The 69,057-nt window shown below is 47.8% G+C and overlaps 3 protein-coding genes across 4 annotated transcripts; all 3 read left to right on the plus strand.

Annotated features, from left to right (window-relative positions):
• The first annotated feature begins 446 nt into the window (after positions 1-446).
• On the plus strand, positions 447-19,047 carry GGNBP2 (gametogenetin binding protein 2). Of its 2 annotated transcripts, none has more exons than XM_084299370.1 (14): positions 447-553; positions 1,061-1,184; positions 4,766-4,846; positions 6,848-7,101; positions 8,064-8,162; positions 11,323-11,436; positions 13,546-13,755; positions 14,724-14,898; positions 15,523-15,717; positions 16,335-16,485; positions 16,653-16,778; positions 16,861-17,012; positions 17,402-17,647; positions 18,397-19,047. In XM_084299370.1, exons 2-14 carry the CDS (start codon positions 1,092-1,094, stop codon positions 18,598-18,600), a joined length of 2,100 nt encoding a protein of 699 aa, XP_084155496.1. In that variant the 5' UTR covers positions 447-553; positions 1,061-1,091; the 3' UTR covers positions 18,601-19,047. The 2 variants fall into 2 exon arrangements, with proteins under 2 accessions (XP_084155496.1, XP_084155497.1); XM_084299371.1 differs by having other exon boundaries at positions 13,546-13,749.
• Positions 19,048-21,230: 2,183 nt separating this feature from the next.
• Positions 21,231-45,155, plus strand: DHRS11 (dehydrogenase/reductase 11). Its single transcript, XM_084299742.1, has 7 exons — positions 21,231-21,391; positions 32,542-32,751; positions 38,774-38,868; positions 39,385-39,514; positions 40,202-40,294; positions 41,127-41,192; positions 42,224-45,155. Exons 1-7 carry the CDS (start codon positions 21,260-21,262, stop codon positions 42,263-42,265), a joined length of 768 nt encoding a protein of 255 aa, XP_084155868.1. The 5' UTR covers positions 21,231-21,259; the 3' UTR covers positions 42,266-45,155.
• A 1,195-nt stretch (positions 45,156-46,350) lies between these two features.
• Positions 46,351-55,118, plus strand: MRM1 (mitochondrial rRNA methyltransferase 1). The gene is made up of 5 exons (XM_084299585.1): positions 46,351-47,261; positions 47,741-47,834; positions 49,681-49,801; positions 53,854-53,973; positions 54,114-55,118. The coding sequence occupies exons 1-5, from the start codon at positions 46,492-46,494 to the stop codon at positions 54,155-54,157; spliced, it is 1,149 nt and encodes a 382-aa protein (XP_084155711.1). The 5' UTR covers positions 46,351-46,491; the 3' UTR covers positions 54,158-55,118.
• The last annotated feature ends 13,939 nt before the right edge of the window (positions 55,119-69,057 follow it).

The following is a 69,057-nucleotide window of genomic DNA, read 5'->3' on the forward strand; positions in this document are numbered from 1 at the left end:
AACCATGAAAACAGCATGTGCAGCGACGCGGCTCCACACAGCGCTCCCTTCAGTGGCAGGTGGTGCGCAAGCCAAAACCATTCACTCCTCCTCGGAAACGTTTTTATAACGAAACGAGGGAAAAAAAATAAATAATAAAAAAATATAAATATAAATATAATAAAAAGCCTTGAGCACGGCCTGTGCCTCACGGCCCCCCCCCGTTCCCTCAGAGCCGTTTGTGACGCGGCCTCGCCCCGGGGCTCCTCAGGAGGCCCCAGCCCGGGGGTGGGGGCGGGAGGTAACGGGCGGGGGACGGCCCCGGCACCGGGGGGGTGAGGAGGAGGAGGAGGAGGAGGAGGAGGAGGAAGAGGAGGGGGGGGAGGAAGAAGCAGCGGCCGCGGCGTCTCGCGAGAGGAGGGCCGGGCCGGGCCGGGGCGGGCCGGGGCCGGGGCCGCCGCCCGCGGGGAGGGCCCGGGGAAGGGGGAGCGGAAGGAGGCGGCCCCGCGGCAGGGCCCGAGGTGGGGCCCGAGGTGTCCGCCCGCCTGTCACGGCCCGCGGCTGGGGGCAGCCGGTAAAGGCCCGGGGAGGGGGCGGTGGGGCTGAGGGGAGGGAGAAAAGGAGAAGGAGAAGGAGGGAAGGGGGTGAGGGAAGGAGCGGGGGAGCCTCAGCTCCGACCCTTCACCGGGCCCCCGCTGGACGCTGGAGGCCGGCGGGCTGCGGCCCCTCCGGCCTGAGGGAGGGAGGGAGGGAGGCGGCCGTGTTGGGCCCCCGCTGCCCTCCGCAGCCACCTCAGGGGCTGCCCGGGCTCCATCGGGGCTCCTCCGTGCTCCCCGTCCCCGCCCGGCCCCGCCGCCTTCAGCCCGGCCCCGGCTCCGTCCCCGCCGCCCCCAGCCCCGGTCCCGCTGCGAGCTCCGGGCCGGGCTCCCGGTGTCCGTGGAGCGGCGGCGGCGGCTCGGGGCTGTGTGCCCGTGGTGAATCAGGCGATGGGGTAAAGCAGGCTCGGTTTCCCCTGCTGGTGAAAGTGTGCCGGGGAAGCGCGGCGGCGATTTACCTCCGCGGCGTTTCGGGCTGCTCGCAGGCTCGGCAGCGGGGAGGAGGAAGCGGCGGCGATGGCGCGGCTGGTGGCGGTGTGCAGGGACGGCGAGGAGGAGTTCCCCTTCGAGAAGAGGCAAATCCCCCTCTACATCGATGACACCCTCACGGTGAGTGCCGAGCCTCCCCCCCCCCGGGGCGTCGCGGTGCCCGGGCGAGGCCTTCACACACGGGGCTGCTCCTGCAAGGCTCGGCCCCGGGGTTTTGCAGCTCTTTGCAGGACTTTCCTGCCCCGGCCCCAGCCCTAAAAAGCTGTAAACAGCACGGGGAGAAAGTTGTTGGCGTGCTGGGCTCCGCACGGAACTCGTTCCCAAGTGACAGGCGTGCCTCGGTGCCAGAGCACGAATGTGGGGCAAAGCCATTTTTCCTCTCGTCGGGAAAGGAGCCATGTTAACGTTAAAAACCACGTCGCAGGCTAAAAACCCACGGTGTAGGCTAGGTTATTGCCTTGCCTGTAAGCAGGCAGGAGAAGGCCGAAGGTGTTTTCAGTAGCTCTGCCTTAAAGTAAGGGGTTATGGAGTGTGTAAGAAGTGCTGCCGTGCATGCAGCAACAGATCTCGGAGGCTTTCCATTCCAGCATATTCTCGTGATTTTGAAAACATGAGGATTTTGCCATTTCTAGAAGATTCAGTGGAAAAGTGAACTAAGTGCAGTGTAGAGGTGCTCTGGTCTTTTTGTTTTCTTCACGTGTTTGGAGGAAGGGTCAGAAATTGCATAGTAGGTGAACACAGGGCGCACTCCAGCCGGTTGTCATTTGCCTGAATTGTTAATGTAAGAAAACATTGGGCTGAAAATAAAATTGGATTTACGTAGTGTGGCAGGGTATCTTAATCATTCATACGTGAATTCTGTTGTCAGTGACATGTCACGTGACAGTAACTGCTTAAACGGTGTAAAATGTGTGTGTTCTAAAATTCTCATCTCACGTTTAGATATGGAAAAATGTCTGACTTGCTATTTTTTCTTAACTTTACCAACTTGATAATGTAACTTCTTCCATCTTCCAGAGCAAAACAATTGAGCATCTTCAAACGGTCTCTAAACACTTTGTCACGTTGTTGAAGACTCTCTCTCTCAATCCCATCTGGCTCTGCTACATTCAAAGAGGAGCTCCTAGCTGTGTTTTAGTTTTGGTCATTGTAAATGATGGCATATTAATAACTCTCCAAAAATCGTCACTGTTTTTTGGCCTCACGTAGTCTGTCATCTCTGGTTAACCGTGCTGTGCGTTAGGCAGTTTCCCCTTGAGTTTTTCAAAGCCCCCCTAGAATGGCTTATTAACTGTAATCCCAGTGTTGTGTAGGAATACTATCAGTTTTTTGTTTACATTTGACAGATTGTGAGAGTGTGTGTGAATATTCGGCCATAGCAAGCATGAGACAGATGATTTGACTTAGGCTGGCCTAAAATTCCGTTTGTGATTTAGTTCCAGATTTTAACTCCCTGCCTGAAACTTTGCACAACTGCAGTGTGTTGTCATTATCATTTTTTTACACCAGAGGCAAGCCATAGTTGTAACTGAAGAGGTTCCAATAGCCATATGTCAGTTCTGTATCTGGATGAGAGGCATTTGTGCAAGTGCAAGTCATCCTCACCATGAAGAAACATTCTAACATCCTTTTTTTTTTCCATTCAGTTGCTGTTGTTACACAGTATTCAGATATCGAGGTTGGTCTGCAGATAAGTCTGTAGAAACAGCTGAATGAGCTCTTAGCTTCCTTGTCTTGCAGCCTTCCATGATTTAATTATTTATTTTTCTTTCTTAAAGAGAGCTATTGCAAGAGATGCAGTTGTTTGAAATGGATGCTGTTGTCTGTTAAATGTAATTATGCGTCTTAAGCATTATCTTAAAAAAACAATGGTTATTGAAATTAACTGTTTTGTGTTGACCCTGTTTAAAACTTAAAATTGAAAATTAATGGGACTGCTTCCTTTCTGTTTGTCAGCTGGAAGTCTTAGTCTGTGCCTTAACTCTAAAAATAGTGAACTGCTGCTTGCAAAACATTGAATGAATGGCTCTTAGTGCTTTTAAACTCGTAATGTTGCTTTCCAATGGCACAGAAGCCTGTTTAGGTGTAGTATGATATCTCTCCTCTAAATGAATTGTTCACTCTTACTTTTGTGTTTCTAAGCTTCAACTATAAATTAAAAGAAGTTTAAATATTAACCCTTTTTACTTCTTAAGCAGCTTTCATCATCTCTAGAAGGCATTCCATTTGATGTGGTAGCGTGGAAATCTTTTCTTCCAGTCGGTGGCTTATGTTTAACCAGTTAATAAAATCTCATCAAACAGACACGTGAATAAATTTAGTCTTTGATAATTTCACTGTGTTGTACGGTCTATCTGTGGGTGTTGTCTGATAGTGGGTGATAAAGGTGAGGGGAAAGAAATATGCATGTTTTTCTTTTCATTTTGTCATTAGCAGATAGTGTTTTTACTTTTGCATTTAGCTCATCCACGACCGGAGCATCAAATTAGCCATCTAGGAAACCTGTAATCCTGCCACCAAACCTCGTGCTCTGCTGCTGAGTGTGTATGGTCAGGGGTGAGGAAAGGGAAGCTGGAAAAGAAATACGTGAGAATACATCAGAATGAGCAGTGGCTGTGGCACTGTTCTGCACAAACACAACTAGGCAGCTCTGCTGATGCTCCGATTCTAGCACATGTGAGATCAAAATATTGCTTTGCTTTCTGGCCGTAGAGAATAGATGTTTATTTTGGAGCAGTGTTGAGTGCCTGTAAAAGTAAGCGTATCAATTCTCTGGAGGTAGTGTCTGCAATTATACAGGCAGCAGGGAATTCTCTCTTTACCAGGCAGTTGAAGGAAGTTAGCAGAGAGCGAAAAAAGAGGGAATTGGATGATTTTATTTTGGTGTTGATTGATATTAGAGTTACTAATCAAAGTTATTATTTTGTCTTTGAGATTTTAAATTGAACTTTCAATATCTATATTGTTAAATTCTTTATTTCTCAGTTTGGATAAAGAAGATAACTTAGCTAGTCTTCACTTCTGGTTCTAGTTGGCTTCATTTTTCTCCATGGTTATGTTGGTTTGATTAGAAGTTACTTCACTGCCTTTTCAAGAAACTGCCCTCTTTGGTTAGTAGTTGGGAAAGAAATATTAATTACTTAATCTCATTGTTCTGCAGGCTTGACATTTTAACGTTGAGCCCCCTGAGAGTTGCAGCTGCAGTCGCACAAAACAAAATATACCTTGGAGTACCTTGCTGAATTAAGACCGTTTTAAATTAGCCTTTGAAGAAGTAGACTCAATGTCCTTAAAATGTTGTGACTGGATTTTTTGTTCCATAGCTTTATAAATTGTGTTAGGCTGTTGGATTTCAATTTGTGCTGAAGTACCACTCTTATTTTTAACTGAAGCAAGGTCTCAAGTCCTGCAGATAATGTAACATAAACAGTGATATTCCATTTAGCAACTTCTGCTCTCTCCTGTATCAGCTGTTCAACATTTTCTGCTTGTAAACTTTTTGTAGAACATTGTATTAGTGAAAATACTTGGTTAATCTGCTGAAACATTCGCTGTCTTTGTGCCTCTTCAAGCTTTTAATATAGTTGAGTGAGGACCTAATGTCTTATTTACCTATTCTCAAGAAAGCAAAACAAGGTAATGCTGTGTATTCAACTTTTTCTGAGAACTTTTTTTTTTTTTTTTTTTTGTCTTTCACATAGATGGTGATGGAATTTCCTGATAATGTGCTAAACCTTGATGGACATCAGAACAACAATGCACAACTAAAGCAATTCATTCAGGTAAGTACATCACTCTTTTTAAGAAAGACATGTGCTAGATCTTGCTTTCTGTAGGTTCATGCTCTCGCTTTTCCAGGAGGCTGTCATTCCTGGAATGACTTAATAAATGACTTGAAAGACATGTTGGAGCCTATATGCAATTATGTATTGGTACCAAAGTACACTGGGTGCATTCATCTTCTGTGCTTCACAGCTTTTATACACTGTTGTCTTCCCAGGAGGCAGTTGCCGCATATCCAATTAGAGTTGAAAACTGGTCACTGCCAGTTTATGCTTAATGGAAACTACGGTTTCTTACTACATTTTCACTTCTTTCTAGAAAATAAATCTTGAACTGCTTATTCAAGTAAAGTGTGCATTGCTTAAGGTCCGGTTGTTATAGCTAGTACCATACCAAGGTAGAATTAACGTGCTACTTTAGAGATTAGATGTAGTTGAACAGTGAGAGACATTTTTTGTGGCACCCCTGAAACTTATCTGAATGCTCTGGCAAATAGCAGTAGCACAGTAACACCTGTAGCAAAAAAAATAAATAAATAAAGGTTGCCACTTGATGTCGGAAGGAACAAGCCAGTTTGCTGATAGGCAGCTTACATTTCTTCACTGTGGCTTGGCAGCAGCAGTTGAGACATATGCTGCCTATGAAGCATGGTTGTGTTGTGAAAATAGCTCATTTCTGCTGTTGCTGTGATTAGTACTATTAATTACAGAAAAGAGGATTATTGCGGAGTGCTATCACTTGTCAGATTATTTAATGTGTCTTCCTTTCAAAGCACAAACATGAAATATTATCAGATAATAGCTTTACTTTTTATAACATGAATTACTTAAAGTGTAATAAATATTTTTTCACTTTAATCAAGGTATCGATGCGTTCCTTGTGACCGATTATTTTTGCTATGTTGTGTGGTCTCTCTTTCCCCACCAGTTGTGACATCTTTTCTGCGTTTAACTGGTGTGATTTGACAGCAGTATGGTAAAACATTCATTGGGTAGATACAGCTTTGTAAGCATATTTGTATTTTTTGTATAACCAGGGGAAAGTGACACAATATATTGACAGCACTCTGCTTTGACAGATAAAGTTGAGAAGTGCCTGTAGTGCTGATACTCAAGGAGTAGATATGTTGGGTGGTGCGTGAGGAAGGGACGCTCTCAGAGGAATGGACCATCTGTTCCGTTTAGCTGTGCTAGTGGAAGTTCAAAGTTGACGAACTCTGAGCTAGTAATTTAGCAGTTAGAAGAAGAAATAGAAAGGTATGTGCTTTTTGTGTCTGTGTGCGTGGATATGTTTGACAGAGGAACGAGGAGAAGCTCCTAAAATTGTTTATTGACGTAAGAAATATTAGAAGGTGTTCTCTTTAAAGTTCTATTATTAGCACACATGGATGTTCGCTCCTGAAGTAAAAATCTTTCACCCTGAATAGTAATGTGTGCTTTTTTGATTTCAGGTATTAGATTTGTAATGTGAAATGGCATGTAGCCTTCTAGGGACAGCAGTGCTGAATTGTCGTGGTGCAAACAGATTGAGTTTGTTATAAATGAGATTTCCATACGTGCCAATGAGTGTCCGGGAATTTCTTTTCTATGTGCCAAAGATGAAATGAGAGCGAGTAGAAAATGATGTGCAGAGTTGTGTGTAAGGCCCTTTACTAAAACATCTGAGCTGAGTTGGAGGAAAAAGGCCTCTTTAATGACAGGGACACGTGCCCTTTGTTTGGGAGCAGTATTTGCTGATCTGAGTGACAGGAGAGAAAAACACTTAATTTTTTTCTGAGGGCAGACTGTAAGACTTGAAGTAGAATTGCTCCACTGTTGTTAGTGGATGTGGTTTGGTTCATACAGTAAGCATTGTAAGTGATTGGTAGGAAGGTGGTGAGCTGAAACCGAGCACTGCATGCAGTTCCCACCTCGAGTGTATTTTGATGAGGAAAAGCCGAACAGTTTAAGTTGTGTTTTTATATTTTATTTCTAATTATTTCATTTCTTGCTCTCTTTTAGAGGCATAGCATGCTTAAACAGCAGGATCTAAATATTGCCATGATGGTGACATCACGAGAAGTTTTGAGTGCACTTTCTCAGCTGGTCCCGTGTGTTGGCTGTCGTCGTAGTGTGGAACGTCTCTTTTCTCAGCTTGTTGAGTCTGGAAATCCAGCACTTGAGCCTCTAACAGTAGGGCCAAAGGGTGTTCTTTCTGTAACTCGGAGCTGTATGACTGATGCAAAGAAGCTTTATACACTGTTTTATGTGCATGGGTAAGTGAGACCTGCTGTTATCTTAGAACTGCTCAGATTATTCTCATCTGAAGAACAGGAAAGCTAGCTTCTGTGCGTGACTTCTTTGCAGCTTTCTTGTTGGAGACGCTGAGTTGTTGCAAGTTTGCATCTGATAGCACATACTTGTATTTACAGCTCTGTTAAAGGAGTTGTTTACTAACCTGAAGACAAACAAACCCAAATGCCTAACCTTTCATACCATCAGTTGTGATGCCATGGTTGCAGTTGAAAGATACAGCTATTAAAATGTTTAGTCATTAATCTTGGAAGAGGCACTGTGGGTTTTTCATGCTCTCTGGAAGAAGAGCGTTTCTTCACCATGCTATTTTGCATGTAAAACTTAAACAATAAAAAATTACCTTTCTACTCTTGAGTAGAAGGGTAATGCTGAGAAAGTGAAACCCTCTGGGTTTGGCTAGCACAGTAAGTAGCCTTGGTCTCAGTGCCATTTGTTTCTCAGCTGTCAACAAACCAAACAGTGACTGCTCACCACAGCGTGCCTTTACCTTCCCCTTGGCTTCAGCTTGTTTTACTTCTTGCTGCAGGCCAGTGGGAAGTAGGAGGGGTTAGTGCAGAGCTGGGGATAGTGAGGTTTGGAGGGTGAGTTAGTGTAACATGATGAATTCGTAGTTCCCTGCACTTTTGAAATAGGTGTCACTGCTCCAAGCCCGTTATTTTTAAAGGGGACTAACGCAATAGCTTGTTACACGTGAGTTATCTTTATCCTGATTGCTAGGATTTGGCTGGAATACCTATACTGTATTTTCCATGTGTACTTCAAGACTGTGTGTCATAAGTAAAAATATGGAACAGGAAGAAAATTTTAGATTCAGTGTTCTTTAGCATTCTTGTTTCTGATACGTGAGCTGAATCAATCCCTTTGAAATTTCTCTGGATAACCGTGTTTTCAGAATACTAAGTTACCTTTTTTTTTTCCATAGGTCCAAACTGAATGATATGATCGATGCAATTCCCAAAAGTAAGAAGAACAAAAGATGTCAGTTACACTCTCTGGACACACACAAACCAAAACCTTTGGGGTAAGTTTATGCTTAACATGCACAATTCAATCTAAAATATTTAAGGAAGCAAACTACAGATACTAGTTTCTTAAGCACAGAGACCAATTTTTATGCTTTTATCTGTTTTCCGGAGTAGTAATTACCAAATTATTTGGATTATATTAAATCCAAAAAGTTGCAGGGAAGAGGAAGAGGCACCCAAGAATTTGGGGCAGCATGCCTTATAGGCCACGAGTCTTTCTCCGTAGGTTTTATAAGAAGGCAGTTAGCCCTTCAGCTGGTAAGACCGTGACTCTTACTGCAGTAGAATGTTTAAACCTTTACACGCTGCCCTTGCTCACACTTCAGTTTTGTCCAGCGAGCAGTGCTGTGTGGTTTCCTGCCCTCTCAGCGTGAGTTCCCACTCTCTGCAGTGAGAGGTGCTCCCCCCCTTTGTCAGAGCTCCCTCAGCTGCTTGGTGATGTTTTCATATGAACTTTAAGGCCGCTCTACGAAATCAGCTGTTTCCCCAAATGTGCTCATTAATTCCAGCTCTTGCATTTTTGACTCTTGGATTTTGGGTCTTTCCTTTGGTACCAGGCTGGTAGTATTGTTGGTTGGTTGGTTTTGTTTTTTTTCCCCTTCCATAAAAATACCCATGTTTAATTTCGAAACCAGTTGCCAAAAGCTAACTTGGCCATCACAACTCAGTGCTCTCTGATGTGCTTTTCATTTCTCATCTGGAATATATCTCGGAATATAGTCTGCTCAGGGGATGGATGGCTTCTGCATTGTGATACGAACAATGCTCTAGAAAGACGTGGTTTTTGTGCTCTGTACGAAAGCAATTAGTCAGCAGTTTTTCTCCCACTGAAGTAAAAGGGTACAAATATACATCATTTTGCTTGAGATTATTGACGACTGCACAAGGCATTGTTAACAGAGGGCTTTGTTGTGGTTGAGAGGCAGGTTTAAAACTAAAAATCTGTTAAATGTTTTAATTTTCTCAAAATGTGACAGCATGTTTTGAATACATCAGTGCAAACGATGCATGTGTGCTTCTGTGTGTTAGTTGTAAGGCTTGTGCCAGCTGGCTAACCAAAAAAACACACCCTGTAAATCTGTGGTGTGGGGTTTTTGTGTTTGTTTGATCATTGTTTATAGTGTTGTTGAAATGATAGCTGATAAATTTCACTATTGTGCTTAGTTGGAGTGTTAGGGAACTTCAGTCAGTTGTGTTCTGCTTCTGGTTAAGCATACAACCTGTTCAAGTTTGATCATCAGTTTCCACTTACAGGACATGTATTTTTCTATGCAGAGTTGAGTCTCTTTGGGTTTAGATGAATCCCCTGAGATGCTAGGCATGTGGAACTGGACACTTGATTTTTCAGTTGTGCTGCTTGAGGGTGCTGGTAGATAATTACCATCTCCTATTATATTTTGGTTCTAGACCTGTCACATAATTGGTTTAAAGCTTATGTGACACAAGCAAAAGATCATAGGGGGATATTCTTTTTTAAATACAGCAAATTCAAAGCGTTATGGAAGTGCTATTTTTTTCAGTTTGTTTTTAGTAAGATTAATATTCTCTGTGCAAGAGCGTGTATCACAGAACCTGTACTTGCCATTCTGGCACGACAAAACAGTACTGAAAATGAGTGTATAGAGGGAAATGCTGTTTGTATTTCTTTAATTCATGCTGGTATAAATCTCCTTAGTATTTTGAGCAGTGGCAGGGTAATGGAATAAGTGGAAGAGCAGTGTTTTAATATACTGCAAGTAAAGCTTCCAGCTTTATCTGATAGCGTGGCATGTGGACAATCAGTGTAGTTTGCTAAAGAAACATAGCTTGCGCTCTGCTTGCTCAGTCGATACCCATTTGTTGCACTACAGAAGTGATCAGGGTGTATTGGTACTGATATTTCTCCAAATAAATCCGCTGCCTAGAGCGGAAGCAAATGTGCTAACAGCCTAGACATGGAGGCGTCAAATAGAATTGTCTCACAGAACAAGTTCTGTGGATCAACTTAGAGCTTCTGCTTGACTCCATTACAAGAAACTTCTTCAGAGGAGATGCATCTGTTAGGTGTTTCATATACACACATAGACAAAAAAAAAAAAAAAAAAAAAAAAAGAAGCACTCTGGATAATTAAACACACTTACTATTCAAGTTACTTAATTAGGAATGCCAGCTAATACCTCTGGAGAGTGACTTGACGTTCTGTGTTTCAGTGTACCTGGTTTGTCACTGCTCAGTTCCATTTGGGGCTAAGGAGTGTCTTAACCTCTCTTAAATGATCTGGCAAGTCACTGAGATAACAGCATAAATAAGTACTCTTGAGAAACTAATTATTAAATTGGAGTACTTCTTCCTCTGTTTTACTGCTCTGTTGTATCCAGACACGAGCTGAAACAGAAGTGACCATTTTGGTAAAATGTCAAGTGTAGACAAGCCCGTAAGTAAACATGACTTGCTATTTAAAGTCTGTTCTTGGCTCTGTAAGAGTACTTTTAGCATATTTGGTGGTACTTAGTAAAGCTTTTAAACAAATTTTGGAAGTTTAATGAAGCTTTTTATGGTTTCTCTGTGGTAGTAGATGTGTGGAAGTTTGTGGATGGTTGTTTCGTTACGTTTTTTTTCTCTCCAGTAAGTTGTCATATGAAATGTCATCTACCAGAGGTATTAAAACTTACATATGATGATACTTAAGCTAATATACTGAAAAACTGTTACTTGCTTTCAGCTATAACTTCTCAAAAAGTTGTCATGAATCTGGGCTTATGAACATGGACAGCAAACTCTGTATCTCATATCCGACTCTTAAATTTTCTGTAATTTAAGGCTTAGCCTATAAAGGAGTCAAAGAAAATCAAGGAACACTGCAGCATTTTCATAGCATTTATTTAGGAAAAATAACTAGTTCATAATAGATCCGGTTTAAAATTTCTTTTACTATGTGACAGTGAAGGCAGCAGTAGTACACTCAGTACAGAGAAATTAAGTGCAGATAAGAGAAGTAGTGAAGACAGCAAGAAGGAGGAGAGCAAGTGTAGGATCATTTTCCACTATGGACCTTTCCAGGGAGCGGTCAGGTAAACTAATGATGTTTTATTTTGCTTCTTTGCCAAACTGCTGGCAGGATAATGTAAAGTCTGTTTCTAATGTTTTTTTGTTTGTTTGTTTGTTTGTTTTTCCAGGGGTTGTTGGATGGATGTGTGGGAGCTCATGTCCCAGGAATGCAGGGATGAAGTAGTTTTAATTGATTCTAGCTGTCTTTTAGAAACATTAGAAACGTATCTACGAAAACACAGGTATGTTAAAAGAACAAAGACACACGCCTTCATTTTGAGAAATACATGCTGCATTTTCTTGTTAATCAAAATAAGCATGGAATCTACACAACGTTTAAAAGTTTGCAGGGTTCTTCTGACACCCTTCTAAAACTTAAGATCTAAGCTTCATGGTGGTAGAAAACCATGCCAGATTGCATTGTAACAGTTGACAAGATTAAGATGTTGAAATATTTTTGTACTGTTCCTGGTCGTAGTTGGAGAGTTGCACATACCTCAGATGAAGTCATACCTACTTCTCTTATTTTTTGGTTAGAATTAAATTATGATCTACAACATGATGTATTAAAATTGCATGTATTTGTATTTTTGTTGACCTCTTAATACACGTTACGTGAGTCTCATTTGCAACTTTAAATCTGGTAGCAACAGTTAGTATTCTAGCAGTAATTTCAGCATGCACTGACAGATGAATGCTGGTGATTTTTTTTTTAAATTGTGGTGGGAAGGGATGTAAACTGTTGAAAGACAGTAAGAATTCTAACTCCAAGTAGCTTTACTACCTTTTTTGTGTTACTTAAAGGATTTTAATTGATGTGTTTAAAATATGTTTCTGAAGGAATCTTGGATTACTTTCATTGCTATGTTAATACAGAATAACAGTAATGCTGTGTAATAATATAGAACACCAGTGGTGTCAAAGCCATGCATTTTTAATAATATAGAATGTTGAAATTGATGCTTTCTATCCTGGAGACTTCCCTTTCTGCAGGAGCTAGTTGGGATGCAATGCAGTGAGTTCCAGTTACTCGTGCACAAGTAGCCTACTCTGATTGGGGTTATGCCTTTTTTTAGGCTTTCAGGGAGTATGTGCAATTTCAAAATAATGTCACCTAAACTAACAGATGAAGATTTTTAGGCTTGGTGTTGCATACAAATCAGTTTTAAAACAGGTGTTTATAACTTACTAGTGCTAGTGTCCTGACATCTCTCTTGCAGGGGAAAAAATAGGCCGCTAGCTTACTGTTGCATGTGGATGGTAGCTACAATGCTGATTAAAAAGTTTTTAATTTCCAGTAGTTTCAAGGTTCAGATATAAACCACGGGGGCACAGATGGGTGCGGGGGTGGTGGTGGTGTGGAAATAACACTTTGGAAACAAAACAACTTTAATCTCCTCTGACATTAAACATGGTGTTGGCAGTGTTCCTGATGCTAACCTACAATAATATTACTGTTTTCTTTCCTTTCACCACAGAAACTAGCCAGTTATCATAGTTCTATCAAACATCAAAATATGTTTGACTTAGTGTTGTCAAGTGACTGGACAAACTAGGGGAGGGAAAAACACTGTCCAGAGATGGCAAGAAGAGCAAGCTTTTCAAGCTGAGAGCTGAAATGTGAGCAGCTTGTCTGACTTGCATTTTTAGATTAATACAGCAAGACGTTTTGTAGCTTCTTGAAGATTACTTTTATAAATTATTTTTGTTGTATTTTAATTATAACAGAGTTCATAACTATACTGTTCTCACGTTAGTTATCTGAGCTATCACGTTTAAATTGAATACATTGTGTTGTAAATCTTGTTTTGCTATATGTGCTGTAATCTAATAATTCAAAATATGTTTTAAGGTGCTTATAGTGGAAACCACTCTTACACAGCAGGCAACAGAAGAAACCTTTTTTCTTACTGCTTATCACTCACTTGAGTATACTTTAAATAATTCCTGTAAAGTAACTTGGAGTGTGTTATTGAGAGGAATTTTTTCCTGGCTTGTACTAACAATTCAGTTTGTTCACTATTAGATTTCCCATCTCTGAATATGGTACTGCATATCGATATAGGAATTTCTTCATATTAACAATTAGCTTGATTTATGCCTTGGAGCATGAAATTGATACCTAGACTTGTAATATATGATAGGTAGTATAGTGCATATAGTAAACTTACATGGCTTACATTCAAAGTCTTACTGTTTTACCTTTTGAAGTAACATAAACCTTAGTGTGACCTATTTTAAATATAGCATGTGCTGTTAAAGAGCTCAGCGTGTTATAACTTAGGCTTAGCTGCTCTAAATTTCTGCTTGAATAAAAATTCAGTTCTGTTTTGTTCTGTGTTTCAATACAGGTTTTGCACTGACTGCAAAAATAAAGTACTTCGGGCATACAATATTCTTATTGGTGAGCTAGACTGCAGCAAAGAAAAGGGCTACTGTGCTGCACTTTATGAGGGTTTGCGTTGCTGTCCACATGAACGTCATATACATGTATGCTGTGAAACAGATTTCATCGCACACCTATTGGGTCGAGCTGAACCAGAGTTCGCAGGAGGGTATGAGTATGTAATTTGCTAGAGTGGGCTATCTAGCGCTTTGCTTCTTTATTTTATTATTGAATGTATTTTGCAGAAGTGTTTTTTGCCTCCTCGCTGCATAATAAACTTTTGAATGTGAACACTCGTATTGAAGTAGACTTTCAAGGTAGTGCTTCAAAGTAGTAAAGATGTTAAAGCGCTTTTAAGTGTGTTTAACTCTGAAGGCAAGACTGAGAACAACTGCTAAATGTCTTCTACTCATTTGTTCACTCATTAGAACTGCCTGCTTTTTCATCGAAGCGCTCAGAATATGTGAAATAGAAAGAGAACCTCTGTTGAAAGTTTTACTGAATCCAAGCGTTGAACTTAATTTTGTTGCCACTTGTATTTCATAGTAATTTCTGAACCTGTTCTTTGCATCTTAAAATCCTTCCAATGAAAAATAGGAGTTTGAGCTTTGTATTTTTAGAACTAGATCATAGCTGTTTGGTTAGGAATACAAATACTTCTATAATGATTTTTCAACTATAGATTAAAGATGCAGATTAATACTGAAATATTTTTTATTTTGTAAGGTAAGTAATGTAAAAACTTAGGTTAACCGGCACACAAGAATTTAGGAACTTAAAACACTTGCTATAAACGAAGTTACAATTCTAGGAAATAAAAGAATGGCTGCATCTCTGACGTTAAAACTCTGATGAGCCCTCCTAGTAGGAGCAAACAAATTCATGTGGGGAGTCTTAAGGTGGAAGGCACAGCGCGGCCTTATAGTACCATACACAAATTAGCACGTCAGGAATGTAGTTCTGAGCTGGTCCTTTCTATTTTGCATCTGCATGCAGCACAGCAGAACTTGATTTAAAAAAGCTGCTCATGCAAACATATCTTCAGTCGTATATACAGAAAATACCTCATTGAATTGCTTTGATCTTTTGGTAGATTTCCAGCTACTTTAACAATGCTATGCTTTGGTCCAACTCTTCCTTTAGACGGAGAGAAAGGCATGCGAAGACAATAGACATAGCCCAAGAAGAAGTTTTGACCTGCCTGGGTATTCATCTTTATGAAAGATTACACCGAATCTGGCAAAAGTTGCGAGCTGAGGAACAAACATGGCAGATGCTTTTTTACCTAGGTGTTGATGCTTTACGCAAAAGCTTTGAGGTAAAAATCTATTTATCTAACTTGTATTTGAATCACCATAGCGACTGTGTATGTCTCACTGAAGTTATTTTTCTGCTTTCTGTTAACGTGGGGCTGTTTTTCAGGAGTGCCCTGTTCAATGCAGGCAACAGTTGTGCAACATCAATGTGTATCACAGCTGAGTTGCATTCTGTTGTGAAGTGTACTGGAAGATAAAGACTGACATTTGCTTGTTTTTACTTTCCAAGCTGCACATCATAATACACTGGATATCGTGTTTTTTCTTTCAGAGTGAAATTATTTCTACCTGTTATCATTTAAAGTAGCTCTGGTTACAACAGTTTTATCTGGCTCATGAATAAAAATGCTCTATGTGCTTTTGAATTACAAACACAACTGCTAAATCTTGCATTGGGTGTGTTTGTGGGTCAATTCCAGTTATACTCTGCAATCCTGTATGATTTTGAACTTAAGACAGAACTTCATAGAGTTTCTTTAACATACACCAATTGTACACTCGCTTTCCACTTTGGTATTACGTAGATAACTCTCTTCCCAGCACCTTCATAATGACTTCTTTTTTTATAAATGTAAAAGCTTGCGTTGCGTTAACGTCTATAAATAGATCTAACCTCTTATAAACAGATGGCTGTGGAAAAAGTGCAGGGTATTAGTCGATTGGAACAGCTCTGTGAAGAGTTTTCAGAAGAAGAAAGAGTGCGAGAACTTAAACAAGAGAAGAAGCGCCAAAAACGAAAGAATAGACGGAAAAATAAGTGTGTATGTGAGATCCCTACTCCTTTGCAGGCAACAGAAGAGAAAGAAATAAATCAAGCAAAGGTAAACATTGATAGCTGTGGTTTCTGATGGTGTTAAATAACTGGGTTTTTAATTTGGTGCTTCATTCATCAACTGACTGTTCCATGTTAGAATTCTTGAGAGGTTTTTTTTTACTATATTTCTTTTTTGGGAACTAGTTTTTGATTGCTACTGAAGTTAATACTTCACAGATTAGCACAGTCTTTTTTTAAAAGAAGTTCCTTTTTTTTTTTTTTTTTTTTTAATTCTGAAGCTAGGGGGTCAGCTTATGGTAGAATATTTTTGAGCTGTCAGTTTTTAAAGATCACTTAGACTATGGGATTTCAAATGCTAGTCATAGATGATTACCATTATTATCTTTTTGGGAAGGGGGAAGCTCCTTAAACTGATGAAATAGTTGCAATTATTACTCTAAATCTTTTGACTGAACTTACTGGGCTAACTGAGGGTCGTATTCTTGTGAGGAAATTAATTTTTTCGATTTGTCTTGTGCTTCTGAAGAATTGTAAGCAATGCTGTGGCTGTTATCAGTGTTAGCTGTTTCTTCCTTGTGGAAAGAGTGTCCATGCTAAAGATGCTGGCTGAGCTACTTTTGGTAATTGCAAGCATTGTTTTTCTGTTTTATCTCTTGTTTTAAGGAAAATTCGGACTTCATGGAAAGTAGTTGCAAAGCCTGTGGTAGCACCGAAGAAGCTAACAATTGTGTAGAAGTAATTGTTACTAATGAAAGCACTTCTTGCACCTGTCCTAGTAGTGGTACCCTATTAGGTTCACCTAAAATAAAGAAAGGTATGTTAAACTCTTATTATTTTTTCTGTTTTTAAAAGCATTTATCCTTTGCAGAGTAATGTTCAGTTATTTTTAAAGTAACTTTAAAAAATCTCAGTTACTAGAGGCATGATTAAAGAGTGTGCAACAGCTCTTGTAGACTGGTGTAACTTCTCTGTTCATCTCAGGTTTATCTCCACAATGTAATGGGAGTGACTGTGGCTATTCATCTAGCATGGAGGGCAGCGAAACAGGATCTCGAGAGGGATCCGATGTGGCCTGCACTGAAGGCATTTGCAACCATGATGAAAACGGTAGGCTTGGGAAGAACTTAATGTTGGTTCAGAATACACAAAACTCAGTGAATCTGATGAGAAAATGTCCTGGCTTTTGCAGGAGATGATTCATGTGTCCATCGCTGTGATGACAAAGAAGAGGATGGAGATAGCTGTGTGGAGTGTTGGGCAAATTCAGAAGAGAGTAACACAAAAGGCAAAAACAAAAAGAAGAAAAAGAAAAGTAAAACTTTGAAGTGTGAGAATGAACATGTAAGGAACATAAGTGAGCTGGAATAGCTATTTAAATGCATATGTTTTAAAGTAGTTACAGAAGTAGCTCAAATTTCAGTTGTGACCAGTGCAGTAAATGGGGTTGCAGGGATCTTCTGTTACCCGTCCATCCAACTTCCAAAATTGAGGTCTTTCCTAGAACGGGTTGTGGTGGGAGGGAGTCTTTTTTCCTGTGTTCCTAAGCATGTGCGCTTCTGTGCACTCACAGTGTATTAATATGCCATTTTTCCCCCCAGGCACGTACATTTAAAATATATATATATCCTTGCTCTCTTTTTGAAAGTTTTTCTTTCATCTTACCCTGTTGCCTCCCTCCCCTAAATAAAACTTGAATGGTTCAGGTTTAACGCTGCCTTTCTCAATTGTAGATTCAGAAACTTGGAAGCTGTATGACAGACCCGGGTAACAGAGAGACCTCAGGAAATATGCACACAGAGTTTCATCGTGACAAGACCAAAGACACACATGCTGAAAGCTGTTGTAGCTCAGAAAAAAGTGTGCAGCAGTTGCCTTGGTTTGAGCATATGAAAAATGTGTCACAGTTTGCAGAACCTACAGAAATGTCACTTGTTCCTGATACTGGAAAAGGTGCCAAGAGTTTAGTGGAGCTCCTTGTAAGTAACCACTTCCACTGGAATTTTAGGTTGTCACATACTGCTTTATCTCATTAGAATTGAGGATGGGGTTTAGAACTTGAAATCCCAATGAAGAACTGTTTCAGCAAATAACGTTACTGAAACTAAAACTCATAACTTACTCTACTGGTGTTTAGTTTGTTTACTTTTCCATTTTCTCTGTGAAGTGTGTAACTCAGTTGCTTTGCAGAGGAGGAAAAATTGCTGTCACTGGAATGCAAGTGACAAATTGGATTATTTGTTACGAGGATTGTATCATTCTATCAAATGAAGCATACATTGCTGCTGCCTTCATGCCTTAAATACTGCTTCCCATTACAGGCTCCTTGGACAACTTTCTTCTGTCTGTCTCCCTTTCCTTCCCTATTTCTTTCTCTTCTTTGTTCTTTTTTTTTTTTTTTTTTTTTTTTTTTTTTTTTTTTTTTTTTTTTAAGAACAGCAACAAAAAAAAAACCCTGTAATAAAAGCCATACGCTTTCAATGGAAATGTGTTAAGACTGTGAAGATTACTCTGGTAGATTTCATGACTGTATGGGCTGCCTCTTACCCAGAAAAGAGCAGAACATTGTGAATGAAGTGATGGGATTAGCCAGCTAAGACTTCTTGTGTTGACATGAAGGCTACATCTTTCTTCAGAGCAACTGTAGACGACATGTGCAATTACAGGACAGGTGTACTGTGTAGGAAGGGCAATGCTGGAGTTCTGAAATGCCTGTTTTCATTTGTAGGATGAATCTGAATGCACTTCTGATGAGGAAATCTTTATCTCACAAGATGAAATACAGTCATTTATGGCAAACAACAAGTCTTTTTACAGCAATAGAGAACAATACCGACAGCATCTGAAGGAGAAATTTAATAAATACTGCCGCTTAAATGATCACAAGAGGCCCATTTGTAACGGTTGGTTGACAACGGCTGGAGCGAACTAAATACAATAAAATAGCTCTGTCTTTCATTGAAATTCTCAAGATGACTACTGCGCCTTCTCTTTCAAAAACTTAATTTAGTGACTTATGGCAAAATTTTATCTTAAATTAATGTGATTCTTTTTTTTTTTTTCTTTTTTTGGGGGAGGCTGGTGGAGGTGATTTCATTAATTTTGTTCTTTCTTCAGGCTTGTATCTTTAGTTGAGTAGCTGTGCAAGCCTCTCTTATAATTTAAGCCATCTCTTTTCATTAAATGTTTCTCTTACTGTGAGACTTACAAAAAGCAAACTAGTGGCAAAGTAATGTTGTACCTATAATTCTGTACAGAATGACAATGAGCTGAATATAAGATTTTACAAAGTAGACATCCATTTGCAAAATGTTTTGGATGTAATATGTTAAAGCGCAATGTGCAAAATTTAAATAAAGAATATTTATTAATATGCATAGTAAAAGTTGGTGTACATGTTCCTGCTTTAAACAGCCTTTCCCAGAGGTTTGAATCCTTGCTCTTCAGTGCAGAGGGAAAGCTGTTGCTTCAGGCTGTGTAGCTTCTTGGAGATAACTGTAAGAGAAGGAAACTTGCCTGGGAAAGGTATAGCTAGTTCAGTGGCACTCAGGAAAACCAGCCCACCAGGCTGTGAGAGTCACCATCGTGTGGTCTAGGGGTCTTCAGGTCACTCCCAAACAACGGGGTCTGTAATAGCTTGGTTGTGTCAGCGTGGCACTGCACCCAGCCTGGCTGGCACCGCTCTGTCAGTGGCTGTTCCACTTCCACAGTCGTAGATAATACACGTCGGTGTGGCACTCAAACAAAAACCAGGTTTCCAAAGCACCTTGATGTTTTCTTAATGGAATAATGAGCTCTGTTAGGAGGACAGAACATGAGTGCTTTTGCATAAATACCTCTTAAACCAAATCTTGTTCTTACCAACATGGTATCTAATGGAATGACTTGGTTGTAAGAGGGTGATTTGGAATGTGGGAGATTAAAAAAGAATAAAAAATAAAGGTTTAAAACCTGATACTGAATAAATTGGAAGTGCAGATACAGTTGCATATGGTAGGCATCCAAATTCAGCCCTTGTGACTCCCCCCAACCCAAGCCGTTCAATAATTTAAGAGGAAAAACCTTTTTGGAGGCTATAAGCAGATTTATTTATTTTTACTGTGGCTTTTTGTTGTTTCTGATAGAGGGAGAGAGGTTTGTTTTCTTGGCTTTACTTCATGCTTCAGATGCTCATGCTGGAAAGCGTCACGCTGCTTGTAGGTGCCTAATTTGCCCAGAGCTCGTAACAATGCACCCTGAGAGCTGATTTACTGAGAGTAATGAACAACATGCACATACTTTTTTACCGAGTCCTGATTTAATGTGAAATCCAGGCAAAGGAATCTTCAGCTTCCTCTGAAGCTGCACGTGCTCTGTTGTCCAGATTCGGCATGAAAACGGACTCAGCTACGTGCAAATGTTTGCTGTGGTGGTTCAAGCATTTAAAGATGGGAACCTCTTCCTCTTTGCAAGGTGAGGAAGAGCTCTCTTTAGCCAACTACATGGTTTGTCTGCTACCATTAAATGCCTTTAACCTCAGCGAGCTGAACCAGCTGCCTGTGCTGTGCTGGCACAAAGGCTTGGTTCCCAGGCTGCGTGTCCTTGGTGAGCTGAAGCTATCGCTTCCATGTGGGCTGCTTGTTGCTCTGTGCTTCTCCTGCAGCTGGAGCGATGAAGTGATCTGGTTTAAATGCCACGGTCCCACAGCCCCCTCGGGAAGACCCACGGAGGACAGCACGGCAGCTCCGGAGCAGGGGGCTCCATCCCTCCCCTTCTCCCCAGCTCCCCCATGCAGCTCCTCCCCTGCCACGCTGCATTTGTGATGCACAGAACCTGAAATGTGCTAAATATATAAATGAAGTATATATATATATATAACAAAATTATATAGTTTATATAGTTTATATAGACTATAAAAATGTGCAAAATTTAAATAAAGAATATTTATTTAATATTTATATATGTATTAATATATATTAATATTACATGTAAATAATATGTGATATTAATATATAATATTAGTATTAATATATAATATTAAATTATAATGTAATATTATTTAATATATTAAATTAATATACAGTATTAATATTATATGTAATATTACATATAATAATATATAATATTTAATATTAATATATAATATTAAATAATATCATTATACAGTATACAATATACTATAATATGTTAATATTATATATTAATATTATGTATTGAAATTATTAATATTAATATGCATAGGAAAAGTTGGTGTATGTGTACTATATTTAGTATAGTTTATATAAAATAAATGATATAATAAATATATAGTTTATATAGTTTATATAAATAATATAATTATACAGTTTATATAGTTTACATAAAATATATAAAATACAGAAATAAAGGCCACGAGCCCTCAGGTCTACGAAGGGGGGGGCGTGGCCTATAGCCACATGGGCGTGGCTTATCGACCGAGCGGGCGTGGTTCACGACCAAGGGGGCGGGGCGTAGCGAAAGGGGCGTGTCCCGCGCGAGGGGGCGTGGCGGTGGGCGTGGTCCCGGCGGCGGCGGGCGGTGCATTGTGCGGGGCGGCGGGGCCGGGCCGGGCCGGGCCGTGCGGGGCCGTGGCCATGGAGCGCTGGGCCGGGCGCGTGGCGCTGGTCACCGGCGCCTCGGTGGGCATCGGCGCGGCCGTGGCGCGGGCGCTGGTGCAGCACGGCATGAAGGTGGTGGGCTGCGCCCGCAGCGTCGACAAGATCGAGGTACCGGCACCAGGGGGGGGCGGCGGCACCGGGGAACCGGGCACTGGGTGGGGGGGGGGGTCCCTGAGAGCCTCTCCCGGGGGTGTTTCGGCTGCGGGAGGCTCCGTGTGCCCCTGTTGCCCCCGCATTCCCCGGCACCGCCTAGCGCAGGGCCCACGGGGGGCGGCTGCCCCGCGAGGCCTCGCCGCTGGGGGTGCGTGGGGAGGGGACGGGGGGCGATGGGGGGGTCCCCGGGGGTGGCTCCCGCTGGAGGCAGGCTGTGGGGCCGGGGGCTGTTTCCCTGCCCTTACAGGGTGGGGTGGGGCTGCCCCGGGTTTTGTTCCCCCAGCTGGGGCTCCAAGGTGCTGGGGGTCGCTGCTGGGGGCTCCCCACAGCTTCCAGCCCCAACGCCACCGTCCTGGAGGCGCAGCGCCTGTGGGGCAATGCCAAGATGAGACCTCAGAGCCCGCTGTGTTTGCTGTTCCTTCTCCAAACATCCCCACAACTAAGTCTGAAACCTCCCCGCGCTGGCTTAGGAATAAAGGTGTGTGAAAGCAACAGCTCCCGTGGTGTCCCCTGCTTGTGTCTGGCTGCACCTCACAGCAGCCCAGCGAAACCTCGCTTCTTTCTCAACAAGGCCGAGGTCCCCCCGTTCGCAGCCTCTGGGGACTTTTCTAGCAGCACCTCCCGAATCCGGGTGGGACAGCAGCGAGCCGGTGTCACAGCGCCCCTGGGCACAGCATCGGGGGCTTGCCCTCCCCAGCAGGTGCAGGACAAAATGGGCAGCAAGGCAAGCGAGCCCAGCTCCCGTTTCGTTTTCCTACTTCATATGGTGTAAGAAAGTGCCGAGTTTTGTTGTTTTTTTTTTTTTTTCTTTTTCTTTTTGATTGTTTGCGTTACGTGGGAAACTCAGATCTCAACTGATGTGGAGCTGGATGAGACCATGGGAGCGAAAGCTGAGCCTCTGCGGGAGGAGAAAAGCCGGAGTCAGCACAAAGCCTCGCAGCCTGCTGACAGCGCGGGCGATCTTTCCGAACATCCCCTGCTTTTATTCCCTTAGCAAGGGCGATAAGGACTCGGGGCACTGCTGACCACACCACCAACAAATCGTGCAAAAACCCCCGGGAACAAAGTTGGCGTTGGTGCTGCTGAGGAGTGGGGTTAAAAAAGGGGAAGCTCGGAAGAAACAAAACTTTTCCCCTTCTTCACCATCAGTCAGAAGGATGCCGCTTGCAGAGGGCAGAAAACTGGCTGGTATAACTCATTTAACTGGCCTTTGGGGCTTGCTTCTGCTTGGGCTTTCCCAGTGCCTTGGTGCTGTGCCTTACAGAGCTCCTGCCCGTTCGTACCCTGCTGTACGGAGGCTGGTGAAGGATGCTGCTGCATCCCGTTCCCCTCTCACGAGCCATTTGCAATGTCTCCCTGTTCCCAATACCCCGTTAATTGCTTCCATGGGGCTGAGCAGCCCTGTTCTCCCTCCTGCTGGGGGTCCTCAGGAGCCCCTACTCCATGTGAGGGGAGGCTGAGGGTCTGGCCTCAAATGGGCAACTTCGCCGTGTGCCTCTTCTCTGCTTCCTTCATTTCCCAGCCTGGTTTGGGCATTCAAATCTCAGGGAAACATTTCAAGAGATCCCGAAGAAACTTGATGAAAATCAATGAAAGTTGCTTTATCCTGCTGTACTCCAGACGTGTTCCGAAAACCTTCCTTTCTGACGCTTCCCTGGCAAAAACATGATTTATATTTGAGACAAGGGGGCTCTTCTGAGGGCCTTGCCCCTGTATTTGGGTCCGCACACAACGTGGCCGTGCAGCGGGCGATCTGCCTGGGCTGCTGCGGTGCCGAGTGCTCGCTGTCTCCGCGGCTCTTGTTACTGTCACCCTTCAGAAACTTGAGTTAAACAACGCCGCCAATGTTTGTCCCTGCTTGGTTCTTTCTCCCAGGCTCTCTGAGGACCCAACTGTGTTTGCAGTGCACAGCCGTTTGTTTTGGTAGGTGTCTGGACTGTGTTTTGCTCTGTTGCTATTCTGGTTTTATTTATTGTCAAGCATGTTTCCTTAAAGAGGAAGAAAGTCCCAGAGATGCTGCTGGCCCGGGGAAGGGAAGGTGGTGGAGCTCAGAGTGGCCCAAGGTCGCTCTGGGAACGGGTCCATCCCTCGGACCGGTGCCTGTGCCGGGGCAGAGGCTGCCTGCTGCGTCCTGCTGCGCCTTTGGGGCAGACTTCTGCACGGTAACCAAGCTTTCCTCCAGGAGCTTCAGCTTTTATTTCCTTTTTTCCTCAAAGATATTCAGGCCGTAGACTATTGAGCTCGCACTGGGACTTGGGACTTTGGACGTGGCTGTAGGAAGCCGTCCTGATGGGGCACTGTGCTCGGAGGGGAACGGGAAGGTTCAGGCTGCTGACCTGTCATCGGGGTGCTCAGCTGTCCTATAGCCAGCTCTACCCACAAAATGCCCACTGCCACCTCTGCTGTTTGATTTTCTGAGTCCTTCTTCTGGTAGAGAGGGGATGTGGGCAAAGGAGAGGTTGGAGCATCTTGGCAGAGGTGGCTGCAGGACAAATCTTTTCACTCTATTAAAATCAAATAATTCGCTAAATATCACTGTGAATGGTGAAGTGCAGAGAAGTGAACCCAAAAAACAAATCAAAGCATCTGGAGATGGAAATAGGGCAAATGGCAGAGTTTAAAAACAGTGTTACAGTGCTCGCTTTGTAGCACGAAGCCTGTATTTTCGTTAGTAGCAGGCACTGGAGTCATCCATTTTAAGGCAAGGTAGCTGGAAGCACTCCGTGGTGGTTTTATAACCTAAAGTAAACGACCGAAAGAGGACATTGTCTTGTGAGGAGTTTAACTCGGGCAATAAATACGATGTCAAGATTTCTTAATCTCTTGGAAAATCAGATAAGGGCTGGAGGCACGATAACGAGGGAATTGCAGAGTTGTGGTTTTGGTGTTGAGCCTGTGCCACGAGTCCAGGGCTCTTGATTTGAATTCTGAAATACAAATGGTAGCGGCTCACGAAAGCTGCAGGATTTTCTCCCTTTCCCTTTCCCACACGTGATGATGGCTGAGCTGCAGCTCCAGCTGACCGCGGTGGTGCGCCGTGTCCTCTCCTCTCGGAGCTGGCTTTGACTTTTCTTCTGGCACATCATCGTAGGTGCGGGCATAGCAAGAGCTCGCCCTGGCAGCCAGGTGTCCCCTCTGTGGTCGTGTGTGGCTGTGACCGAGCGTTTACAGCCCGGTGCTGAGCCTCCTGCAGCCTGGCTCCTGGCTTCTTGTGCCCCCCTGGCTGCTCGGGGGCTTCCCGACGGTGCCTCGTGTGCTGTCATCAGGGGTAGAGGAACCAAATATAATTAAAATGGCTTTGTTTTCCTCTTGCATGCCAGAAGATAATTTGGGTTGAAAGCTTGCTCTAAGTGAGAAGCCCGGAGGTGCCAGCAGCTGTCGAATACGTTTTGGCATCTGCTCTTCCCGAGTGTTTTCTGCTCTTTGGATGTCCGCGTGTGTTTCAAGTCAGGAGTGAGCTTCACTGAATTAGCAAAGAGGATTTTTTGTAGTCTACAAGGCCAAGCTCTGGTGGCAGCCCCCCCCCCCCCCAACAATCACAGGTCCCTGTCACCCATCCCTTGGGTTTGAGCGTGCAGGAGGCTCGCTGGGCTTCAGTTTCCAGTTAAGTTTTAGAAGTTTTAGTTTGCTGTTTTCTTCACCTGTGTGGGCGAAGCTCACGAGGAGCTTTGGACACTCTCCATCACTTTTGGAGCTCAGGAAGGTTTGAGGTGTCCCTGTGAGGAGAGCTTGTGGCAGCGGGCAGCAAGGAGCGGTGCCACGGGAAGGAAATCCTGCGTGCCGTTGGGCCACATGCCGCTCTGTGGCCTCGTTTTCCAAGGAAATCCCATCGGGTGCCGCGTTGCCTCCTTGTGTGAGGGATCTCCCAGCCTCCGAGGGTTTGTTGTTAGCAGTGGGAGAGGGCTTTGTGCAAGGAGAGGGGTTTCGAAGCAGCGTGCTGTTTCTGAAGAGCTTGCAGACAACGCCTGGTGATGCGCTCCTCGCGGAAAACCCAGGCTTTGGCGATCCCCCTGGTTGCAGGACGTCGCGTTGTGTTCCTGCCTGCATGAGTTGCACCAGCTGGATTTTAGTAAAATTTAATTTCATGCATTTATATACTTGCAGAGAAGGGCAAAATTGCTGGCAGGAGCTCTCCTTCCAGCCCCGTTATCAGATTTTATTTTTAAATCTAATTTTTTCCTCTTTAAGAGTGGATGGTTTCAGTGGGGGATCCCTGCTCCCCGGCACTACCTGGCCCTTCCCTCCCATCCCCTGCCCTCGCAGAGCAGCCTGCTCGGCAGGCGAGGGGAGCTGAGGGCTCCTCGGGCAATGACCTGTTTCGGAGAGCCTTGGAGAGGTTTATTAATGGGCATTGGGTATTTTTTTTATTGTTGTTGGGGTGAGGAGGAGATACAGCTGTGCAGGAAGCAATAAATGCTGCTTAAATTACCAGCTTTAACTGATTAATTCTAATGCCCTTGTGACAGTTATCGATCAAAGGTAGCGTTTATAACCAGGGACTGCCTCGTCAAGGTTAGACCTTGCTCAAGAAATACCCCCTGATAAGCTGAGCCACCTTCCTGCAGTCCGGCCTCCAAAGGGATCGGAGCTCTTCTTGGAGCAGAGCTGGGGCCGTGTGGGATGGGGAGGCACAGCCGGGTGTCCCAAACCTCCTCGGGGACCTCCTTGTATTCCCCAGGGCCCTGCTGAACCCGCCTGTGAGGTTTGCTGGGGCTCCGTGCCTGCCTCAGTCCCCGTCGTGGCACGCTGCTTGCAAGGCTGCTGGGCTGTGAGGGAGCCCCATTAATTATTTTTAAGGCAGCAGCAGCAGTTCCAGGCGGGATAATCCCAAGGCACAGCCTACTCGTAAATGAATGACCTTCAGGATTTCCTTGGCCTCTGGAAGGCCTTGTTTCCATGATGCTGGGGACTCAAGGCCTCTGAGGTACTTTTATTGCCACTTGTCCCTGACCAGACCCTTTCCTGAGAGATACGAAAGAGATGCCATAATTGCTGCCCTGCACAGCGGGAACGGCCGCTTTGCTGTCCCGGTGGCTTTCCTCATCCTTGAGGCTGAGGTGTGTGGGGGAAGGGTTGCTTTAGACCTGCCTCTGTTCGTCCTCCTTCCCCCAGGTGTGCTTCAGAAATGCCTCGTTGCGTAAAATGGGGTCAGGGTGGCTGCTGAAGCGCGTGGGACCTGCGTTTTGCCTCCTCCACCCCGACTCTTTCTCTCCCTTCACGCTCGTGCAAATCGGCCGTGGCTCTGCTGGGGCTGGCGGCTTAGCTCGGGATTAGCAGTGCCGTGGGTGCGGCCGGTGTCACGTCGGCACCCACACGGGTGCTCGTCACGGTGCCCAGGGTCAGGGCTGAGCTGTAGCTGCTGCTCGCCTCTGGGCCGTGAACCTGGAGCGCTTCAAAATTCGGGACCTGCCACCCGAATGCTGCCAGCGGGGGAGACCGGCGAGCCCGCGAGGGAAGGCCGGCTGCTTTGCGTTAATCTTTCCTTTCAGAAGAGGATTCGTTTAGGATTACACGGGCGCGGAGCAGCAGCCGATGAGGCAGATCAAGGCACAGGCTTGCGGCTCATTCCCTGCCCTCACGGCGGTGGCGCTCGGTGTTTGCTGATGACGGGGGAGAGTGTGGGAAAACCTCCAGCTCTGCCCGTCTGGGGGCTCTGAGGAAGAAATCAGCTCTGTGCCATGGGATGCTGAGGGGGAGGCCCATCGTGTGACCCCGCAGTGGGGCCCTGCCGCTGGCACGTAGCTTCCCAGGCAGTGCCGGCCGTTTGCCAGCCCTGTTTGCCAGCCGCCCCTCGCTGTAGCGAGGTGTGGGCACGGGCTGGGCTATGGGATGTTCACGGACCCTTATGAAGAGGTGAGGGATGCTCAAATCTTCCTGGGCTGGTTCCCTGTGCCAGGAGCTCAGAGCTCACTGGTGGGGTGCCCGGTGCCACTTGTGCACCCCACAGGCAGGGACACGGGGCTGGGAACAGGGAAAGCCCCTGGGTGAGCTGGGGACAGATCCCTGCTGTCCTCCTGAGTGCTCCCAAGTCTTACACACAAAGCACGGTGAGGTATTTGGTTGCAACAGGCACAGTTTGGGGTGGGTGTGTGGTGATGGCTTCCACACGCCTCAGTCACACCTGAGCTGTTCAGGGTATCGCTGCGCACCTCAAACCTCTGCTGCAGGATTCGATGCAGTTCGATTTACCGGCTGGTTGTGCAGGTGAAGGGCAGGCACGGCGCTGGTTTCGGGGCCCAGCTGCAGAGCCTGGGTGGCAGCCGGTGTGAGATGGAGCTGTGGGGGCAACATCGAGGTGTGACAGCGCTGTCGGGTACCGTAGGCAGTCAGTGCTTCAGATGCACCTCAGGTAAACCCTCTGAAAAATGGGTGTAATGCTTCTTCCTTCCTCCTAGGTTCTCACATGGGTGCCCCCAGCTGAGTTCTGCACTTTGCTTCTCCACTTAAACCTTATTTTCCATGCTCTCCTCTCCCCACTGTTGTGCCTTGTTTTGGAGCAGAAAAGGATCTGAGCTGAGGGGCAGCGGTTTGCAAACAAGGAGTAAAAGCATTGATTGAAAGCTCACGAGAGGGCAGGAGAATCACTTTACCGTTTTATTCATTTGGAAACTCCTCTCAGACTCCTGTGGAGGCCCTGTCTGGGGACCTGAAGCCACACAAAAGGAGCTGGAAGAAATCCGAAGCAATAATCGTATGCAAGCAAAAAGCCCCAGGTGCCTGGCGGCTCTCGGAAGGGGCTGGCTGTGATTATCTCCATTGCACAGACAAGGAAAGTGAGCTCTGAATCTTGCCCATGGTCTCTGAACACGCTGTGGAAGCTGCTAGAACAGCCCCAGCCTGGTGCTGTACTCAGTGTATATCTCTTCCTCTGTGCAGTTGCAGTGGTATTAAAGCTTAATTAAACGAACCTTCCAACTTGCCGATCGGTAAGCCCACAGTTTTCTTTCACAACCGTGATGCTATTTGTCTTTTTTTTTTCTTCCTTCGTTTCCTTTGGATAAGGAAAGGAACTGGGGTGACTTGAGTTCCTTTCCAGCTGGTTTCTGGGCGCAGCGATGTGTTTAAGCATAAGCTGAGGCAGTGGGATGCACGTACCTGCGATGAATGGCAGGTCAGATTAAAAATTACCTAATGGCTTCTGCTGGCTTTAATCTCTCCGTACTAAATGTGTCTGAAGTTAATAGGATGGTTGGCCAAATAAAGCCCTGCGTGACTCTTTTCTTTTTTTCCTCCCCCTAAGAGTCCCCTGAAATGTTGATATCAATTAGTTTTGTACAACCGCTTTACCAGGGCTGAATCGAAATGCGCGGTGCTGTGCCCTTTGAGTGTCTCGTGCACAAGGAGAATTAACCCTTCCTTGGGAATATGAACCTACTCTTAACATTTGGAAAACATCCCATAAACATCAGGCATCCCTTTGGACCTTTAAAATCAGACAACTAAATAATACATGGTAAACATCATAACCAAGTATTCTTCTTTGTCTCACTTACGTGTCAGTGCTTGGTGTTTTTTTTTCCCATTTGCTCATTCGTTGCGTCCATGGCAATAAATGGCTCTAGGTTAAACATTTTCACCTACATTGTAATTATTTTTTCCTTGTGTTGTGTTCTCCTGGTGTAAGCCAGTAGCTCTGGGCAGCTGGCTGGCCATTTGCAAGCATCCCATGATAACAGAGAGGTGCAGAGCTGCTTGGGTCTCGTTTCACATCTTCATCTCCAGCGGCTGGAGGTGCCCCTGCTCTCGTCTCTGTTGGTGCAATACGTGGTCACTCATCGCTCATGAAACCTGGAAAAGCAGCTTTTTTTTGTTTGTTTTTCTCCTCATGCGTCTGCTTTCCTGTAAGGGGAGCGAACGTTAATTGAGGGACTTGACTGATGCTCTGGAAAGTATCGCGAGCTCCCTAATTCAGAGAGTTACTTTACATAAGTCTCCTTTTGCAAACTTACCCGCAGCTGATGCTTCTTTGAAGAGCCTGCGACAGCTGTGGCTTTACCTCGAGATGTGTGCAGCACATTCAGCTCAGCCTGGGTGTCAGCAGTGTTCGGCGCTTTGCTTTCAAAGAGAATTCGTTAGCACAAGGGGAGCCTGAGATGAAAGGATCCGTGCGGATTCCCGTTTGAGGCGGTGAGAAACCAGACAGGAAAAGCAGGATCTTGGCAGATATTTGTGGGCACATTTCTCTGGTCAGCTGTGGCAGAGGAGCCCGTCTCTGAGCAAGACAGAGCTTGCTCTTGGTGCATCTAGGCCATAAGCTAAGGAGGGCTGCTGGCCAAAGCACCCCTCATGTTGCTGCTCCCTTGCCCAGTGCTGCAGCCCGTGGTGTTCGGAGCTCACGTCCTCTTTTGGGACTCACCCAAATCCCTCGTGGTGCACCAAGAAGAATTTCACAAGTGCCAGACCCAAGCCGCGGTGCCCCACGAGCACATACCGCATGGATGGCTCTCCGGGGGGTGCTCCAGTTTGGGCAGCCCCAAAGCTGTCAGATCCATGCCAGTTTATGCAGAACATGGCTGAGGGCAGCCTTGCCCGATTTCCTGCCGTGTCTTTGCAGGAGCATCCATCCCCAGGGTACTTTTAGCATCTTCCCACAGCCCTTCATACGGCTTCTCATTTTCTAAATGCCGCCCTTGCGGATTTTTCCCAAGCCGTTTTCTCAAACATGTGCTTTGATCTTTTAAAAAGCTTTTAAATTTTTTTTTAAAGATGAGAGATACATAGCTCTCAGACATTATCAGCACGTAGTCAACAGGATTGTACGTACAGCACAGTGAAACCACCCCCGGGAGGGTGCAGAGAGGTGCGATTCGGTCCCAGGGGTGCCTTTGTTCTCCGTCGGGCAGAAATATTGCCTCTCAGCCCCAGCGGAGCCCTCGGGGGAGCGCAGTGCTGTGGGGATGTATTGATCTCGGGGCTCACCTAGCACGGCTCCTCGCATGGTGCTGCAATGCCTGCGGTGCCCAGAAAGGAGAGCAGCTGCTGGGCCAGACCTTTAGGCTTGGGCTTGTGGTCCACGATCCGTGGAGACCTGTGGTCTGCTGCTGAGAGCCCCGGGAGGCAAACCCGAGGAGCTAAACTTGTTCAGGGATGTGCATGGCCTCTGCTGTGGTCTTAGGGTGAAAATCCCATACTGAACAGAGCTACTTGCCTCAGAGCAACGAAAGTCAACGCGCTGAGGGGGATGTGAAGGTCCTGGTTGTGCCTCCCTGTCCCTGGGAGGGTGCTCAGCCCTGCTCAGTGTACGGCTTGGGGAGGAGACAGTTGGTCACCAAAAAAATCCCCTGTAAGGGCCGGGACCGGGAGCACATCTCATGATTTAGACTTGGGAGTCAGTTCACATCTTCGTGTGTTTTTTCCTGCCTTTTTGGACTTGGTGGCATCTGACCAAGTTGCCAGCTGGGGCTTCTGCCCCTGCGGCAGCTGCTGAAAGGGACGGGGCTCAGCTCTCCCCAGGAGGCAGACGCCTTCGCTGCTCTCCTCTGTCCCTCCTGCCTTCGTGGGCGAGTTGTGCGTGGGCTCCTGTGTGTGTTGGTGCAGATGAGGGGCAGGTTTTGTCGTGTGCCTCCTCCAACAAAAAGTGGGCATCGCTCCGCGCCTCTCCCTGCAGTGCCAGGAGGGGCTGGGCTGGCCGGGGAGCTGACGCCGTGCCTCGCAGCAAGCAAACAAGGCAAGCACGGGCTTCACGGTGTCATTTTGGGTGCTCAGGGGGGCTGCAGCAGGTGCCCTGGCTCTGTTGTGGCTTAGTTGGGCTTTGCTGCGGTGTGGATGTGCTCGAGCACGGCCTAGGCCGGGCGCTTGGGATGCCGTGGGTGTGCGATCGCTGCCCCGCTGCCTTTTGCTTCCTTTCGCTCCTCTGCTGGGCCTCGCTCCTGCTTTTTGCTGTGGGTTGCAATCACCTTGGTATGCGGGGAGGAGCCGGGGAGCTGCCTCTGACAGGACGCGAGCTTTATTGCACCCGCCGAAATGTCACATTGGTGAGGCTGCTGCAGGCGATGCGGTTCGAGTGATTTGGTGGACGTCTGTAGCCAGAGTCCCTCTCTCCACAGAAACCAGACATCACGTGGCTGCCGCCTCGCGCTGGAAGCTGTCACCGTCTCTAATATGACACATCAGAGATGAGATGCTGCTTCTTATTAGCATCAGGGGGGTAAAGGGCATCCTCCAGAGACTTCGGTGCGGTGGCTGCAGCATCATTAACACACACGGCCAGCAGCAGCTCTTGGCCTTTCTTTTGCTTCATATCGTCTAGTCTGATAAAAGATCTGGAGGCTCGGAATAATTGTTGATAATGGCTAATGAGGAATTGTAAGGCCTGCGGTTGCCACGTCCTTTATCCCCGTGGCAGACTTGCAGCACGGTGGCTGCTCCCCGCCCGGTGCCACAGCAATATTTGTTTGTGTTGTGCCAGCTCGACCTGTGTGGCTCAGGGTGATAGACACGCACAAGTCTGTTCCTTCTTTAAAAGAAAAAGGTTAAAAAACTGAAGTCGATGCAAAATTATGTTATACAAGCAACCATTTATAGCAGATGGGGCTCTGTTGCTGAGGCACGGGTGCTACTTAAGCACGTGTTTGCACAGTCAGGGCTAGACAGTTCAAAGTCCCAATGCCAGCCTGAATTCCCCGGTGATGTGGCGGAAGCTCTGCCCGGATGCCAAGCTGTCCAAAGGCATCTGTCTCGGCGTGGTGTCACCCGAAATGCCACGCACAAGCAGCCGCCGGTGTTGGGCTCTCAGCCACCCCGCACCTCCTGTGGCATGGTGCAGCGGGGGAGCTGTGCCCAGCAAAGGCTGAGGGGCGGCTTGTGTCGGGCTTTGGTGCTTGCTTTGTGTCTGGCAGCCTTCAGAGGTGGCAGGGATAAATGTGTTCCCGTTGCTCCCCTTGCACTGTCTGTTGGGCTCATAGTGGCCGTCCCCGAGTGTGCTTGGACACGCTGCGAACACCGTGCCTTGGTGTTACCACAGTCCTTTGGTGCTGCTCTCCTGGACATACGTGGTGGTGGTGGTACCTACAAGCAGGAACAATGAAAAAGCAGCACTGGTCTCCCGGGGCTGTCCCCGAGGAGAGGAGGCTGATGGCTTTTGTCTTCCTTTCTCTCTCCCTCAGAAATTGGCAGCTGAATGCCAGAGCGCCGGCTATCCTGGGACCCTCATCCCCTACAAGTGCGATCTCTCCAATGAAGAGGAGATCCTGTCCATGTTCTCCGCCATCAAGACCCTTCATCAGGGAGTTGATGTGTGCATCAACAACGCGGGGCTGGCTCGGCCGGAGCCCCTGCTCTCGGGGAGGACGGAGGGCTGGCGGACGATGATAGACGTGAGTAGTGCCACTGGGCTCAGCAGCCTCTGCCTTCTGGGGGCTGGGTCCTCGAGCTACAGCCACCTGTAAGAAAGATGACAAAGGGACCAGAGAAAACTATCCACATTTTTATTTATTTATTTATTCAAATCAATCCAAACTGTGGAAATGGTGAGATGAGGGAGAGCTTTCCCACCGGCTTCCCGTTTGTCTAAACTACACTCAGCTGCATTACATAGATTTTTATTTATTCTGGCCGCCAGCACCAGTGTACCCATCTATTTATTTTGTGTGTGGAGCTGAGGACTCACTTCCCATCTGGCTCCGACCTGGCTTTGGGTCGGCTGGTCAGGAAGTGGAAAGGCATCGTGCACTGCTGAGCCTCCTGCCTTCACCCTGGAGCACGAAAACTTTCAATACCTTCAGTAGCATTTTTTCTTTAGTTCTACGTCTTTCTGAAAGGTGATGGGCCTCACTTCTTTTTTTCTCCTTAAAATAGGAAATAATTGAATACCAAACACTGGCTTTTGTAGCTAATCCTGTTAGTTTTAGCAGTGGGTTTTAAAATGGGCAGGTTCTTTTTGGCTTAAAAAGCTGTAATGCTTTTGTCTTTGAAGCTTCATTTTCTGCCCATAATCTGGTTAGAGCTCGATATGAAGGAGCCAATTTCGTCTGCCCAACGGGGAGGTTGTGCAGATGGCTCAGGCCGGTCACAAGCAGCACTGCCCCTGGGGTGCTGCTGTCCCGAGGTGCTGCTGTGTGTCGTTTTGGGACTTGGCAACTTCTGGCTCACAGCACTGCCACCCGTGGCTGTGGGACCTTGGAAGTTTGCCTGCCCTTGCCACGGTCCTCTTGTGCTGGCCTTGCTTTAGCCCTGGCAGGAGAGCTGCTGAAGCAGCAGCATTTCACGAAGGTGATTTTCCCCTCCTATGCTCTATATTTTTGTGTAAAGCACCCTCACAGGGGCAGGATTTGAACCTTTCAGTAAACCATGGCGTCTTTGAGGCACCTCCTGCAGCTGTGTGAGCTCGTCCTGGTGAAGAAAAATATGTTTGAAGAGCTGCTACAGGCCTGGGGCACGCTGTGCCTGGCAGCAGTCGGCCCGTGTCTGTAGGCCCTGTGCTGCCCAGCGGCTCCAGGGGCTGAGCAAACCGAGCCAGGCAGGCACATCAAGGCCTCAGACTCCTGCTGCCAGGGTGAGAGCTGCCGTATCCTGGCTAATTAAGTTCTCGTTAGGGTTTTGGCTGCTCTGCTCGCTGCTGTGAGTGCAGCCAAAGCAAGCTCTGCTCGGCTTTGTCTGCCCGGCTGGGCTTTTGTGGGTTGCCCAGCCCGGGTCACAGCACTGCCGCATCTCCCTCTTCCAGTTGCCATGGAGTCGTTAAAGAAAATTAAGTGAAGTGTAGCTGAGCCTGGGCTGGTGCAAAGCAGGGCATTGTCTCGCTGCAAGCCTGGGCCCGTGGGTCGCCTGCACCTTGTAAGCTCCTTGTCCCGGTCTCCGTCATCGTGGCTTGTGTGGATGTCTCTGTGTGCTGCTGCCTGTCCCTCGTGCTCCTTTTCCTTTGTTCTTCTGACCTTTTGTCCTCTTTGAGGCAGCAGGCTCTCGGGGGATGTGGCTTTTACCCACTGCCTTCTCCTCTTCGTGCTCTGTTCCCTGGCTGCTCAGGTCTCGGTGCTCCCTTGGTCTCATCTTCCGCTGATTTTGGGAAGCAAGATTTTGGAATGGGGATCGTCCTGCATGAGACCATCTGTGTTGGTGTTTGCAGCGGCCAGAGGTGGGGTTTGGGAGCCTGTGGGGTCACCCTCCTTGCAGGCGCTGCTGCACACACGGTTTGGAGCTGCTTCAGGATGACGGATGGGGTGGGAGGAGTGGCAGGGCCGTTGATCCATAAGGGCAGGGTTAGGAAACCAGGCTGGGGGCATGTTTTATTCCCAGAGGTGATCTGCGCTGCTGTGTGTCTGTTCTCATTTGCTTGGTAAAAATGCTCTTGCTGTTGTGGCGTTGGGAATAGACTGAGACACCTAAGCCACCTTCATATACAGGCAGATGTTTTTTTTTCCTCATCAGCTTCCCAGCAGCTGGTGGGTTTGCACTTGGTTTGCGTTTAATTGCCTGAATAATGCAATAATTTTTTTTTATTTTATTTTTTTAATGCAAAAGTGAAGCCCTGGGACACTCCAGAACTGAACGCATGATGACCCACCTCAGCCTAAGCAGCCCCGCCAAGCCTGCACTTTGTTTTTCAGCCTCCTTGCAAACACTGGAAATAGCTGTGGGTTTTTCCTTTCGCTGTGAGCATCCAGTTCTGTGGCAGCAGCCTCCCTGCTTGGCAGTCTCACTCCCAAGCATGCCGGGGCTGAGGGGCAGCAGGGTCTGGGGGAGGGATCCGCACCGACAGCGCTCCCCGCCGTGCACGCCAGCCCCAGGGAAGCACTCGCCACGTCCATTTCTTCTACATGCTCTGAAGCTCTCGGGGTCAGGACGGGGGAAGGTTGCCAGCGCTTTTCACGGGCCACTGGGCTTTGCAGAGCTGAGCGGGAGCAGGGAGGCTTCTTCCACAGGCAGCCTGGAGAAAGGTGCTGGCGAGCAGCTTGGTGTGGGGTGCAGCTGGAGAGTTTTCAGCGTTCTGCTGGGCTGCAAGACAGGAAAAGTTTCTAAACAGCCATCGATGTATTGATTGGGGAGGCATTAGGGCTTTAAATTAAAGGCATTTTTTTCTTTTTGGTAAATCGATTTTTGTTTCCATGCATTTTTTATGAGCTTTGAGGCTGCCCGTCTTTTTCCAGGCTCCTCTCTCAGTATGCCCATTCCATAAATTTTCTTGCTATACCTCTAACAGGTCAAGTCATGTTTTCATTTACTTATTCCTCCTCTTTTTTAACATTCCAGTTCCTTATTGTCTGCTATTTGCTCTTAAGGGAGGAAACTACAGGAGCTTATTCTCCCAGGGCTGCAGAGGTCTCTGGTTAGGAATTGCATCTCTGCTGCTTTACAGCGGTGCTGAGCCCAGTGCTGTCAGCTGGCAAATTCGGTGTGCACAAGTGAGGAAGCCTTTTATCTCGGGCAGGCTGTAAGCCCTTCTTTTGGTTCACAGCTTCCCTCTCTTTTCTTTACATTTGTTTGCAAGATTTGCTCTACGTGAGGCTGGAGCAAAGTCCTCCGGCCGTCCCCGATCCCCGCGGGAGTAGCCGGGGCCGGGTGCTGTGTACACACTGCCTGCGGGCTCTGGGATCTGAGCAGCTCCTTCATGTTTTACCTACTGACCTTTACAGCCAGGAATTCAAGCTGAACTTTCCACTTGCACTGTTCCAGGCACAAAGGACCGCAGCACACATCCCTTTGCTCCTGTAAACACTAACTGGGTTTGATTCTTCTTGGCGTTATTCTTTGACCAGCGAGGCTCTCTTCTTCTCGCTTTTATATACCATCTGTGTATGGATATGTTTTCAGTAAACGGCATTTTTATTTGGTGATTCGGAGCAGGAATACTCATTTTGATGCCTTAAAAAAGCCTGATTCTGGGAAATGAACTGCTCAGCACTTCCAGGAACAGGATCCTTTATGTTCTTCCAACCTGGCAATTGGAACTCATTAATTACTAGAAAATGTGCCTTCATTGTTTCTGTTGCATTAGCGCACACATGCCACAGTCGCAGACCTGCTGCTTTGTGCAGCATGCTGTGCAAACGTGGAGCACAGATGTACTGGCCATCTTTGCTAAGAGACCTTTGAACCTCTTGTTCTTAAAATAGGAACAAGTGCTGAAAAATGTGTTGCGTGGATATTTGTAGCAGTGGCCTTTATATTGTTTCTAGAAGTGATGTAGCCCTACGTCCTGCTGTCTTTCCAGGCATGTTTTTAGGTTCCTGAGTGCCTGCTCTGTGTTTTGTAATGGAATAGGGATCCCAAAATCCCGTGGGTGCTACTGGGAAAAGACAGTGAGGAATCCCAGTTCAGTTGCCTTCCAGCCAGTTGTTTTGCTTTACCAGGGTGTCTTATCACACACAGGCTCTGGACTTTCCCATGTGGCTGTTGATTAGCATCTTGCTTTGCCTGTAGTTGTCAAAATGTTGTAACGCTACCCACGCAGGGAAGTATTGCTCAGCGTGAGTCACAGCGTTGGAGCCCGGCTCGGTCCTGGCTTTAGGCTGATGTTACCCTCTAGTGGCCTATGGAGCTGGGCAGCAGCTCTGCATCAAAACCACCGTGCCTGGTGGGTCAGTGTTTCTTGAGGCAGGGAAGAAAGCAAGATATTCCTTGTCATTAAGGTGTTTTTTTTTTTTTTTAAATACTTAAAGTTGCCAAGATCCATATGTGAAAGGACGGGCTCCTCACTTGGTTGGTGTATGAGACTGGAGCAGGTCACTCCCACTTTCCTTGACTTTTACTGTGAAATCCCAAAGATTTCAAGTGCCCTACCTGGGCTGGGCTTTGCTCCAGTGCTGAGGTGGTTGTGCAGTTCTGCTGACATATCTGCTAAGTTTCTTCCTTGCACAGCCAAGGTAAATCTTCAACCTGGTGCCAGGGAATTTATCTCTCTAGTTCCAGGTACGATGGCCGAGATATCCAGCAATGACTGTGTGCTCAACCAAAGTGCACTTGGAATAGGGTGATGACTTTACTTATTGTGTTGCCTGGGTACTTTGTGATAACATCAGATAAGAATGCTATTTTCTATGCCAAAACCCATAAGCATGGCCTCTATTAATAGGAAATAATGACCAAGACAAAAGCAGTGACTGGGAGATCCTTCAGCTGACCCCACTCATCCTTGGAGTGTGCTGCTCAGTAATGATGTCTCTAAAACCCTTTCTGCCTTTTACTTTCTAGTCTCCAAACTGATGTTCCTCCTGTGGCTGCATGTCCGTTTGTGCTGCCAAGTTTTAGCTAGCCTACCCAGTTGTTTCTGAGTTTTACACAGATGATAGCCAGTTGTTTGCTGTCCGCATGACCTTGCTCCTGCTCCTTCTCCCATTTATAGTTGCACCTGACTTCTGATTCATCAGAAACGTAGTTCTTCCTGGATATTTAGCTCACAGTGGTGTTTTTAAACCCGTCTGGCCTGCTCACCTGGTTAAAAAGTGACATGCCTTTAGGTAGGACCTGCCAGTGTGTCTCGTGTTGAAATGGTTGCATCCTTTCTAGAGGGCTTCAGCAAATACTTTCCACCTTCCAGCTGCTCTTCCAAATCTAAAGCACTGTAAACTCAGCAGCAGTGCTAACTGCTCTAGATGACATGCTCGTTTGTCTCGCACACACCTGTGGGTCCTTTGTGCTGTTGTACTCCTACTGGGGGAATTTCCACATCTCTGTCTTCCTGGAAACTTTGAATCTACATTTTATGGCAGCAAATGCTCAAGGCATCAATGCATTAAAGGTGGCACCTTGCAGAGGCGATACGACCGAGTTTAACTGAACCACAGCGTGCTGGGCAGTGCTGGTCCAAAGAGCAAGTGCTTGGAAAGCGCTGGCTTACGTGACAAAGGACTCGATTAATTACCTTGTCCTTCCTTCCTTGGCTTATCCAGTTAGGGCTGAGGAAGATGTCAGCGAGCAGCACGACAGGTTGGTGGCTCTCATCTCTCTAGGGCTCTTTGCCCCCTGCAGCCCTGCCATGGCACGCTGTGATCTTTGGATTCATTTGGATTCATTGTGGGAGGCTCTTTGCTGGCCGTGTGGTCTGCAGTGCCTGTGAGTGCCTGGCTTTCTGACAGGCAGTATCTGGGGATTTCCTCGTTAACTAGCTGACCTAATTACCTGCTGCTAGTGTCCCGTGGGCTCTCCAAACCCCTGTGTGCTCAGTGCTGTGCAAGACAGTTTTATCCCCTGGACAGAGTGCTGACTGGGGGGAAGTGAGTTTTGGTGTCTCTTCCCTTGGACTCAGCCCTCATGCTTGCCCATAAAATTAAGTCCATTTATTTTTGTCAGAGGCCAAGGCCTGTCTCACAAAACTTCATCTATGGCCCTGTGTGTGCAGGGAGGCTCCAAGGGTGCCAGGCCGGGCTGCTGGCCTGAGTCCCCTTCCCTTCTCTCTTCCCTCAGGTCAACGTGATGGCTGTGAGCATCTGCACCCGAGAGGCCTATCAGTCCATGAAGGAGAGGAACATCGATGACGGGCATATTATTAACATTAACAGGTATGCGAGGGGGGAATGCGGGATCAGTCAGGGGGGATTTCAGCGGAGGAACTTTCACCTTTCATGGTTGGCCGATGGATGCCTGAAAGTGGGGAGTTTCCAAGGATTGTGATCCCAGAATCATAGACTCATTTAGATGGGAAAAGACCTCTAAGATCATCTGGTCCAGCCTTTAACCTACCACTGCCAAATCACCATTAAACCATATGATGGTTGGTTTTCCAACGCCCATTTTTAACCTCTGCTGGTCTAAATACAACAAAGACCAAAGCAGGGTAATGGCAATTATTTGCTGTAAGGTTGCAGATTGAAACTCCTTCACCAGCTGTGTCACGAGGAGCGCCTGGTGGTGTGCATCTCCTCAGAGGGGTGTGGGAGAGGGGAACTCCTCACATAGCCACCACATTAACATCTCCTGCCGTGTTCATTTTGGTGTTTTGACCGTCCTGTTGGCTCCTTCTCGGGACACTGCCTGCCTCCCCCATCTCAGCACTTTCCTTTCTGCTCTCTCCTCAGCATGAACGGTCACAGCGTGGTGCCACAGTCGGTGGTGCATTTTTACAGCGCCACCAAGTACGCGGTTACAGCACTCACAGAGGGGCTGAGGCAAGAACTCAGAGAAGCAAAGACTCATATACGAGCTACAGTGAGTACTGTGGGGTTTCCTTCCTCTTTGCTTGTTTTGTGGGTGGTAGGGAGCTGGTAAGTTTTGTGGGGCAGAGATTTTTGCTTTGGGAAACAGGCGAGGAAATGCAGAAATAGCACTCGGCACACTGTCAATGTCCCAGCCCCATGGCCACCTGTCCCTGATCACCAAGCAGGCTCCATGCCTCAGTTTCCCTGGGCAGAGAAAGGCAACGGGGCAGAAGGTGCAGCAGCAATGGGCTGTGTCAGAGAATAAACTATGGGGGTGCATGAAGTGGGCAGTTGCTTGTCAGGGCAGTGTGTGGGACTTGTGACGGCAGAGGGGGGCAGTCAGCTGGAGCTGTTTGCTCTCATTCAGAGCTTGCATCTCAGAAGTGATGTGTCCAGAAGTTAATTTATATTGCAAGCTTTTCCATTGTTTTCTTTGCCTCTGCGTCCCTTTGGGTTTTGAGGAGGAAAGCATCCATCAGCAGTTTCCCAGAGGAACCTGCCACAGCAATCATTAAGGCAACGTCTGCTCTCTTAAACTATTCCCCTAGAAAAAGGGTGGGTAAGGAGCACAATAGAAGAGGCTTGGGTGTTTTGGCTTTTTCAGTGCTAAAATCTTTTCTCTCCTTTGTTTTTTTTTTTATTCTTTCACTGAAGGGGAATTACAAATCCTATTAGGATGTGCTCTGCTCTTTTCCAGTGTATATCTCCAGGACTGGTAGAAACAGGATTTGCTTTTAAACTTCACGATAACGACCCCGAGAGAGCTGCTGCAACCTATGAGAGCATTCGGGTAGGACATGGAGAAATGGAAACAGAGGGAAGTGGTTCTGATCATAGCTTAACAATTTCTCTCCTGGCTAATCACACAAGGAGTTAGTTATGCAGAATGTGTAGTGCTTTCCAGCATAGTTGGCATCCTCAAAGTCAAGTGTCAGACCTCAGATATTGCACTGATAATTGCACACTATGCAAATTTTCATCAGGTTCAGTTTCTCACTCCCTGTATTCTTTGCGGACTTCTTTACTGAAGGGAAGTTGTAGTAAGCAAATGTGCCTACACAAGGATGGGCAAGAAGAAACAAACGTGTGTGCTGGCTTGCAAGTGGCTAGCACGGGATTTCTGGTGCTTCTCTGGTAATTCTCTGATGCTTGACCTGGCAGAGTTACTGTGCCAATAGCTTTGCAAGATTGTTAGCCAGGCTGTGGGCCAGAGCAGCTCTTGTACTCATCTTCATGGTGCCCCCTCTTTTCTGCCAAGGAGCTGCTCATTTGCACTTTGCCTTAGCCTAATTCTGCAAAGACACCTGAAAAACGTCCTCTCAGTTCTGGAGAGAGGTATTGTCTCCATCTCTGTTTTTCTGCCCAGCACTTCAGGATTGTAGTTCAAACAGACACCTCAAAGCATTTTGGGGAAAGATTATTCACAGCAAACGGAGAGGTATCAGCATCAGACACTTTGTTAAATTTTTAATGGATTACTTTTTTCCTGCTCGCTTGCATCTTTTTGAAATGCCCTAGTGACACTTTCGAAACTTGTTATTGATGGTTAGGAAAGGAGTGATCTTTTGATTAACTTCTCCTAAGGTGTCCTTTGTCTAAGAATTTCTTTCATGTCTTCCCAGTGTCTCAAAGCTGAAGATATGGCTAATGCTGTCATATATGTCCTCAGTGCCCCACCTCATGTACAGGTAAGCTGTGGTTGGGTTGGAGGACTGCTGTGGGTAGCTGAAGGAGGAAAGGGTAACTGCTGCCCTGACATTTGCTAATCAGTGTTGCAGCTGCGGTATCAGCTGTGTGCTTAGTGGAGCTGGGGATTAGCAGTGATCACGTTTGTTTACAGTTCCCTTATGGCAGCTTTGGGATTGTGCTGCTCAGGCTACTCACACCTCTCTGCATCCATCAAAAGCTGCTGTGACTGCAGAGCAGGACTGCAGCAGGGGGAATGGGAGGGATATGGGCATGTCTTGCCCTTCCACACAGTGCCATCTGGGATTTGCTGGTAGTATTGCAGCTGGGTCAAATTCTGCCAGCTGCCAAATAATGTGTTGGGCTGGATCCTGCCAAGTGCTCCTCAAGGGTGGTGCAAGGTGCTCGTGCTGCCAGAGGGACTTCCCCCAATTAAACAAGATAATGAGCAGCTTTGAGGTGGGAGGAGGGAGGAATGGTGTCAAAGTGTAGGATGTTGGCTGAGTCCACACATAAGTTGCTGTCACAAAAGCAAACTTTGGTCACAAGAGGCTTACTTAGCAAACCCCTGATGTGAACTCTGCTCCTTCAGAGCAAGGTGCAATCATCTTGACATGGGATCAGTCTGGTGGCCCAGCACCTTGTGTGTCCTGGCTCTAATGCAAGCTGGCTTTTTTTGCCTTAAGAGGATAAAATCTCCTGCTGAAGAGGATAAAATCTCCTGCTGATGTGGAGAGGTGCCTACAAGCAGTGCTTCTGCTTGATCCTCCGTAAGCAGGACCAAACTTAAGGCTTGATTACAAACTCTTATGATTCAGTGTCATCTTATGCTCTCTTCTGTGCTTATTTGTGTGTTTATACCTTCTGAAAAAAAGCACAAGTCACATTCACTTTTCTATATTTCTAATATCTCAGACAGGCTTATTTCTATTCACACGAACTTCCTCTTTGTGCATTTTACCACTGTAATAGTAGTGCAAGGTTTAAATTGGACTTCAGTGCTGCAATAAAACCATGCCTTGGTCTCTTCCAGATTGGAGATATACAGATGAGGCCCACGGAGCAGATATCATAGCAAATGAGGAAGACTGTGAGCAGCACCGTGTATCCACTCCACTTGGAACCCTCTGGCAATGTAGGGTTTCGTCAGCTGGCTAGCAACGTTTTATTCAAGTACCAAGGATTGTGTTTGAAGAATTATTTTTCTCTCCCTCTCTCTGAGCTGGTGCTGGTGCTGAGCCAGTTTTAAATATATATATATATAGTAGTGGGTCTCTTTCACCCCCACTCCTTTCTGAAGCTGCTTGAGAGTAAAATGTATTTGAAAATAATGCAGGGAAGTGGTTTGTGGAAGATTGTCTCCAGACTGGTTTCTTATTCTTTTTCCTTTATTTTCAAGGTTTGTTTGATCTTATTTGATGATGATGTGTCTGGACTTAGGGGAAGCGGCTCAAGGTGTTTGCCAGCTTCCATGTGGTTAGGGTTTGAGATTTTCAGTGGATGTCATATATGAATTCATTTAATTTGGGGTTTTCTTATCAGTTTGATGCTTATTTGGTAATGATGCATGTGATATTTTCTTCTCTCATATCCCAGTGCCCTAAAGCCGATATACGACCTCACCCTGCCTCCCCAGACCCTCCTTTTCCATTCATATGAATTGTGCCTGCTAAGTTTGAGGAGGTATAAATGTGTGTGCTTGATATTTCTTTCATTCTTTCTTTATAGGTAGGTAGGTAAATAGTTTGGGGAAAAGTACCTGTATTTTTGCAGGTTAGAATGAACATCTAAGTGGCATAGATACAGTAAGAGTGAGTTGTTTGGTATTTTTAATAAAAATTAAATGTGCTGTCTTGTGATCACCTTTATCCTTGGTATCATCTCCCAGCACTCTTGATGTTTTTTTGTATGTTTGATAATAGCATGCATTGACACTTTTTTGGAAATGTTGATCGGTCTTAGAAAGATGTATGGTGCTGTTTAAACGCTGATGCTGATCACTGTTGAGTTGGAAATGTTGGAATTTTGTTCATATGCAGAGATACAAACTCGGAGAGAGGGAGTGAAATGAACCGTGCTGAAGCTGTCCAAAATGAAAACATAGTAGTAGGGGCATTTGCCTACAAAGCAGAAGGTAAAAGGTCTGGTTCAGATCTTGTACTAGTTCTATGCTGGTGCAGCCCCGTTGTTTTTGCTCTGGGTTTACTCCGACTTGAGGGAGGAGGGAATCAGCCCCATAGCTGATACGTGCAGAGCTGGAGACCACTTGAGCTGTTTTATTTACTCTTACAGTGTGGCAGAAACACAACTGCATGTAGTCCACCTCGATATAGAGCTATGGAGCTGCTGATGTACATGTTGCCTTAAGATTGCAGACTTGTGCCTGCTGAGCTCTGAATTTCCCACAGTGTTTTGGAAGGCGAACCTGTCATTTTAGGTGGAGCAGGTCTGGTCAGCTGATGTGAGCGGAGGACTGAGAACCAGAGAAACTTGGTTTGGACTGTTTTACTTATGCCAGTGCAGCTCTGTGGAAGTTCATCTGTGTTATACCACCATAAGGGAGACCAGAATAGGGCCACTACATCATGAATTTCAACTCCCTATGTAACCTTGGGCGAGTCATGTTACCTCTCTGCCTCAGTTTACCCATCTGCAAAATGGGGATAATAATACTTACCTACCTCACAGGGGTGTTGTGAGGACTCACAAACTGTTTTGTAAAGCACTTTGAATATGAGAAGCGCTATGTAAGTGCTGAGTGTTGATATGAAGTATTATTATTAATGAATCTTGTGATAAATAGAATTCCTTGTGCCAAAGGGAGCAACTGTAGAAGGATACAAGGAGAGAACCGGTAAAACATTCCTTGGTAATTGTAAAAACAAAGGCAATTTGTCCCTCTTTTTTTTCTGTTTATAAATACACGCTCGTGGTGTGTTCTATCCCTTCATCATCTGTCACCAATTTCTCCTGGCAAGTACACATAACCTTGTCTCTGGATTTGGCCTTTTAATTTACTCTGAGTGAAATTCGTGCCCTGTGGCAAAGTCTTGCACTACTCTAATGCACTGACCTCCTCCACTTTGCCGAGGTGGTGACTTTGAGTGGGTTCTTTGCACAGAGCTGGCTTTCACCCACGGCACTGAGTTAGATCATGTCCTGCAAGGAGCAGAGCCAGTCCAGGTCTGCACACAGCCAGCGATGCTCACTGCAGCGGAGAGAGCCGGTGCCAGCTGGAAAAGCTCGTCAGTCTCCGTGCCACCATGGTGCTCAATTCAGAGGCACTTGGGTAACAAAGGTCCAAGCACAGTTCTGCTTTCTATAACACCCCTGTGATGTTCAGCTAGACATAGTATGAAAACTCTGGGTGTTTTCCATAAGGTTTCTTTTTCAGGAGCTTGTTTGAATTCAGCACATGCACTGTGCAGAGTGTGCCATCTTTTGAAAAGAGAAGGTGGCTGAACTGGGAGTTGAGGGCTGAAAAAGTCGAGAAAATCAGGAACTTGTGAAATGAGCAAGGGTGTGGGAAGCAGTAGTGAGGAGTCAGAATTGGTGGCTCTGTGTGTGAAACTGATGTTGAAATGCGTAGCTGAGGCAGGGACCTGACTTACCTTTCTGCTCTGTAAAAGGAGGCTTCAGAGAGAATTGCCTAAGATGTAAGGCTCTGAAAAAGGGCCGGTCTGTGCAGTCACTCCCTGCAAAAACACAACCTGGCTGACCTGCGGCCCTGGAAGTTATTTTTTCCCCCATGAATATTTCTAACGTTTGCAAGTCTATAAAACAACCTCTCATCCTTGAAATGATATCCAGTATATATTTCCATTTTTAATGAGTTATGGGGGGGATAATTCCTGCTGCCAGGTAACTTCCTGCCTTTGGCTGCTTTCCCACACGAAGCACAGAAGGGTTTGGCAGGGGTTGCTTGGCTGCTCTGCCTCATGTAACCTGGCAGCACCTTGAGCCATCTTCCTGGGGGGAGATGGGATTGGCAACGTGACTCCAAGGCATTCAAAAACCCCAAACAAGAGGGTAAACTGTGTAATTTATCAGTAGGTTTCTAATTGTGAACTGTAAAATAAAGAATAAAAAGAGGCACACTGTGGTTCTGTTGTTGTACATCGTAGTTTTTGTGTTAAGACGCAACATCCTTTTTACTGTTCACAGCTAAACCTTTCTTTTGTGAAGATTTAAAAACAGAAACATGCGAATTTGGTTCTTCACAGGGAAAAACTGTAATTGCTTTCTAGAGCAGAATAGCATCCAGTTGTCTCACGGGTAACCTGTGGAGGCTGGACTCGCCCATCCGTGTTCAAATGAAGCCGTACTCCACAGAGGTTTGCTGAAATCCCCAGGTAAGCTGCTAAACTATGCAAGGGATGAGCTGCTGTTGCTGCACAGACTTGGATATTGAACTTTTTCCTTCTCCTGTGCTCGCTTCGAAGCAGGATGGATTGTTGCTCTTGTTAAGGGAAGGCATTTTTTGCTTCCCAGCTCCCTTTCAGCTTGTCCAAGTGAGGAGGGACATGCCCGAGCTCAGGTTTGCTCTCATTAAAATAAAACATTTTTGCAAATAAGTAGTGAATAGCTGAACTGGCTGCCTTGCTGGGTTTGAGGCAGAGGTTTTGGATACCTTGTAAACAGGTAGAGAGCATTTGTAGCATTAAAAGCGTGTTGTTTTTCCCCCCCCCCCCCAATCTTGTGCTTTCCTTGTTTGTCATATAATAAATGCCATCGGTTACGGCAACATTGCTGCATCTCGGAAACGTTCCCTGGAACAGGGTGAGCTCTGGTGACTGAGCTCAGCTCTCATTTTGGGTGGGGGAGCGATAAGTGCGCCTGGCTTTGGCAGACAACAGGAAAAAAAGATGATTTTACTTAAAATCTCTTAATCGGTAAGAGCTTTAAGAGCCACGTTTTGCGCTTCAGTGGCCTAGCGGGCCCGGACAGAAACACCCCGGGACCAGCGAGGCTGCGGCTGCACCAGGCCGAGGCGCGGCCCGCCCTAATGAGAGGCGTTAATGAGGGGCATCTCCCTTCGTTAATTAGGGCCCTGTCAGGGGAGGCGGGCCCGGGCCCTGTGCCCCGCCGGCCGCCCCGCGGCGCTGTGGTGCGGCCCCGCTCCGCTCCCCCCACACAGCACGGAAGCGGCGCGGCGGGGCCCACGCGTGTCCGTGGCCCTTCCCGGGGCGCTGTGTGGGCTGCGTGGGTCCGTCCCCGAGCCCATGCCGCTTCTGGGGCTGGCTCTGGTGTTTTGTTTTTTTCTTATTTTATTTTTTTATCCCCCACCCCACGCGGGTGCCCATGGAGCAAGCGCTGCGGGCTCTCCGCCGTGGGGCTGCCAGGGTGGTGCTCGGGGCTGGGGGCCACGGCCCCACGCGGGATATTTGCCCCCCGTGGGGCTGCCGGCCGCTGGGTGCTGGGCCGGGCGCTCAGCTTCCAGCTGCGGCCTCGCGGGGGGCGGCTGAGGCGGGGGGCGATGCCCGCGGCTCCCCACGGACACGCGTGGGGCCGGAGCCCCGGAGCCGGAGGGGGGCCGAGGGTTGTGAGAGGGGACCCCGGGGGGCTGCAGGAGCAGGGCAGGAGGGGTGGAGGTGGCCGGGGGGTGAGGTCCCAAAGGCCAGGAGGAGTGTGGAAGGGCTGCCCGTGGAGAGGACAAGGGGCTCGGAGATCCTCTTTGGCATCGCGCCGTGCGCCATGGCCCTGTCGCAGTCCAGGAGGGATCTGTTCAGGCTGTTCCTCAAGGAGGGTGCTGGTGCTCGGCGCCTGGTCACCAGCGAATTCGTCCTTCAGGCCACGGCCCGGGGGGTGCCCGTGCACCATGTCCGGAGGAGAGAGCTGGACGCGCTGTGCAGAGGTCGGGTGCACCAGGGGGTTTGTTTAGAGGCCTCCCCTCTGCGTTTCAAGAGTCTGGAGGAAGCCGAGGAGCCCGATCAGGGGGGTGAAGAGGGTCCGAACCGGCAGCTGGTTTGGCTGGTGCTGGAGCAGATCCAGGATCCCATGAACCTGGGCGCGCTGCTGCGCTCTGCCTACTTCTTGGGGGTGGACAGAGTGGTGACCAGCCAGAGGGACAGGTATGGGCTTGGGTGTCTGCAGCTTCGGTGCTGGAGTTTTCTCTTTTCTATTCCTGCTGGAGCCCAAATAGCTTTGTAGCCCGCACTGCTCAGCAGCTTCTTTAGAGGGCTTTCTAAGACTGAGCTTGAGAACTGGATTTGGGCAGTTGCTGCTCCGCGTTGCGCTCTGCAGGGAGGCTCCGGGTTGTCATGTTCCAGGCTGGTAGGGAACCTCCCTGGGTACCCTTTTTAAAAAACTAATTTTGTGTTTTAATTGTCCAACTGTGCACAGAACTGCTGCAACTTATCTCTTGGGTTAATTTTTGAGCCCTCCTATTCTCTATAGGAAAATACATCCGTATAACGAACGAGATCTTTTGCAGACTAGATGGAATTGCCTGCTGCACAGGCAAGAGAAGGAAATAGAGAAGCAAAAATCCTCCTGGTCTTCCTCTTTTGCCATCATACGAAACTTTTCCTTTTTTTTTTTTCCCTTGCAGCTGCCCCTTGACTCCGACAGTGAGCAAAGCTAGCTCTGGAGCTATGGAAGTCTTTGATGTCTACAGCACAGATGACCTCCGGAGCTTTTTGAAGGTAGAATGATCCACGTTTTTTTTTTTTTCTTCCAGTATCTTAGTGTAACATATATATGGGAAACCTCAAATATTGCATGTGCTGAACAGAAAGGAGGTGCAGAAAGAGGACTCAAATTTTTGCAGCGTTCTGTTCTCCTGCTCTATGTTCCTGTTCGCTACCAGTGCTCTGTGCTGTAGGACCTCTCTGATGGGCTCGCACCCACAGTCCGGTTGTGTCGGGTTGGGTTGGGACAGCTGCTCTGTGCTGTGGGTCCTTTCTGGAGGATGGTGCTGGCAGGGTAGCAGTGGGTCTGTGCTGCGACTCGGTAAGATGGGGTCTGTCTCCCTGTCTGTCCGTGGGGACCAGTGCTGGTGCTGCTGCCTGCAGCAGGTCTTTCCCAGCGCACACAGAGGCAGCGTCCCAGAGCCTGGCACACGATGGCAGCATTGGGCAGCCTTTGGAGCAGGGGAGCGAGGAGAAAGCAGGGCTGGGTGTGAGCCGCTGAGAAGCTTTTTACCCTGTACCTATGCTGCGAGGTGAGATAAGGGCCTTTGCAGAACACAAAAGGGGACTGCACGTGGAAAAACATGATTTAAGCTGAAACAAACACAGGAGAGTTGCTTTGAATTAGCGTGAGTCCATCCTCTGCAGTAGCACCACACAACTGCCCTGACTTCTTGTGGAGGTGCTTTGTGCCCTGGCTGGGCTGGGAACCAGCTGAATGCTGCCTGCGTGAGGCTGGGTGATGTGGCCAGGGAGCGAGGAGCCACAGGCTCTCCTCTGCCTTCCTCTGTTTGCGTGGGGTGCCCCAGACCAGTACAGAGGTGGAGCTGGAGGGTCCAGCAAGGTGTGGGAGGGCAGAAGCTTTGGATCCGTAGAGGGACAGAGGCACTCTTGGGGTAGCTGCGTGCCTCTGTCCCTTTGAGGAGGAGCTGATCACGTTCCACACAGGGGTAAGCCTGGAATCTTGGCGCTAGAAAACCAGCGTTCAGCTGTACCATAGGTGTGTGGCTGTTGGAGCTCTAGAGGATGATGAAATGAAAGGCACATAAAGTACATTGATATTTAATTGAAACAGCTGGAAGAATCACTTTGTTACTGTAAAGCCTGAATTATTAACATTGGGAGCCATTGCAGCAGTTCATTTAATTGGACCCAGATTCACCGGCCTAACCCTTGGCATTGCCTGGCTGGTGTAAATTTGATATAACTTAATGTAAAAAGCACCAGTTTCACAGGAAATGGAGCTGGCAAGAAGCAGCGGCTCTTTTATTGTTAAAATGGATTTCTAAGACAAATAATTAAGGTTCTTTTCACTAGGGTGAGGGAGGGAAGGCTGGTTCTCTGGTTGTGTGAAGCACTGAGTGTTGAGTGCCCTGCTTTTTATATGAGCTGATTTTTGGCATCCAGGTTGAAAAATGTGTAGTTGTGTTTGAAAACGTTCCTGGGGGCTTCTGATGGCTGAGGCTGCGCTTGAGAACTTGTGCCACATTGCTCTGTTCATTAGCATTATGCTGATTTGTTTAACGCTACTCTTTCTGTGTACTTTGCTGCCAAAAACCCTCCTAGAACTGTTACACTGGCAGAAAAAGCTTTCTAGTTGCTTTTTGTTTGCTTGATAAACTGGAACAAACAACAGGAGGAAAATAACCCGCTTTTAGTTTGTTTTGTTCATTTTCCTCATTCAAGGTTTGTGTCCTGGTACTAGTAGGACTTTGGTGGTAAAAATGCAAGGGGTGTCAAAAGGCCAGTCAGCTTAACTGCAAGTCTAAAACATTTATTTGGTTATGTACATATCTTACTTTCTTTTTAAGCTTGAAAAGTTGCTGTTGTTTTTAACATGTATTTTCTTTCCTGTTTCCAGGCTAAAGCTGCAGAGGGCTGGGAAGTTGTGGGAACGGTGAGCAAGCCCGAAGAGGTGGAAAACGTTCCTGTCATCAGTTGCTTGGAATTTCGGTGGAATAAACCCATTATTATAGTAATAGGTATTGTCAATTGACAGAGCTTTGGGCTTGGTGGAAGCATGTGTGTGAGGAACTGATCGGGGTAACATGTCATCCCCTAAGCTAGTTGCAGGTCTGTTACGTTCTGTTATGCTTTGGTCTGGAAAAGAAAAGCTGAGCGAGAAGCACCAGCGTGATCTGTGGGCAAATAAAAGAGAGGCCAAGAAGAAGGGGGGAGCCTGGAGGTTTCCCAGTAGGAACTGTAAAGAACAAAACAGTTGGTGCAGATGAACAGGGAGTTTAATAAGTGCAGAGGGACTACGTGGCAGTTCTCAGTAGCAGGGCAGGGCTGGGTCAGTGCAACCACAGCACGTTGCTTTGTGTTGTGTTCTGCAGTGCTGTTGATCCTGTTGTAGGGCCCTGAACCTGGATTTTCTGTGTTGGCCAAGCACAGACCTGGGTGAGAGAGACCCAGGAGGTACGTGTCTGCTTGTGCTGTGCTGAGGCTGTGAGGGTGAGCTGTCCTGTGTCTGTGCTCCGTTCTGGAGATGAGGAGATGATGTTGGGGATGGTCAGAACAAAAGGCTGGGCTTTGTGGCCGAGACCACCAGCGAGATCGGTCTGTGGCTGCTTGTGTGTGCCTGTGAGAAGGCAGGAGCTGCTGGCCACTGCAGTGCTGGTAGGAAGGGCGGGTTTAACCTCCTCCCTGCCAGAGCTGTGTGCTGTGAAACTTGCAAAGGATGCTGCCTTTTGTAGGCAGAGTTTGAGCTGTGCAGCCTGCCAGAAGGTGAAGAGAAGGGGAGTAATGGCCCTGTGGCAGCCAGAGATAGGGATTCACCCAGGAGTGCTGCTCTAGGCACCCTTGTGTGGCCATCCTATAGCCCCCGCTTTGTGTCTGTCACCTGGCACGAAGCTGGTTTGAGCTTTTACACTTGGAAGTGGTGTCATGCTGGCGACGAGCCATCAAGGGGCTGTAATCCTGCCCCGTGCTGCGGTTTTCTTGGCTCAGAAGACATTCCTTTAATTAAAATGTTTATTGAACTCCTAGAAATACTGACAAGACAATGCAGCAAATCTGGCATCTCTACAAGATGTGTGAAGCTATATTATAAAGGGGATGGGGAGGCTGGCAGCGATGCTGATGGACCACAAAGAAATGCATCCCAGAAACAACGGCAACACCAAGAGAAAGGAAGGGGGTGAAAGTGGCAGTGGTGTCATTACCTTGAATTATGAGAGATTTCTCCAGGAAAAAGTCCAAATATCCTTTTGTCAAGGGAGATTGGAGGCTGATGGGTAGATGCATAAGGAGAGCTCCCAGACCTTGCAGCAGTAATGATTTCAACTCTCTGCTGAGCACTAACTCTTCACTGAAAAGAAAATTGAACATTACAGTTGTCTGATGCTGGGGTTGTTTGAAGAAACATCCTAGATCTGAATATGTAGCGTACCTGCAGCCACAAATAGAGAGCAGCAAAGATATATTAGCATGGTAGCGAGCATTGCATAGATTGTCTTGTAAGTTAAGCATTTGCAGACTTGAATTCACCCCCCTGGCATCCTCGCTGGCTTGGAAGAGTATGATTTGGACAGCCCAGGTGAATGTTGTCTGTGCTAGAGGTGTTGCCTAAGGTGCCCAGCAGGCCAGGTGCCCTTCAGGCAGTGTCTTGTGTGCCCTGTGTGAACAGGAACAGGTTGGGAGCACTTCGGTGGCCAGGGAAGAAGAGTTGCTGGGTAGTTTGTTCTTACACATCCAGTCTTCAGCTTGGGTTTTAAGGCAGTGGAAGTGGTGGTTTTATCAAGCTGCTCGTTGTGCACCTTCCTCAGCACAGCCCCTTCTGCCTGGCTTTGGACGTCCTGCACCAAAACCTGCAGTTGCTGCACTGGTGTTAATTGCAGGAGGGGCAGGGAAACTCCTGTCATTTCAGCCAAGCTCAGAGGCTTTCATGCACTGTGGTGCAAACTGTGCTGTGTGATTTGGAGGAGCAGGAGTGTTTGGAGCATGAGTCTGATCCCATATGGCAAGTTGGAGTGTGAAGGTGAGGGGTGGTGTGTTATTGCAGGCTGCTGTGAGCACCAGACCAAGTCCTGGGCAGTACTGCATGGGGGGCAGGCATTGCCAAATAATTAAGGACAGTATCAGGTGCTCTGTCACTGAGAGACAAAACCATGAGATCAAAGCCAAAGATCTGAAGTGGGAAGCATTTTGTTCAGTATAAACTAGGATTCTCTCTGCTTTAGTCGATACTCCCTCCCACGTGTCACAGTCTGTGCAAGTCTTTTTGCCCTGAATTTATAGGTCCTAATTATTTTAAGCAGCTAGAGCCATAAAAAGCTTTGTAAAAGCTGGAAGCAAAATTGCTGCCTTTATTAGGAATCGTAAGGCCCGTATCAGGGAGAGGAGGGGATTGCTCCAGGAACTGTGGCACCTCTGCTAATAGCTGCTGTCCCAGTTGGAGAGCCCCGTGAGAATGTGGTTTTGAGAGGCTCAGGAGACAAATAGTGCTGTAAGATCTAAAACTTTCCTGCGTTGAATCAGGCAAAAGTAGGTTAATGTACATATTTTTATTTCCTTGGAGCATCCCTAGAGAGCCACAGTCTAGTGATGAAGACAGGGCGGGCTGTGGGAGCCCTGTCTTTGGCTCCCTGTGTCACTCAGGCCTCCCAGGTGGCCTCGGATCCCTTGGCCATGCCTTGTCTGCGCTGCTGGCTTAAAGCAGCAAGAAAAGAAGGGTTAGGATGGGATTTTGTTTTTCTGAAGGTTCATTCACCCCAGCAAAAGGGCGCTTTTGCTTATTTTCTCTGGGAAGGTGATGCAAGATGCATGACCAAATGCCTGCTTTTCCTTACACAGAGTGCATCTTGCCTGTTAGATCAGCCAGCGAAACGTGAGACAGGGCCTCAGCGTCCATCCAGTCTGTGAAGTGGTAATAACAGCACTCCCTGTGTCGTGCGGGAGGAGGTCTCACACAGATAAATATGTAGAGACCGGGCACAGGATCTGCTGGGGAAGAGCTCTAAGCAGACACCAAGGGAAGAACTTTGTGGCAACTCAGCCCAGCTAGGAGCTCGTTTGCCTTCTGGAGGAGAGAGTCTCCAGTGGCAGAGGCAGTGCCTAAAGCATCCATGATACTGTTCAACCTCAGATGAGTGGAGGTGAGCTGAGCGAGGCCTGGTTGCACACACAGCGTGTGCCCCAGTGGTGCTGCCCTGGGTGAGTCTGGGGTTCAGCTGGGCCCCAGGTCTCGCTTTCGAAGGGGAATGTTTGGCATCCAGCGTGCTGAGCCTGGTTTGTTAGAGGGTGGGCACGTCTTTGAAATGAGCCAGGTATGCTTGCAGCCGTGTAGCTGTCTGTGTAGCTCTAAATAATGAATGTGGAAGAAGTCTTTGGGGAGCTGAGCGGGCTGGGAGGTCTGTGGTCTTCTGCATTTTCACTTGTCTGCACATAGGATTGTTTAAAGCCTCTCCCTTTCCATTTCCCTTTGTGACAGTGTGAGTCAAACAACTACTAATGACCTGGGATAGATTTCAACTCTGTTTCACCAGTGTATCAGCCCAAACATATCAGGGCTGTTGGATGGTTTAACAACTAATCAATTGAAGCCTCTGGTTAAACTGTCTGCATTCACAAGTTGCACCCAGCTGGTGGTACTCTGCGCTGAAAAGGCTGAGCCTGTCGCTGCCGATAGGGCTGTGGGATTTGCTGTGCCACAGCAGCCTGGTGGCCTCGTCTGCCTCGTGCCTCTGGCAGCAGCCCGTGTACGTGGGCAGCTGCCCGCTGGCACCGTGGGTGCTCGCATGGCGGGTGCTTGCACTCGAGCTCCAAGTTTCTGTGATTTACTGGGTGTGCAGGTGTGTTGGGAGGGTGTTGGAAACACTGTGGGTACTGGAGAGTGGGTCCAGGGAGGTTGGAGGGGGCCAGGGATGGCAGGGAAGGCGCCCAGCTCGTCACTGGTATTTCTTGGCTGTTGTTTGGTGGGCATTGATGAGGTTGGTGAGTGGTGAGAGAGCATAGCAAGACCTGTACTTGTGACAGGGAAGAAGGAACGTGGCAGCGGCTGTGAGCTGACCTGGGCAGTGTCTGTGTTCTGCAGGTAATGAAGGGGACGGACTTTCCCTGGAGACGCAGCTCTTGTGCCATCGGATGCTGGCCATTCCCCCTGGCAGAGCGCTTCACCCGGGGATCGAGTCGCTGAACGTCTCGGTGGCTACTGGTAAGAATACTTCTGATGCACAAGGGCATCAGTCCAGATTTCTGCACTTAAAAATCTCAAGCATCTAGGCTCTCAGAATGATTTTCTTTTATTTTTTTAAAAACATGTTTTTTGTTTGTTTGTTTTTAACTTTGCTACAGGTATTCTCCTGCACTCCATCTGCAGCCAGAAGCTGAGGCAGTGACTGATTTTTATCGTGGCACGTGGTGGAGGTCTCCCAGCCTGGACCTTTTGCAGAGGGAGGCGGCTTGGCATTTCATGGCTGCTTCCAGTCGGTGTGGATGTGGAATTGCTCCTTCCAGGCTTTTCACCATCTCTACAATGTACAGGGTGAGCCCCGTTGGCCCGACCTGTGTTTTGGCTGGTGCACAATGCCACCAGAGCCCTGGCTCAGTGCTTGAATGCCTTCAAGCAGTAGGTAACACCTTCTACCCTCAGAGGAAAGGTTGTAAGGAAGAGGAGACAAAGCTAGGTTTTAAAAGCAGACAGCCAAATCCTTCGTTTTTTTTGCAATAAAATAGACAGTGTTGGCTGCAGGGTTTTTTTTTTTTTTTTTTTTTTTTTTGCAAGGGGACTTACATTGCTCGGGCTGTGGAGAGGATTTTGGGCTGCAGCTTAGAGCCAGTTCTTGGTTGGCACCCTCCTAGCTGCCAGGAGGGTGCTGACGACAAACAGGTTCGGTTTGGGACTACTCGATAGCAATTTATTCACGAGGCAGTTCCCCTGTTACATATTGCTGTTTGGAAGTCTCAAGTGCAGCCTGTTGTATTTGATTGTAACACGAATCTGCGGCCGTGCCAAAGGATGGACACGACCTGTTCGAAAGAGCTGTAGTGGGGAAAAATGCAGCCCGTTGAAATAAAGCCTCTGTGAAGATCTCTTGTAGACTGAAATCAATCCTTTTTGTGTCATATATAAGCCCTGAGTGTGATCAGTGGAACGGGACTCTCCCTTCAGGTGGGAAGGGGGGTGTGGAGCTTGTTCTCCTCATTTAGGGAATTTTTTCCTTCCATGGTGGGCGAGATGCAGCTGGATGCTGAGCTGCCCCAGCACCACAGTCCCCACTGATGGCATCGTGGGTGCAGGGAGAGTGGTGACGGTGGTTTCATTTGCAAATATCCTGGTTGAAAACCAGGCTGGCTAAATTATTGAGAACCAAATGAATGTTATCGCTTAGCACCTTAATTATTTTATTTAGCTACTGTGGCCCTTTGCATAGGATTCCTCATTAACACTTAATTTACAGTGCCCTTTAGGGATAATTTCAAACAATTCAGCTTAGTCTCCCCCCTCCCCCCTTCCAAATGAACAAGTAAATCACTCAGAGTGACTAATTAGGACTTTCCTTTGAGCTAAATGAAGTCTGTAAACCGGTCTGTGGATGTGGGGGTTTTTCAGATGTGTCCCTGGGAGAGGCTGGCTGGCCTTGCCGAGGGCGCTGGCTGCGGTGGCGGCTGCAGGGCTGGGACAGGACGAGGGCTGGGACAGGACACGTCGCTCTGCTGCTGCACCAGCTCTGGGGGCTTCCCTGGCCGAGGAGAAACGAGGAGCATCGCCCAGCCAGGGGCTGGCCTGCAGGTGGGATCCTGCTCAGCCTCGCACTGAAACCTGCTGCTGTTCAGTGGTGTTGAGCGCTCACCTCTGTCACTGCAGCTAGAGAGGGTGCCTGGGGTGTGGCAGCACATGTCCTGAGCTGTGGCTGCCCCTTCGGCCTCTTCAGGACAAAAGGCCAGAAGCCAAATTCCTCCAAAAACGCCTGCTGCAGTGCCAGACATGCTTCTGTGCCTGCGTCTGAAATTGTTCACCAAACAGCAGCGAAAGGTCTGGTGGACTGCTGGGGTGATGGCTGCTGGGCAGGTGCGTAGCACTCCCTTTGTGGGCTGAATGTATCTTTTTTTATTTATTTTTTTAATGCTGAAATGAAAAGGCAAGGGGCCAGCGAGGCTGCTGGCAAGCCTTCCCTGCTGGCGCTGATCATGCAGCCGTGTCTGCCCCAGCAGAGGGTGCCCGTGGCTTAGATTTGCTCATTTTTCGCAAGACAGGGTCAGCACTTGGGGCTAGCTGAGTCCTTCTGAGCAGCAGGGATGAGGATAAAGCCTTCGCTCTATTCTTAATCTATAGATAAGTGTATATAGATTTATTTTTTTTTCTGATTTCATACAAACTGCGGTTTCTCATTTTAAAAAAAGCAATAATTTCTTTGTGCAGTGCTTTAATAAGAGGAGGCACTTCATTAAGTTTGCTTGGGTTTGGGAAAGCCGCGCACCCTCAGACCACGCGTAGCCGTGCTGGTTTACCTCCCTAATGAGGAGGCAGGTGAGTAACGATGGAGCAGTTACTTTTTTGAACCCAAAAAACCTCAAGACCTTGGTGCCCACGGTGGCTCCGTCAGTGGGGTGAGTGTGGGGACATTGCCAGGAGCCCTGGGGTGGGGGCCTGGCCTGGTCTCTCCGTCCCCCTGCACTGTGATCAGTTTTCCTCTGGGAGCAGTTTCCAGCAGTCTGGTCCTATTTTAAATGTGCCAACGAGTGGGTTTTCCCAGGCCTCGCAGGCAGGATGGATCAGAATCCCTGCAGTCACTCTGGTGGCTCAGCATCCATCTCTGCAGCGACTCCCCACAAGTTGCCCCGTGCAGCCGCCGTCTGCGCAGCACCTTGCAGTGGCACTGGAGCGTCAGACCAGGCTTACCGGGGGCTGTATGAGCTTTGCATTTTAAGAAGCTCTGGTGCTTTATGGTTATTTTTAACAGTTTGTCTGCCAGCTCTGTTGGCACATCCAGGGAGTGCATCTGCTGCTGGTGCAAGGCGAGGGAAACGGGGATCTGAGTGCACAAACAGACCTCGTGCCTGACTGCTGCTCCACGGGTGTCATTGCTAGTGCAGTAAATCCCACCCTGGACAGCTACAGCCGCTGCATTCAGCACTTCTCCCTCGGCGTTAACTTTTGGCCCTGCTTTGCATCGCTGGTGCCCAGCTCATGGACATGGGCTCGGCTTCTGGCACAGCCGACACCTCTCCTCTTGCCCGAGCCACATCCTGCTGCGGACCCAGCACGCCTGAGGCCTCGCGCTGCCGGGAGGAGCACGGGGACCTCTGCAGAGTGGCACCTTTTGAGATGGAGCCTTCTGCTGCGTGATTTGCCCCCGATCTAATAAATGCGATCCATTAATTGGATCATTGCCTGCTTCTCCAGTTAATTTCCTGGATATTTTTAAACGTTAAAATGTAGTTTTTATAGTCTTTCATTATTTTTAGCCTTAAGCTCGACTATAATCGTCCCTGTAATGTAACTGTAAAAAACTCCCGGCTTTATATCATAAAGGAGGACATTAATTGTCATTTTTTGTGTACATCAGCAAGATCAAAACATGTTTCCTGATTACTTCTGTTTGTACATAGAGTCTCTTTGATATTTAGATATGAATAAAGTGTGTGTGTGTAATTTGAAAGTCAATTCTTCCCTCCCTGCTGCTTGTCATGGATTCCTCTCAGAAGCATATTTACCAAATTGATTTTAAAATTTAGTAATTGCCCTTCCAAAATGATTTCTCAATAATCAAAGTGTCTCTAAGCACAGTGGCAAAATATTTGTCCTTGCTAGCTCAGAAGATGCGCTCCGCGCCTGTCTTTTTAATCTCAGACCAGGCTGAGCACAAATCTTTTCATCCCCCAAAATCAACTCAGGGGAGAACAGGCTTGGAGAAGCTCAGCTAATGCCCCAAATTTAGGTTTTGTGCACAGATTATTAATGTGACCAAAACCAAATCATTCCATAAAATCCTCGACTGGCTCCTAATGAGGTTTCTTGAGAGGGGCTGGCAGTGTTTTTGGGCAGGGAACAGCTATTTTCTCTGTGCCACGATCGGCGCTGTGCCACGGCCGGGGCTGCCCCGTGCTCGTGCCTGGTGCTCGTGCCGCCTCGGGCAGCTGGGCTGTGTGCAGTGGAATGAGATCGATTTGGCTGCTCCAGGGCTTCTCGTTCTCATTTGCAGCTGCATTCAAGAGAGTTGTGGGTTTGCTATTTTTTTTCTAAAGCATCTCTGGCACCATCCCTGTTATACTTAAGCCCTGTGCCCACCCGACGAGCACAGGCACAGGTCTCTGCCAGCATTAATTGTCCCATTTTTCTGCAGCAGCTTTATAACGAGGCCGTGCTGAAAATCGGGCACGAGGGCTCAGCCTGGGCACGCGGCCCCTCTGGGTGCGGTGGGGAATCCTCCAGCCGCGCCGCAGCGATGATCGGAGTTTGTAAATGTAATCAACCTTGAGGTCTTGTTACTTCCACAGGTGCAATTAACATTACCATCTGCTAATCCGTGATTAACGATGTTTACAAATATGCTACAACATGTTAAAATGTGCCTGCGCTCTTTTTTTTTTTTTATTATTATTTTTTTTTTCCCCTCACCCTGTTTTGGTGCGAGAGCTGTGCCGGCGGCAGAGGTGCGACGAGGGCTCCCGGCGGAGGGCTCACCGTGCTCCACCACCAACTCGCAGACATTTTGCTTTCATTACTTAAAAGTGCTGTTAAACTCCAAACCAGCTGTAGGAATGACAAGTTCAAATCAGGAGGTCAGTCCTGCTAAATGGGATTTAATTGCACGGGGGTTGAGGTACAAACTGATGAATCTGAATAATAAAACTTTGTTGGAGGCGACATATGGCACATTTTAAAGTAAATTTTTATTGATCGTCCCACAACTGATGTGTTAATGGGGTGGCAGTCTTTGCGTTGGGTTGGAGATTGATGTGGAGTTTTAATAACGTCACCCAGGAATATTGTGGGTTCTAATAGGAGAGTTTTATAATTCAAAAAAAAAAAAAAAAAAAGTGTTTTCTATTAACTGCCTCTTTCTTTTTAACACGGAGAGGAATACATTATATCTCTACTGTATGTCCTCCAGATCTAGGTTACATGTAATTGCTCCGTAATTGGTAGAACCATGTAAAAGCCATGGTATTTGCCAGTCAACCCTCCTAAGTTACCATGAAATTGAAGTGTGATATTTATTCCCTATAAAACTTGCGACCCAAATATTGTGTAAGATGAGGCTTGGTTTACGGCAGCGGCGTTTTTGCAGGGGCTGTGCCGTGCGTGATGCGTGCACGTCTGGGGCTGTGCGCCTGCATTATCGTAACTGGGGGGTGTTGGGCTTGTTTTTTTTTTTTAATAGGAGCTGGAGGGGGTATTTTGCTTTGAGGGAAGATGCTTTAACCTCACTTGGGCTTCAGCCTCAGGGTGACTGAAGTTATCTTGCGGTCCAATTCAAACTGATGGAGGTTTTGGGGATAGCTGAAGAAATTCTTCTTGTGTTTTCAGTGGGCTGGGGTAGCAATTATGCTTACCGTCTTTCTCAAAGCCTCTGGAGATAAAATATTTGTCCGGGTATTGGGATCTTCAGCTGGGAGATGCTCTGCAAGTGCACAGGGTTTTTGTTAGCACTAAAATAGTGGTGACTGGCTTCAGCCCCGAGACGGATGTCACTGCCGAACATGGGTACCCAAATTCAGAGATAAAAGATGCGCATTGTGTGCTCCTTGCAGCTGGATGCTGTTTGTGTTTAATTACATCTCCCAGCGCATCACGCTGTTACGAAGTTGTTTGTGCTGAATGCATTTCGTATGTGCAAGCAGGCACGCCAAAATGATGCTGACCAGGCCACTGGGAATGCTGCTGGAGCCCGTGGCAGCATCCCTTGTGGGCTGTGTCCGTGGGGAGCTCATGATCCGGCTGCTGGAGGCTGCGAGGTTTTTGCCCAGTCGGTGCAGAATGGATGGGTGGATGCAGCGATGGCTCAAATATGCTCACTGCACAGCTTTAGCTATGCACAGAGGTAATTGGCTTGCTTATGATCAATAGTTTGATATATTTAAAAATGTAACAATGTGCTCTGGCTTGATGCAAAGTTAAACCTGCCAATTTTTTTTTTATTATTATTTTTTTTTTTCTGGCCTGTTTTAGAAGCTGCCAAATCAGCAGTGTTTCTCCTGCACTCCATAAGTGTTAGCTCAGCTCTTTTCCCTGGAGATCTGAGGACTGGACTCTGCAGGTCTCCACGATGCTGAGCTCTGTCCCGGGTCCTGCTCCAAGACTGATTTTGGTTGCACGGTGGACCAGAGGAGGTGGCGGTGTCTGCCGGCGCCTTCGCAGCTTTGCCAGCCCTCATTAGCACCTTCCAGCGTGGCGCAGCTTGTTCAAACCATATCACAAGTCTTCTGCTTGAGATTGCATCTGTGCCTAATATGCATTTTTATATAAACAAGGGTACTAAATGGCCTCTCAGTTCCCTCTGTAATGTCTTTTTTAATGGAAGGTCCTGAATTAAGAACATATATATATGACTCTAAGAATTTTCTAAGTGATATTGAAAAGCTATTGTAAGGTAGGATTCCTTCTTGCAAAATTATTTTAATGAGGTTCCAGTTTATTTTCTGGCTATATTTTACTTATTTAATCCTCCAGAGAGGTTTTTCAGAGGCAGCATCTCATTTTCAATGCAACTATTCTTAACATTAGGGAAAACTACCTTTCTGAAATGCATGAAGGAAAAAAAAAAGAAAAAAAGAGAGAACCAGAGGAAGATGTACGAGATAAGAATAAACTTGAAAAGCTTTGAGGTGGTTTATGGCTTCTCTTGAAAGAATAACAGTTCATGTATTTTTGTTATGGTGTGGTTTAATGATGCTTGCAGAAAAAAGATAAGGTAGAAATGGAAATATAAAATTAAACCAGCAAAGTGAATGTGATTATTTTAGTTACTAGTATTACCTGGGGAAAACGCTCTCGGGGTTTTTTATCTAGACTAAATATTTGCTTTTCTAAAAGGGAAAGCCCTCTGCTGCCTCAGCCCCAGGCTGTCGGGTGAAATACTCCCGTGGTCCAACAACTGTGGGAGGATGGGGACATCGCTGTCATCATCTGGTGCCTCTGGCCATCTGTGTCCATGGGTGCCCCTGCAACAATGCCCAGGGGGCTGAGCACCACCGCTGTATTTGTTGCCCTTTGGAGGCCGCCCTGCTCCCAGGTGTGCCCATCAGCATCTGGACCAGGATGCTGGGACTGGCAGTGAATTGTCCTGGTCCCGGGGCTGTGCCAGGTGCCACAACGGGGAGGAAGGTGGCCCTGGCAGGGGCTCAGCACCAGCAGCATGGGTGCTGCTGCGTCACTGCAGGCATAGGGCAAGGCACGGGGACAATCCTCTGTGCCTGCCCCGGAGGCTGCTTCTTCACCAAACCTGGGCACAGCTGGCCCGTAGGCAGCATGGACCTGTCCCCCAGCACCCCATCCCACCCCAGGGTGCAGAACTGGGACAGGATTCATCATGTCCCCGCTCAATCCAGGCGCACCAGGCAGGGCTGTGTCCGTCTCACTGCGGCTGCCGTGCACAGAGCCATGGCACTGGGTCGCGAGAGGTAAGCTGGCGGATGGACAGAGCCTGCCGCGTGGCCTTGAGCTTCACTGGGTAGTTAATTTTTCAATTTCTTTCATGGGTCTGGAATGGCAAAGAGTTTGTTTATAATTAAAGTACTTGAAGATTTATACTTTAATTCGAATAGCTGAAAAGAAGCAGTTTCTGTGTAGGTTTCTTCACTATCAGAATCTAAAACAGATTATTATGTAAATTTTTTCGATCCTAAATTCATTATAATATTCAATTTCAGGAAATGCTCTTGACCATCTGCTGCTGCTCTAAGAAATGAGTCTTGGAGATTGTTTACTACCAGAAATATTGTAGGTATTTAGGATAGATCACAGCGCAGTGTGAGGGCACGGTGCTTATTCCTGCAGCCCGCTTACATAAATCCCTGCCACGGGCCCAGCAAGTTGGAAAGTGTAGCCAGAGCCGTGATGTCCCCTCTGCAAACCTACAGGGATGCCAGGAGGGGCAGGAAGAATTTGGGGGGAATTTGGGGAATGTTGGGTGCCAGGCGGGCAGTGAGGGCCTTGTCTGCAGGCCTCGGCCTTGCCTTTGGGCTCTTCCTCAACGTGTGTGTGGGGTGGGAGCCCCCAGTGCCCACCCAGCTTTAATCTGCTTCTTCCCAGCATGTTTTATGACTGAAGCAGGTGTTTTATGACCATCAGGTGCCATGGGGTGAGGTGCAGGTGCAGCTGTGCTGCAGGACAGGCCTGCATCCTGAGGCGCTGCTCCTCCCCAGGCCTGGCACCTGCTTTAGCTGCTGTTACCGAGCATCTGCAAGACAATAAAAGATTTTTCTGACCACCCCCCAGCCTGCTCCCGCACGTTTGAGTTTGGCTTGGCATTAAACATGGTTTCTGTTCCTTCTCCCCCACCAACACGTGCCAGCCCTGCTCCCGGCCCCATGGCTGCACCGATCGATCGCTGGGGCCAGTGCTGGGGGCACAGCGAGGGCACCCCGGGGGCCGAGCATCCCCCGAGCATCCTCCTGGCATGGGGACGGAGCCACGCGGTGAATTGTCATTAATATCGAATTATGTACAGGGCTTGCAAAGAGGAGCTGCTAATAAAGTGGCACGGCCTTCAGAAAGGCTGCTCGTGCGTCTGGCTGCATGCACAGAGGAATGTGGGAGTGCTGAGGGATGCCTGCAGGCAGCGACGACGGCAGCAAGAGTGTTGTAGGGCGGCAGGCACTTTGTAGGAGCAGACACCACGGGCCCACAGCACTGCTCCTGGGGGTTGCCCATGCAGCAACAGCAGACCGTTTCCTCAAGTTTTGTTTATTTATTTATTTTTTTTTTGAAAACCAGGTTGCACTGTGATGCCTGTGGGCCCTGCAGGCAGCGGAGAGAGGCAGCGATTTCAGTGTGGATTTATAGGACGGGCACTGGCAGCCCTTGGACAAAGGGCTGCTCTGCTCTGCCCATGGGTTTTGGGGCTCCCTGCTGCAGTGGGGCTGGGCTGAGCTCCCCCTGGCCCCATGGGTGCTTCCCCGGTCCCACGTGTGCCCCATATCCATCAGTGATTCCCCACCCCACGTTTTGGCAAGCATCGGGGCGGCCTTTGTGTGTGTGCCCAGCAGATGTGAGCACACCCGAGTTCGATTGCTGCGACCGCCTGGGGAATATTGCTAACTAATTATAGAAAACAGAAGATGCACTCCCCTCCTCTTGCTTTTTTTTTTTTTTTTTTTTTTTTTTTTTGATAAACATTGTCTCCTCTCAACAGCTGAGTGTTTAATTAGTGTTGATTGCCGTTCGCGTGTTCAATAACTGCTCATCAGGCGGGGGTGTCCGCTGATGCAGCGTGGCCTGGAGCGCGGAGGAGCGGAGGGTGCTGCTAATTAGGGATGCCATTTATTTGGGTAAGTCATGTGGACAGCAGCCCAGCTTTTAGGTTAAGTTTCAAGGTTAAAGGGGAACATTCAAAAAAAAAAATAAATAAATAAAGCAAAAAGCCCCTCATTTGGGAGGATGGGGAGCTCTGCTGGCACTGCCACTGCCAGCTGGGCCCCTGCTGGCACCCACCTGGCCCTCCCGAGGTGCTATCCCTGCACATATCCACACACACACACGTATTTAATGCACGTGAGCCTGGGCACGTGTGTGGCTGCATCTGTGCTCCCAGCAGAACCCAGCCCTTCAGACATTCCCCTCCTGCCCGTTTCCCTAAGCTTTGCCCCCAAAACGTGCTGCTGTGTGGGGCCGCAGTGCCTGGCTGTGGGCAGGTTCCTCAGAGAGCAGGTTTCAAGGAAAGAAGCAGCTTTGCTGCTGCTCGCTCTCAGGCCACCCAGCTGTGTGGGAACGCTGCAGTTTACAATCGATGTGGGTCTTTTTGGATGTGAGGACAGAGGGCAGGAGGCAGCTGCTCAGGCTCTTCCTTTGCCCGGAGGCGCTGGGACTGGGAGCATGTGGCCGTGGCATGGCCAGCTCTCCAGCACCGCCTGCCAAACATGATGCAAAGCTCTCCTGTTTAGATGAGGAGAAATAAAACCTTGAACAAGCACAACCGTGTTTATAAAGGCACACAGTGAGTCCATCGGGAGATGGGGGAAGAGTTGACATGAGTGGGTTCGTTTCTCTTTCCAGGGATGTGTACCTGCACCAGGCTTGCCCTGATGGCAGCACCAAAACACATGGGGAGAGCACAGGAGCATCCCCTGCTATGGGGACATGGTCTGGGGACATGGCCAGAGCTGTGAGTGGCAGGGCTCACGCTGGGTGCCCCCAGCCATGCCCGGCACATCCCGCTTTGCTGCACGTCCCCTCCCGCTGCGGGCAGGACGGGGGGGCAGCAGCTCAAACAGCAAACGAGCAAATGCCCGTCTCCTCCCGGCACGCTTCTCCGTTATTTATTTATATGTTTATTTGCTGTGCTGCCTGACAGCGGTGATGGAGCTGTCATGCTTTGGTGGCCACCGGCTCGTGATCCAGCACCTGTTCTCCGTGCTTTAATCTCTCCTCGCCGCTCACACAGAGTCTATACATAACCCCCAGCCAAACAAAACGTGAAGAAAAATCAAATCTAATTACATGCCATTGATTTCCCTCCAAATTTGCTTCTAATACACTTTTTGACTACTCCTTGATTATTTTTTTTTATTTTTTTCCCCCACTTTTCTCTTCTCCTCTCCTACCCCTCCTCTCATTTGGCAGCAGCCTCTTCCCGTGGTAGCGAGAGGCTGCAGCCTTGCCGGACATGCTGAGCCTGGAGCGGCTAGGAGATATATGGACAGACATGGTTTTTTTTGCTATGACTAGGAATAGGGATGCTCTGTGTGATGCACCTCACCTTAAGGGACAGGTAGGACCTTGCAGCTTTCTTGATGGCTTTTCCCCTTCCCCTCCTCTTTCCTCTTGCTAAACCCGACTTTGCTCGGTGTACCGGGACTGCTGTGGCAGAGCTGCTCCTATAAGCAGGGCAGCATTGGGGTGAGCCAGGCTGGGGGGCTGGGGGGGCTTTTTCCCATCACCAGGCTTTGCTGTGGCCACGTGCTGGAGCAGGGCAGGCATCTGTGCGTCCGCTTCTGCAGCTGGGTCCGTCCCTCGCAGGTGGGGTGGGGAAATGGGAACGCGGGGACTGCCGGCAGCCTCTGCTGCATTTCCCTGTGTCCTCTGCAGGCAGGGCACTGGTGCGTGTCCCCCCTCGGCTCCCCGTGTCCCCCTGGAGCTGGCAGCGCGGGTGCAGGTGGGGAGGAGACCCCCAGGCCACGTCCCGATGGTGGCTGTCACCACCACTGATGCGTGGCCCCGGTGTCACCAGCGCGAGGGGGACGCCCGCCAGCGGCAGGAGCCCCGGCAGTGCAGACTTCCAAGGGAGCGGCCAGATTTATCGTGTAAGGAGAAATACTTAGGCTGAAGACAGTTCAGTTGTGTTAATTATGGAAATCTAAAGATAATCTATATTTAATGTCAAATTTTTCTCAAATCTACTAAAGAATGAGGAGAATATATGCACATGATGACATTTAAATGAAGAACAAGGTGCAATTAAACTCCAAAATGTACAGTAGACTAATTGGGAGAGGATGACAAATATAGTTATCATCAGCAACTAATTAGGGACCTGCTTTAGCTTTCCCTGCTTGATTAATCTTGACTAGGTGTTAATAAGTTACGTGGGACCGGCCGTAACTTGTGGTGAGGCTGTTTGTGGCTCCGTCTGGCATGGCACCACGGTGGTTTATGGCCAGGCAACGCACGAGCTGGCATGAGGACGCTTGGTGCTGGGGGGTACGATCATGTTAAGGGCTTCTGATTTATGGGGTGACGTGGCTTGGGGTGGGCACCCCCATTTCATGGGGCTTTGGGTGGTGTGGGGCAGCACTGGCGCTGAGGATGCCTCGATTACTTCCATCCAAGTGGTGCCCAGCGTAGGGTTTTCGCGTGGTTTTGACACCTGATCGGCACTGCAGGCATTTTAGAGGCCTGATTTATGGGGAGGGTTTTGCTCTGTGGGTGTGGGTGTGCCTTAGGGCTTTCCCTGGTTCCCAGGAGGTTTTGGGGCTGCTCCTGGTGTGGTTGGTATCAGCGCCGCGCCGCCCACCTGCGGCACCGCGCCAGTGCTGCTGACACTGCTGAGATTTACACGCTTATCTTTGTGCGTTGAAAGGTAAGAATAATAGTAAAATGTTAATGCCGCGCTCTGCATATAACACTGTACATAAAGGACTGACATGACGTGGGAGACAGATAAATCACCGCCGCGTTCAGACGATAATCCGCGGGAGGCAGAGTAACGCACGGGCTCTCCCAGTGCGGGGAGGCGCGTGGGGAAACATCTGCACAGCCCAGGCTGGCTCCGAGGTTTGCTGGAGCACTTCTCAGAGCTAGTTTTTATGGAATTGGGTCTATATGTTCGCCGTTCCCTGCTCATAGCAGGTGCTGGGTGCTCGCAGGTGGGCTCGCTGCGGCGTGCTGCAGCCCTCCTGGGTAGCACTGGGCCAGGACAGCCAAAAAGCTGCACCGAGAGCCAGGAGAGGCCCTGGGAAGATGCGGCAAGTGGGTTCCTTGTGCCAGGCCTGGCCAGGGTGCTGGGGTCCTGAGGAACAACCCCGAGTGGCTCAGCACGGCTTGGCACGGCTCGGCATGGCTCAGTTTGGCACGGCACGGCTTGGGAGCAAAGCCATCACCGTGCCGAGGACGAACTTGGCTCAGTCACCATGGAAACGGTGGCCGGGCCCCGGTGCCGCTCGCGTGTGCACAAGTCCCGTTGACCTCACTTAGAATTATTACCTTTAGCCAAATAAAATAATTTGCGTTAATAAAGAGACCATTTTCTCTCGGCTTCCAAGCGAGCCTTCCCCAGAAGGCAGAGTGACTCCTTAATTACACTTTTACTGCAAGGTGATTAATGTTCAATATGTGATACTCCATTTAAATAAGTCGCTTATTAACACCTTTAATATGTTTTAATTTTTTTCTTCTCCTCTTTTTCCTCCTTCCCCCTCCCTGTGGCGTGAGGTGGAGCTCTGAGACCGGGCACAGGCACCCGCGGGCTGAGCCGGGGACCCTGTGGCCCTCCAGAACCACAAAATGTCCAAAACAGGGAGAAAACCCAATGTGCCAGGGGCCAAAAACAGTGAAATTAAATGGGGAGAGTGCCGGGAACCCCACTTTGCTTCCCCTGCTGTGGGAGGCTGTGGGCAAGGGGCCAACAAATGCCCCCAGAAAAGCCTCTTGCTTTGAAAAGGCACCTGGTGCCCATTCTCCACTGCATTTAATCTGTGCTGTTGGGCTGAAAAAGGACGTTTGGTGCTGATACTTCAGTGCTGGTATTAGTAAAAATGACCACAAATGTCGCTTTGTGTGTAATTTTGGGGACTTCATTTTTCACCCATACTCATTGCTTGGTTGGTGCTCGGCTGGCGCTCAAAAAAAGGAAAAGAAAGGAGCTCTGGTTACTGCCTGAAATGGATGGTTTCTCATGATTGCAGATGAAGTTGAAAAGTCAAAGAGTCATTTTATTTTCTCTCAGATCTTTTTAGAAGTGCTTTTGTTTGTGCAGCCACATATGTCTACAAATATGTTATTATTTGTCACACAAAAGACTGTATTAGTGGTAATAGCCTTTTCGGGATTGTTTTGCTTTTCCCACGTGCGATTCTCACAAGGCACACCGTAAGGAACCTCAGCGAGGCTGGCAAAGCCCCTGCTCGCCCATGGCCTTGGCTGGCACCCGGTGCTCCAGGTGGAAAAACCTAACTTGAAAAAGTACAAAAATACAGATCTGGCCTCGTTGTGGGGTGTATTTATTGTTTTCTTGGGCTGTACCTCACAGCCATGTGCTGTGTGTTGGTGGGTTATCCCAGAGCGAGACATTCACATCACCTCTCTGGGGTTCCTGAACTTCTCTGTTTGTCCCCACAGGGTGGGAAGGGACGTCCCAGCCCCAAATTCATCAGTTCTGGGCCAACTCTCCAAAAGCGCAGCTCTACTTTTTGGGGTTTGGCTGCTGCCCCCCCCTGGAAACAAGGTCAGTCGTTCCTCCTATTTGGGGAAATGTTCAAGGGAACCTGCTAAAGAGCTGCCCTGCCTGCTGCTGAGGGGCTTTTGCTGAGGAACACTGCAGAGTTAGATCCAACCACCCAGAAACCGATGATTTATAAGTGAATTTGCCCCTTAATTTGTCAGTGAGAGCTTCAGAGGCAGCTCAGGTGCTCCCAGTTGTAAATTTGGCAGAGTTCCACCTGGGGATCCCTAGCTCCCTCCTGATGCCATTGCAAGTAAGGATGGCAGCAGTTTGTAAATGCCTGAAATGCAGATTCACTCCTTAATTTGCTTTGTTTTCTGCCCTTTTGAAGGGAATTGGGTGTTTGCTGCTGTATGACAGGAGCTGGGTCTGGTCCCCTTGTGGCTGATTTTGTTTTATTGCTTTTTCTTTTCTGGCAAAGGGGTGCTTGCCAGGGACCTGGCCATACCTCTGATCCCAGCTCCTGCTGCTCTCCTCTCTTTGCCCTGAATTGTTTTGCTTTACTAAAAACGTGCAAAGGTTTGGGAGGAAATAAACTGAAAAACAGCTGATGTCATTTCTTAAAATCACCAATAGCCCCTGTGGTTAAGGCAATAGGGGACCCTGAGAATAAAGTCTTATTAAATGATGGGAGCAGTTCTTTTAATAGAAAATGCCCTTGTAAAGCCCTGTAAGAGTGGTAATGCCTGTGGTTCGTGCTCTGTTTCTCTGGGGTAGGGGCAGTTCTTGGTTTGGTTTTAGTTTCTCCTCTCCTCTGAGCAGTTTAGCAAATGGTGTAACTTTGCTTACGCTCGGGCTGTTGAAAATATTTAAGCTCTGTTGAAGGAGTAGCTGCTTTGCAGGTATAAATTATGAGAGCTCCACTAATTCCGGTGTTAAATTAGACGTTTTCTCAACTGTTTGTCCTATTACCCACCTCTCAGACAGAAAGGCATCGCACGCTCCCCCAGCCCCCTCCCCCTGCATTTCACCGCCAGATATTTGCGAGTTCATTAGTTCACAGGGGTGAGCAATACATCATCAAGCGTTTCTTAATAGTCATCCATTTCAGGACTAATTCTCATCTAAAATGAGCTTTCATTGCATTAAATAAAACTTCAGGTAATTCAGAGAATAATATTTCTCTAATGCTCAAGACCCAGTGAAAGTCTCCAGCCAAGTCAATTCTGTCTAATCGCCGGGAAGCTGTAGATAAG

This window comes from Netta rufina (genome assembly GCF_964035555.1).
Source record: "Netta rufina genome assembly, chromosome: 21".
NCBI classification, from domain to species: Eukaryota; Metazoa; Chordata; class Aves; order Anseriformes; family Anatidae; genus Netta; species Netta rufina.

Bases quoted from the DNA above. Each gene is read 5' to 3' on its own strand.
- GGNBP2 (XM_084299370.1), top strand. From the start codon at position 1,092: ATGGCGCGGCTGGTGGCGGTGTGCAGGGACGGCGAGGAGGAGTTCCCC. The intron at 1,185-4,765 runs GTGAGTGCCGAG...TCTTTCACATAG, and splicing joins ACATCGATGACACCCTCACG to ATGGTGATGGAATTTCCTGA. The intron at 17,013-17,401 runs GTAAGGAACATA...TCTCAATTGTAG, and splicing joins TGAAGTGTGAGAATGAACAT to ATTCAGAAACTTGGAAGCTG.
- DHRS11 (XM_084299742.1), top strand. From the start codon at position 21,260: ATGGAGCGCTGGGCCGGGCGCGTGGCGCTGGTCACCGGCGCCTCGGTG. The intron at 39,515-40,201 runs GTGAGTACTGTG...GCTCTTTTCCAG, and splicing joins AGACTCATATACGAGCTACA to TGTATATCTCCAGGACTGGT. The intron at 40,295-41,126 runs GTAGGACATGGA...ATGTCTTCCCAG, and splicing joins CAACCTATGAGAGCATTCGG to TGTCTCAAAGCTGAAGATAT.
- MRM1 (XM_084299585.1), top strand. From the start codon at position 46,492: ATGGAGCAAGCGCTGCGGGCTCTCCGCCGTGGGGCTGCCAGGGTGGTG. The intron at 49,802-53,853 runs GTATTGTCAATT...TGTGTTCTGCAG, and splicing joins ACCCATTATTATAGTAATAG to GTAATGAAGGGGACGGACTT. The intron at 53,974-54,113 runs GTAAGAATACTT...ACTTTGCTACAG, and splicing joins GAACGTCTCGGTGGCTACTG to GTATTCTCCTGCACTCCATC.